This window comes from Papaver somniferum, chromosome 5 (genome assembly GCF_003573695.1).
Source record: "Papaver somniferum cultivar HN1 chromosome 5, ASM357369v1, whole genome shotgun sequence".
In the NCBI taxonomy this organism is placed as follows: Eukaryota; Viridiplantae; Streptophyta; class Magnoliopsida; order Ranunculales; family Papaveraceae; genus Papaver; species Papaver somniferum.
This window is the reverse complement of record NC_039362.1, coordinates 67134390-67206478: the sequence shown is the minus strand read 5'-3', so window position 1 is coordinate 67206478 and position 72089 is coordinate 67134390. Positions and strand designations below refer to the sequence as shown.

Genomic DNA, 72089 nt, shown 5'->3' with positions numbered 1-72089 from the left:
AAAACAGTGAAAGGTAAGTGAATCAAGTTGTTTTACCCATACGAAGGTACTTATCATTCGCATCCACTGGAGTGCTATAACCTAGAATCCTTAAAACTGAAGTAACTTTTTGTTCAGGACTATGGCCTCTAATATTCAGTGTATCAAACTGATAATTAAATTGAAGTTATACTCGACAAAGCTCTTCAATAATCTTTTTCACCAGATGACGAGGCATGCAGAATCGACCTTGAAAATTTTGATCAAAATACACACAATTTGGAAGAAAATAATCGTGCATCAGCTTTTGGTGGTAAAATTCCCTCCCTCGATATGTATATCTTCTTGATAATACTTATTTGGGCTCTGGAACTCTAGGTATTTGGCCCGTATATACAAGCATCAAAGTATCGATTAGTTTATTATCTTAAGCTTCCTCATCGTCAAGTTCTTGGAACCTCCTACGATACATTAATTTCTTGTTATAATCTGAACCAATTCATAATAACATTCCTCTCTTCATTGGATCTTGCCATTGATGATTATGAAATCTAAAATTGAGAATATAGAAAAAAAAATTGGTGAAATATATGTATAAGTATGTGTGGGTAACCTGGAGAAGTACAAGGGCGTATATATAGGAATCGGAAGGAGGAATAGCCGTTGCAGAATACTACTGGTCGACAATCTTAATAACGCCGACGATATTATTTATAACGCGCGTTGGGAAGTATAACGTCAGCGATATTATGAATATCGCTGGAGATATTATGAATAACGCTCGCTAGGATGTCTGTCGCTCAGTGGTTTTCCCATAGTGGCGCAATTGGTTTGCCATGCCACATGGTATACCAAACCAGTTTTTTTTGGCATGTGCATAGGAATAGGCCTTAAGGGAAAAACAAGAAGAAAAACTAGAATTAAACGAACTATTTGAAACTCTGTTGGTGAGGAAGGATTGTTTCTTTTTTTTCTAAGCAAGGGCCTTCAACAAAGCTAATTATCCATCCCCTTAACTAACAGTCTAAGCCAGATATGAGGAACATATCAATAGATAGTAGAATTGTTTTGTTTTGCCCACAAAGGAAGTTTATGAGCAACAGAATTACATGTTCTAAGTTGAAACGTAAAAATACATTCGTTTAAAGAAGAAGCAAAAAGTTGGATGTCTTTGAAAATAACATCTTTTGATGAGGAAGAATTGATCTAGGGAGTAAGCAACGTGATTTACCCCTCGCTTGATATAATTGAAATCAATAATAGAAAGGTTTCTTGATAAAACCTGGATATCAGTTGGAATCGGTATGATTTACCAATGTGGAGTCCTAGTGGGATCTTTAATATCTTCAACAATGGATTGCCCATCCTCTTCGGTACCACAATAGTTTAACTGATTAATTTTTGCAAATTCAGTACCACGTATAAATCCCAAGGTTTGTCGGATTGTCTTCGTGGAAATACATAGACGCGCATCCTTCAAAAACGTTATTGGTTGTCAGGATTGCTTCCTCTCTAATATCTTTTCCGTTCAGATATTAGTTGCCAGCATTCTAACAAACCACAAAAAATGGGATCTTGAAATAATATTAGTTGGCAGTATTTTGATTACATTCTTTTAGCTAATAAGGTCTATCTTGTTAACCATCAAAATTGGAAAGATGGCATGTCTAAGGTCTCTGATAAGTTGGAATGGTCTTTTATTGAGAAAGTCTTTTATTATCTGACCATTGGGTTAATCTGATTAATCAATGTGTGTATATCGTGTCTTACTATGTTTTATTGGATGGTGTCCAACCTGGTTTGATTAGTCTTGAGAGGGTTGAGACAAGGAGACCCTCTATCTCCCTATTTATACATCATATGCTCTGAAGTTTTGTCAGCTTATACAGACTCTCTGACTAGAAAAGGCTTAGTTAAAGGCATCGAAGTCTGCAAAATGCCCCTAGTATACCCATATTCTTTTTGCTGATGATTCTATGATATTTCTTAAAGCTACTGTCAAAGATTTTAAAACCATAAAAGATTATCTTCAAAAATATCGTTTGGCTTCTAGACAAGAAATAAATTTCGATAAATCTGGTATTTTTCTTCGCAAAAAACTTGCAGAGCACTTCATGCATCAGTTGTCTTGCATTCTTAACATCCATATCCATGACTTAGTAGAAAAGTATCTTGGTACTCCTATTGCTTTTCAAGCTTCATAAATTCATACTCACATAGGTGTTCTGCAGTTTGTGGATGCCAGAATTTCTTCTTGGTTTCAAAGACTGTTATGTCAGGTTGCTATGACCTATTTGAATTAACATGTTGGACAAGCTATCCCTTCATACCAGATGGGAGCTTTCTTGATCCCTAAATATCTGTGTGGAAAGATGGATTCCCACCTCTGTAAATTTTAGCGGGGGAAAACGCTGGACCCTAAAGATAGAAAACTACATTTGCTCGGTCGGGATACTGATAAGTGTATAATTCGTATGATCTTAGTGTTCATTCCATACTTTTTTTAGCTATTATTCTTGCATGTATTCGTATTATTACTCTTGTTTTCTCTTATTTATCTCTATTAGGTGAATCATCCAAAAAGGAGCTACAAAGTGCTGAAAAGATCTCAGAAGATAAGTATTCTAAGTATCCAAGCGCCCAAGTCCAAAAGAAGTGGAAGAAGTGCGACGAAAAGGAGCAAAACGCTCAAAATTAAGAGAAGGGCCAAAGACCGATCTTAACTCATCCAAATTAAGGATTTCTCATCATCATCTTGAAGATTATTGAAATATAAAAATAATTCAAAAAGAATGAGGTCATTCCGAGTTCGGATGAAAAAGTTGTGGCCAAAACAAACTTTTATTGAATACCGAAGACATCAAAGTTCGGGGACGGGTTTCATACTTTAATTCCGAAAATTTCTGCTGTAATTTAAAGTTCGCGGACTGGGTCTACGAACTTAGCAAGTGGAAAACGTGTATTAATACCTTGGAAAGCCTAAGGGCACATTTGGATTCGTTATTTCGTATTTTCGGGTCGGGTTCTTGAACCGAACTAAATACTTGATGGCCAAGCAATGTAAACCTATAAAAAGGTATTAGGTCTTTCAATCAATAGCATTGAATCTCATATCACAAGTTCTACATCAAAACCTAGGGTTTACCCCTTTAGGGGGAAACCACCATTATTCATCTTCTTTGTAATATGAGTAACTAAATCCTTTGTTGATTAAGGATGAATTCAATGTTCTAAGCGTGAAGCTTTATTAATAATACAAGTCTATTTGAGGTTTTAATCATCATCGTTTGTTTTCACTATATCTAGGATTTATGATTGATTTCTAGACTGTTCAAGTGTACAATTGGATTAATCTATTGATCATTCTATTGCTAGTAAAGGGTTAGGATATCCGTGTAATTTTTGAATATTCCTTACACAAGTAGAGTACGTGAGACCTCTCAGAGGGACTCTGTAGAGCAATCATGTGTGAAGACAACACTAGTAAGTGGACCTTGCGCTAAGAGTCTAACTGCTAGGATTAACCTAAGTTCACATAACTTAAGGCTTCCGATTGGGTTACACCTTGATTGCGCTACTACTTGGTGGTTCAGTTGGATAGAACTTGATATGCGAGCGCTTCGGTATCAAGGTGTTAAAGCATTGCTCGGTCGAACTTGCATGCGTTGATATCTCAAGCATGTTTGTCAATGTTAGTGATCAAAACTATAAGTCTTGATTTCTAGTCTATTATAGCTAAGTCTCGGACTAGGATAGAAAGTGTAGATGAGCTCAAGGACTTCATGGCGATTCATCATACAAGTAGAAGAACTACTCAAGGAACCGGTGGAACTTGTCGACAAAAAGGTATGTGAAGACTTGAACTTATCTGTCACTCAAAAGTCTATCTACTCTATCTCCTACTTCTTGAGACAAAAAGTCGTATCTATATATATAGACTTAGATTATACACATTTGGTATTTAGATCCGAGTATACCTCGCCTATCTATATCTCGAAATATGTGTTGGTAAGCTTTTCGCTTCGACCAAGTTTATCTTTAACTAGTGCCGAAAGTCATGATATGTTTAAATCATCTTGAAAATTGTTTTGACGAGAAATGGTGTAACAACTGTATAACGTCCTCTAAGAATGTTTCAATAATTGAAATAAGAATTTAGATTACATAACCAATGATGGACATAAGCATTGTTTTGGAAACACATTTATGTATAAGTCCTATTTCTTGAACCAAAGTTTGTGAACTATGTTGATCAACAGAAACCGGAAGAATGGCTTGTTGCCAAGTCCGCGAACTGCCGAACTTCTCATCCCGAGAAATTCTGCTGGATTTGACAAACTAGTTGCGTGAGTACCAGTCCGCGAACCCAGTCCGCGAACCAGTGGAAGGTCTCTTGCCGAGATTTTCTGTTGGAGTTTGTAAACTTTGCCGGTTGCTTAAGTTCCTGAACCTAGTGTGCGAACTTAAGAAGGTTATATATCTGAAGATGATTTCTGAACTTAAACTTTAAAAAGAGTAAGGAATGCAGTTTGCAAACCGTGGCTATAAAAGTTCATGAACCGATTCAAGTGAATCAAATCATCTTTGCTTCAATTGTGTCTTGTGTAGTTACATAAGATTTCCTTGCAACTGAACAACTCTCTAACTAGTTCATTTGAGTCATTTGAACTAGTTATGGTGAAGAAGAACATGGTTGATATGAAATGCTCATATGGCTAACCTTTTGGTTAACTATTGTTGAACCAACAATGTACACGTTTGGGTACGGTTAACAAACCTAGAAGCGTGCAGTTCATTTATGTATAACAAGCTAAGTTTTTGATCTAACGGTTGAGAAATATTAGCTTGAATTTAAATCAGGTTTTCATCTAACGGTGAATATTGATTGCTTTGTTACCAAGGCAAAACCCTGATTTGAAAGACTATATAAAGGAGACATGCATCTAGTATTGTGCAAAACTAATCCCCACACCTTACGTGTGATACTAGTTTGCGTACTAGAGTCGGTTCTCCTTTAACCTTTGGTTTTCTTCTTCTAAAACCAGGTTAACGACTTAAAGACTTCATTGGGATTGTGAAGCCAGACCGATACTACATTTATCGTAGTTGTGTGATCTGATCTTGCATCTTCTATCGTACGAGTACAATCAGATTGATTGGCTTGAGTTTTGATATCTCCGATAGGAAAGATATAAAAAGTAATCACAAACATCTTCGTCTCATTGTTTGTGATTCCACAACATCTTGTTTCGCTACCATACAATTAAGATTGTTGTGAGGTGATTGATTAATCTAGGTTATTCTTCGGGAATATAAGACTGGATTATCAATTGGTTCCTGTTCACCTTGATTATTATCAAAAGACGTAACAAAAACTTTAGGGTTTTTCTGTGGGAGACAGATTGATCCTTTGATAGACTTGTCTGTGTGAGATAGATTTGTTTATTGTCAAAGCCTGCGACTTTGGGTCGTAGCAACTCTTAGTTGTGGGTGAGATCAGTTAAGGGAATCAAGTGCGCAGTATCCTGCTGGGATCAGAGGCGTAGGGAGTACAACTGTACCTTAGATCAGTGGGAGACTGATTGGGGTTCAACTACAGTTCAGTCCGAAGTTAGCTTGGAATAGGCTAGTGTCTATAGCGGCTTAATACAGCATGTGTTCAATCTGGATTAGGTCCCGGGGTTTTTCTGCATTTGCGGTTTCCTCGTTAACAAAATTTCTGGTGTCTGTGTTATTTCAATTTCCGCATTACATTGTTTTATCTTTATAATTGAAATAATACAGGTTGTGCGTTAGATCAATCAATTGTAGAATCCGACCTAACGGTTATTGATTGATATTGATTGACACTTGGATATTGGTCTTTGGTACCATCCAAGTTATTCCTTGTATTTGATTAGTACTCGCAGTTACTGTTTGAGGAAATCAAATCAAGAGAGAGATACAAACTCGTTGATACACTTTTAATTGATTGAGTCTTGTTAATTCTCTTAAAAGTATATTCGAGTTTGTCCATACAGATTGCTAAGCGAAATATAGGGTGGTGTTGTTTGACTCCCGCTTTTTCAATTGGTATCAGAGAAGGAAAACACGTTTAAGACCTTAAAAGTCTGTGTTTGTAGCGATCTGACTCTATGGACAGTTGTGCTATCTCAGTAAACGTACCACCAGTATTCGATGGCTCAAACTACCTATGGTGGAAAATTGTTATACGTACTTTTCTTCAATCGCGTGATTTCCAATCATGGGTTTATGTTGTTAATGGCTATGAGATTCCTGTCTTTATAGTTGAAAATGCTACCATGCCTAAAAACATCGGTATATATACTGCTACTGAGTCACTTGTTGCAAAGAAAAACCCCGACGATTTTAATGCCATCATGCATGCCATTACCCCAGAGCTTCGACACTATGTGGCTTCATGCTCCACATCTAAAGAGGCTTGGAATACTTTAGAAACTGTATTTGAAGGTAACACCAGCGAAAAGGAAGCTAGGCTTCAAAACCTTAATTCCGAATGGGAAAACCTTCATATGGCAGAAGAAGATTCATTTGATGAATTTTATCACAAAATGTCTGAAATTGTTAATGCATCATGTGCATTGGGTAGGACTATTTCTGAAAAGGAAATTGTGATGAAGATTCTCAGATCGTTGCCATCTAAATACGAATCTAAAAAGCATGCCATCGTTGAGGGAAATAACCTTGATACCCTTTCGCGAAATACGCTTGTAGTGAAGCTTAAAATTTTCGATCGTGAACTTAATTCAAGAGATAAACATCACTTGTCTAGTAATCATGTTACTATTCCTGATGGAAAATCTCACCATCCTAAATTGATTGATAAGAAAAATGAGAATTGCTTTATTTCTACGTTGTCTCGGTTTATACAACAGCTTAAGAAAATTCTTAGACAAAGTAAAAGAAAGTCTCAAAAGAGGTTCAATCAATCAAAAAGGGGGATAAGAGAGATCAAAAAAACTGTACTAGCGAAACTGGTCTTGTGTGCTGTAAAAGTGCGCATACTTCCAAAGGTACAGATACTAAGGTGAATAAGATAACTAAAGCATGAATGAAAACTCTTGATTATTGTCCTGAGGATGAAATATGTGATTATTCTCTTAATCTCTTTGCTGAAAATCACAATCGTGATTCTTATACGACATGTCGAATAACTCCGACCGTGTCTCATAAGCTGTGTCAGCAAATGTCACCTGACTACGTATCACTATCCAGTCATCTTCACAACAAAGGTGATACAGAAAAACACAAGATGCTACCAAAACTCTCGGGTTCCTTGTGTGAAAATAAGGATCATCTTAGCACGAATGATCAAAAGCAGTCCTGCTCTGCTAAACGCTGGGTGCAGAAGAAAAAGAAGAAATCTCCTATGAAATCCTTTTTTCCTCAGAAAATGATTTCTAGAACGGTGCAGGATTTGCGAAACTCAACAATCAATTTGTTCAAAACTGTGATTAAAAGGGAAAAGAATGATGTGCATAACTCTTCTTTCCTAAAGAATAAGCAAAAACTTGAATTAACAGATAATTCCTCGCCTCGCAAAAATTATCCCAGTCCTATATTGGATTGGAGTAATTATGATCAGTAATTTTCTTGTTTATGATTCTTCTGTCTATCCCTCTTAGGAAAGAATCATTATTTTGAGAGGGTTGTGTTGGGATTTGTCTGTTAAATCTCTAGGATTGTTCAGTTCTTGTTTATTCTCTTCTAGTACCGTTTTTTTTTTGTTGTTCATGAACGGTTCCTGGTTCTTTAAAAGACTTTTTCCTGGAGATAACCGAATTTTGCTAGGGTTTGGTAAAAGGTCTTTTTTGGAAATTCTTCATCTTCATTCCTTTAAAATGAAGTTTCTCCTCTTCTACATGATCATTTCATTTACCTTCTCTATCATGTCCTCCTCCAGTCTTTCAAGCAAAGAAAGTGATGTATGGACTGTTTTTTTTCCCTCTAAGAAGATTCGTTTTGATTCCTCTGACAATGAGATGTGTTATGACAAGCGTATCTCCTCTTCTGATGAGAATTCTTCTGTCTCACAGTTTGATAAGCTCTCGTTAACCATGAATCTTGTCTTGGAACAAGTACATTCCCTGAAAAGTGAACTCGAAGCTTCTTCAAAAAGACTTGAAGAAAAGATGGATAGTCTTGAATCTAGGATTGATCTAATCGAAGATGAGCTTGATGAATACAGGGAACATGAGAAGTATATTCAAAGTAAGTGAAATGCTTCATAGAGGTTTTGTTGTCTAGTATGTCTTCTTTTTGGTTTAGTTGGAAGAATAACTAGTGCTTTGAATAACAATGATTGTGACTACACATAGCTATTGTTTTTCATCTTCTTGTGTTATTTTTAGGTTTATTGATTTAAGATTCTAAAAATATTTGGAGGATGATGTTTTTGTAGTATTAATCTTTATGATTTGTTATATTGCAACTTGTTATGGGTTATGTATGTTTGCGTCCGCGAACTTGAAGGTCCCATACTTTGTCAAAAGTAAAGTCGTTCGTGTTCGATATTCACGTACTGGTAAAAGGATGAATGGACTTTTGACAAATACAGAAGTTAAGCCTATATTATCAATTATGTTGATGGAAGATAGATTAAAATCTTTTGTTTTCAAGGATTATGTCTATTATTGTTGTTATGCAAATAATGATTGAAGATAGAATGAATCCTAGTGTATTCCGCAGTATTGATCATCTCTGATCCATATTCGTATGTATTACTGTGAGGCTCTGTAATGTGTCTTATGTTGAGCACGATACAACCAAGTTGATTATTTTTGATTAGCTTTATTGGTTGTTCTGTAAGGTACTTTACGTTGAGCATTTTGAACTAAATTAATTATCTTGTTTGGTTATTAGTTATTGCTCCGTAAGTTTTCTTATGTCGAGAAAAATAATTGACAATTAAATTGATTACTTTCGTAATTAGTTTGGTTGTTATTCCAATTAGATTAATTATGGATTCTCTTGTAATTAATCTAGTTGAGTATTTTTATGTCTCCATGAGTTTTCTTATGTTGAGCACAAACAATTGAATTGATCACTTTTTGTGTTTAATTTGATTGCGTATACCGATTAAATTAATCACGGGTTTTACTTGTGATTAATTTGATTGAGTTATTGGATATAAAAAAAAATCATTCTTATGGTTTTTGGTGTCCAATAAAATCCTTCTTTTCTTTCGAAATTAAGGTCGCTCTTGTTGTTCTTTCGGGAATGACATCAAATGGGGGAGAGTTCTTTTGAACTTGTGCTTAATGGTCATATCTTGAGGGGTGTGTGGCTGTGGAATTTTTGAGGGGTTATCTTGTATCTTTAAACTCCTTGATGAATGCTTTTAGTCATGAAATGTCTCTTACGGAAATTTCATTATGATCACGTTCTTGTACCTTTGCCAATTTTATTGACAAAAAGAGGGAGAGTTAATATGTAGTTCACACTACAAATACATATGGTCTTCGGGTCATTATGTAAGGGGGAGTGGTTTCCATGTGAGATGGAGTATTGACTAAGGGGGAGTGATACATATCACCATAGTATTATTGTTGAAGTTGTGATACAATTGAACTTTGACACTGTGTAATAATACTATGACACTGTATAACAATGATCGAGACTGATGCTTTCTTATTGTTAGAGCTACGGATCTTCAACAACGGTGAGGCTAAACTTACAACCTTTGATTATTGGAGTACTTGGAAGTGACGAAGATTTCGAGGAGTGTTGAAGATTAGACATGTGGAATATGAGCTACTTAAGTTTCTTTATCTTTTTTGTATTCCATATGTATTGATAGTTTTGTCACTAAAATTGACAAAGGGGGAGATTGTTAGAGCATTGCTCGGTCGAACTCGCATGTGTTGCTATCTCAAGCATGTTTGTCAATGTTAGTGATCAAAACTATAAGTCTTGATTTCTAGTCTATTATAGCTAAGTCTCGGACTAGGATAGAAAGTGTAGTTGAGCTCAAGGACTTCATGGCGATTCATCATACAAGTAGAAGAACTACTCAAGGAACCGGTGGAACTTCTTGACAAAAAGGTATATGAAGACTTGAACTTATCTGTCACTCAAAAGTCTATCTACTCTATCTCCTACTTCTTGAGACAAAAAGTCGTATGCTATATATATATACTTAGATTATACACGTTTAGTATTTCGAGCCGAGTATACCTCGCCTATCTATATCTCAAAATATGTGTTGGTAAGCTTTTCGCTTCGACCAAATTTATCTTTACCTAGTGACGAAAGTCATGATATGTTTCAATCATCTTGAAAATTTCTTTAGCGAGAAATGGTGTAACAACTATATAACGTCCTCTAAGAATGTTTCAATGATTGAAATGAGAGTTTAGATTACATAACCAATGATGGACATAAGCATTGTTGTGGAAACACATTTATGTATAAGTCTTATTTCTTGAACCAAAGTTTGCGAACTTTGTTGATCAAGAGAAACCGGAAGAATGGCTTGTTGCCAAGTCCGCGAACTCAGTCGGTGAACTGCGAAACTTCTCATCCCGAGAAATTCTGCTGGAGTTGACAAACTAGTTGCGTGAGTACCAGTCCTCGAACCCAGTCCGCGGACCGGCGGAAGATCTCTTGCCGAGATTTTCTGTTGGAGTTTGTAAACTCTGCCGGTTGCTTAAGTTCGCGAACCTAGTGTGCGAACTTAAGAAGGTTATATATCTGAAGATGATTTCGGAACTTAGACTTTAAAAAGAGTAAGGAACGCAGTTTGCAAACCGTGGCTATAAAAGTTTATGAACTGATTCAAGTGAATCAAATCATCTTTGCTTCAATTGTGTCTTGTGTAGTTACATAAGATTTCCTTGCAATTGAACAACTCTCTAACTAGTTCATTTGAGTCATTTGAACTAGTTATGGTGAAGAAGAACATGGTTGATATGAAATGCTCATATGGCTAACCTTTTGGTTAACTATTGTTGAACCAACAATGTACACGTTTTGGTACGGTTAACAAACCTAGAAGCGTGCAGTTCATTTGTGTATAACAAGCTAAGTTTTCGATCTAATGGTTGAGAAATATTAGCTTGAATCTAAATCAGGTTTTCATCTAACGGTGAATATTGATTGCTTTCTTACCAAGGCAAAACCCTGATTTGAAAGACTATATAAAGGAGACATGCATCTAGTATTGTGCAAAACTAGTCCCCACACCTTACGTGTGATACTAGTTTGCGCACTAGAGTCGGTTCTCCTTTAACCTTTGGTTTTCTTCTTCTAAAACCAGGTTAACGACTTAAAGACTTCATTGGGATTGTGAAGCCAGACCGATACTACTTTTATCGTAGTTGTGTGATCTGATCTTGCATCTTCTATCGTACGAGTACAATCAGATTGATTGGCTTGAGATTTGATATCTCCGATAGGCAAGATATAAAAAGTAATCACAAACATCTTCGTCTCATTGTTTGTGATTCCACAACATCTTGTTTCGATTGTTGTGAGGTGATTGATTAATCTAGGCTGTTCTTCGGGAATATAAGACTGGATTATCAATTGGTTCATGTTCACCTTGTTTATTATCAAAATACGGAACAAAAACTTTAGGGTTTTTATGTGGGAGACAGATTGATCCTTTGATAGACTTGTCTGTGTGAGACAGATTTGTTTATTGTCAAAGCCTGCGATATTGGGTCGTAGCAACTCTTAGTTGTGGGTGAGATCATCTAAGGGAATAAAGTGCGCAGTATCCTGCTGGGATCAGAGGCGTAGGGAGTACAACTGTACCTTGGATCAGTGGGAGACTGATTGGGGTTCAACTACAGTTCAGTCCGAAGTTAGCTTGGAGTAGGCTAGTGTCTGTAGCGGCTTAATATAATGTGTGTTCAATCTGGACTAGGTCCCGAGATTTTTCTGCATTTGCGGTTTCCTCGTTAACAAAATTTCCGGTGTCTGTTTTATTTCAATTTCCGCATTATATTGTTTTATCTTTATAATTGAAATAATACAGGTTGTGCGTTAGATCAATCAATTGGAGAATCCGACCTAATGGTTGTTGATTGATATTGATTGACACTTGGATATTGGCCTTTGGTACCATCCAAGTTATTCCTTGTATTTGATTAGTACTCGTAGTTTCTGTTTGAGGAAATCAAATCAAGAGAGAGATACAAACTCGTTGATACACTTTTAATTGATTGAGTCTTGTTGATTCTCTTAAAAGTATATTCGAGTTTGTCCATACAGATTGCTAAGAGAAATATTGGGTGGTGTTGTCAGACCCCCGCTTTTTCACAAGTTACACAAGGAGCTTTAAGGATAACACCTCTCTAACTGTTATTCTATGGTTGGTAATGAATGGTTCTTACGAGCGATAGATAAGTATTCTAATCCTATCAACGCTTGGTAATGGCGAAGGATTCCTTGATCATCTCTTTTCTTCTTTATTGTCTTTTTATTTATCTTACAACCAAACCCCTTTTGTTAATTACTTTATCTTGCTGATCAAATAACATATCAATTACACAGCTCTCTGTGGGAACGATCTCTTACTACCGCTGTATTACCAGTTAATTAGTGGGAAATGTATTTATTAATTTTTTGAGCCTACGACAGCCCCATCAAATTTTCGCGCCGCTGCCGGGGAGCGGTTGCTAATTGATTTGTTATTTGTTTTAGCGTATTTTTTTTATATTTTTTTTTTGATTTTCTATTTCTTGTGAGTCGTCATGTTTCCTTACAGAAATATCATGTATGGAGCACAAGATCAGACATATAATTGTGGTAATCAATATGGTTTTCAATCTCAATATTATGACAACTACCAACCATCCTATGGGTATAATCAAAACCAAGCTTTTAGCTATGATCAATATCCCACGGAATCTTATGGATACTCTCATGCATATCAACAACCTTTTGACGGGTATGTAAGTGAGAAACCACAAGGATGGGGGGATAGTTGTCCTTCTAATGATGATTCTTCTAGTCTTGCATATCTAATGCACCAATTTATGGATAATTTGAATCGGGATTATCAAAAGTTGGACCAATACATTCAAAATACGGGAGAATACTATAAAAAGACTGAAGATACACTCCAAGAACTTCAAGAGGGCATGAACAACTTAAGGAAAGACATGAAAAAAATTAAGGAAGAATTGGAAAAGATGAGCAACCCTTGGAGAATCGTTGTAATGATGATGAAGTTATCCCAGCTCCGGATCGTAGTAGTGATCATTCGCCTATTCAAAAGGAGGAGCCTTGGTATAACCGAACCATTGTTATGAACGGTGTGACATACTCAAATGCATATAAACGTTACAATGAACACCCATATTACAATGTTTTTAGACCGGTTGATTTGCAAGAAGTAGACCCAATTATTCCCTCGATGGATACTCATAAAGAATACCCCAAAATATACACCCAAGAAGAGTTCCTGAGAGCGGAATTTGACTCCGATGACGAGATTGTTGAAGAGATTGAGATTGAGAATGAAACCAAATTGATTGAAGTCGTGGAAGACCCAATTGAGCTAGATAATAATAGTTCGATAGAGGACCACGATATACTTGAGGTAAATAATTCATTGTTAATTAAGAAAGATGAGGATCACGTATAGGGTTTGTCTAATCCTTTTCATAATTCTATATCTATTGATCCTTTCCATCCAATTGAAGTAGATTCTAAAAGAGTTGTTAACCCAACTTTTAAGAAAATACCTCACTTAGGATTGGAGTTGTGTGCTTCAAAAGTTTTAACGAATTATTTTACTTCTAAGTATCCACCACTTGATGTGTTTTATTCGAGCATTGTGCAGGTTCACCAAGCTGAGGAACCTTTTGAAGTTCCCGAATTCTATGTTCTCTATCCACTTCCTAGTGTAGAAATGGCTAAGTGTAGGGAAAACTTCAATAAAGTGATAGCTTCAATATTTATCTTTTGTGCTAATGTTTTTGTGAAGCTATTATTTGAATTGCATATTGTTATTTGGAAGGATTACCAAATTTTCAGATTATTGGTGTACGGACGATAACAATAATGTCGGGCTGACGACGTTAAAGCAAGCGCTACATGGGAGGCAACCCATCGGTTTTGTATCTCTATACCTTTTATTTTTATTTTTCTTAGTTTTTCATATCATATCTTGCATTCCCATCTTAGATTTTACAAGTCCTATATCTATAATGAAAGTTTTGACGAATTCTCGTCAGAAAATTCTGACTGTGCACTTGTCACCAAATTTGCTCTAGAGACTTCATACGAAGTCCGATTTGAGTGGTTGACCCCAAATTTTAAATAGGACAGACTCATATTTCTTTTACAAAAAGAAAATCTGAATTTGGAGTATGTTAAGTTGGAGTGATTGGCCTGGACATTTGGGTTTTGGAATTTTTCCAGAACTTTTTCAGATTGCATGTCAGTCAGTACGGAGACCATAAAAGTTAGACCGTTTATCTAAATACTGTGCCCTTTTGAAACCATATAGAAAAGACGTAGGCGAACAACTTTCTTTTAGGATGGTTTTCCTAGTTCCCTACACATTGGTACAATTTTCATGTTTTTCAGGATTGTTATGTCAGAAATCAGAATTTTCGGTTTGAACATTGAGGACAATGTTGAGTTTAAGTGTGGGGGACTAGTTAAGAATGTTTAGTTTGCATATAAAATAAAAAATATAAATAATACTCTTTGATTTCTTGCATTCTTGAGACTTCATCTTTTGGAGTTAATTATGAGCTACTTAGGATGACACTCTAAGGTTGAAACAGTTCTTACGGCTATAGATTAAGTTCCATTTATTTCAATCCTTAAATATATACGTTCATAATTGAATGCAAAACTAAGCTATGGTAGTCGTTTGAAAGATTTATCCTCGTAACTAATCATTACTGAATCACTTTCTTTTTATCTTTGCAGTTTTATGTTTCTCTAAAGTGATTTAGTGGGATCCTGATACTACCGTGGATGTTGTAGCAATCATTGGTTAAGTATTTGAAAGCCCCATAGACAATTGTCTAACACTCATAAAGAGTGAGCCAAAAAAAAAGAAAAAGAAAAAATATATATAAGGCTCCTCTTCATTTATCGACACTAATAAATGATAGGTCTGGAATTGCGGATTAATCATAGCCGATGAATACAAAAACCATATCATCATTATATAGCAAGTCAAAAAGACTATTGATGAGGTTCTTGACACTTGGATAACAATATGTGTGAAACGTTGTCCCTGTCTCCGTCGCCTAACAAGCGTGGAACGCAGGATCCAAGGCAACTATCACATACTTGCTGGAAAGGAACATGCGCTTAGAGTATTTAATCATGTGGTCGAGTTAAATGGGTGCTTCTCTCAACTATTGCGCTATAAATATATATCCTTTGACGACATTCATACAAGTATTGTGGGTAACATCTTTCACTTTAATCAACATTTGCACACTTCACTTTTCTATTTCCATTTTCTTATCTTTCCATGTGATTTCAGTATGCGAGTGTTGTAACAAACATTGCAACAAGTACGATGACTATCTTAGTAGAGTTTTGCGTTCAGGTTGAATGTCACACGTAAGTAATTGCTTGTGTGTGATGATTGGAATGTATGTGAGATGTTTGCAGCTAAAGAACATATGCAAGCTAATTATTTGGCCTTTTTCTTTGTGTCTATCCTTAGTGGTTCATCCAAGGCGAGAAATTGGAGTAGGTTTTGTGGGTATACCTCTTGTAAACCCTCACGAGACTATAACTCGTCCACTAGGGACACCTAGGGGTTTAAAGGATTGTTATACATGCTAAGTGTAACCGTATCCTCACGACATGGAGTTGTTGTATTTAGGATTAGTTTTATTTAGTTTACTCGAGGACTAGCAAAAGCTAAGTGTGGGGGAATTTGATAAGTGCATAATTCATATGATCTTAGTGTCCATTCCATACTTGTTGTAGCTATTTTTGCATGTATTCATATTATTACTATTGTTTTCTCTTATTTGCCTCTAATAGGTGAATCATCCAAAAAATAGCTACAAGTGCTGAAAAGATCTAAGAAGAGGAGTATCCCAAGTATCCAAGCGCCCAAGTCCAAGAGAAGTTGAAGAAGTGCGACGAAAAGGAGCAAAACTCTCAAAATCAAGAGAAGGGACAAATACCTATCTTAACTCATTCAAATTAATGATTTCTCATCATCATCTTGAAGAGAATTTAAAGATAAAAATAATGCAAAAAGAATGAGGTCATTCCGAGTTCGGATGAAGAAGTTGTGGCCAAAACAAACTTTTGTTGAATACCGAAGACCTCAAAGTTCACGGACGGGTTTCATACTTTAATTCCGAAAATTTCTGCTGGAATTTGAAGTTCGCGGACTGGGTCTGCGAACTTAGCAAGTGGAAAACGTGTATTAATACCTTGGAAATCCTAAGGGCACGTTTGGATTCGTTATTTCGTATTTTCGGGTCGGGTTCTTGAACCGAACTAAATACTTGATGGCCAAGCAATGTAAACCTATAAAAAGGTATTAGGTCTTTCAATCAGTAGCATCGAATCTCATATCACAAGTTCTATATCAAAACCTAGGGTTTACCCCTTTAGGGGAGAACCACCATTATTCATCTTCTTTGTAATATGAGTAGCTAAATCCTTTGTTGATTAAGGATGAATTAAATGTTCTAAGCGTGAAGCTTTATTAATAATACAAGTCTATTTGAGGTTTTAATCATCATCGTTTGTTTTCACTATATCTAGGGTTTATGATTGATTTCTAGATTGTTCAAGTGTACAATTGGATTAATCTATTGATCATTCTATTGCTAGTAAAGGGTTAGGATATCTGTGTAATTGTTGAATAATCCTTACACAAGTAGTAAACGTGAGACCTCTCAGAGGGATTCTGTAGAGCAATCATGTGTGAAGACAACACTAGTAAGTGGACCTTGCGCTAAGAGTCTAACTGTTAGGATTAACCTAAGTTCACATAACTTAAGGCTTCTGATTGGGTTACACCTTGAGTGCGCTACTACTTGGTGGTTCATTTAGATAGAACTTGATATGCGAGCGCTTCGGTATCAAGTTACACAAGGAGCTTTGAGGATAACACTGCTCTAGCTGTTATTCTACGGTTGGTGATGAATGGTTCTTACGAGCGATAGATAAGTATTCTAATCCTGTTAGCGCTTGGTAACGGCGAAGGATTCCTCGATCATCTCTTTTCTTCTTTATTGTCTTTTTATTTATCTCACAACCAAACCCCCTTTGTTATTTACTTTATCTTGCTGATCAAATAACATATCAATTACACAGCTCTTTGTGAGAACGATCTCTTACTACCGCTATATTATCAGTTAATTAGTGAGAAATATATTTATTAATTTGATGAGCCTACGACAGCCCCAATATCAGATACTTAATGCTCTCCCAAGTCTGAGGGAGGTTTAGATTGTAGGAAAGCTGAGTTGAATAGTTTGGTTATAATGGCTAGAAATGTTAGGAAAATTATTGAGAACCCTAATTGTCTACTGAGTATTGTCCTTAACGCTAAACTATTATCCTAAAACTGTTTTTTTAAATGCTAATTGTCCTAATAACTGCTCTTGGACTTGGAAATGCCTGCATACTACAAAAGAACTTATCAAACCTTTTATTTCATGGATTGTGGGAGATGGACAGTTTATTGACCCCTGGTGTGATAAGTGGATACCAAATTCGGGTTATGATTCCCCTAATCCTTTGGTACCTCAGGACCCTAATGTTAAAATCTCATACTTTATTAATCAAGAGACTAGAACCTGGAATATTGGTAGATTAAATACTCACTTTGGTGATATTTCTATTCAGAAGATTGTCACTTTTCACTTAAGCCAGTTCAGCACTCCTGATAGGAAGGCCTGAGAGCTTTCAAAGAAGTTTTTTCTAAATCTGTTACTTGGGACTTAGAGGGTCTATACCCTCCCGTTGTAGTAAACCTTGGAAGTGCATTTGGAAACTTAGAGTCCCACATCGTGTTCGAGTGTTTCTCTGGAATGCTACAAGGAATGCTATACGTGCTAGAACTATTTTTCACATTAGAATGCCTATGAAATCTGTTGATTGCTCTATATGCTCAGGCCCTCATGAATCTATTATGCATGCTCTTGTGCTTTGTCCCTTTGTTAGTCGTGTTTGGTTTCTTTCTTCATTTTTTGTGAGCACTTCTGTTTTCTTGGATAAATATTTGATTGATTGGCTTGTTTTATGGATGGTGGATCTTGTTACTAGACTGCCTGATGAATGTCAATGTATTTTTGCTACCATTCTATGGTCCACTTGGATTAGCAGAAATAACCTAGTTATTAATTACCTCGAGGAAACCCGTTTTATTGCCATTAGTAGAGCTAGAGCCGTGTTATTAACTAGAAAACCGAAGCTGCAAATCCCCTCTAGTATCATCATTAGTTATCATGATGAATGAATCCCCCCCCCCTTGGATGTATAAAATGTAATATCGATGGCGCCTTTGATGAAACTATTATGGATAATGGTGCAGGCTATGTGATGGGGGACTTTTTTGTGCATCATTTTTTTTTGATGTTGAATCTGTTGTTGAAGCCGGAGCTAGTTGGGCTGAGAAAAATCTTACTCACGTTATCATTGAATGTGACCTGAAGGATCTCATCGATCAATTTTCAGCTGGGAGGTTTGATGGTGATCCTAGAACGGGTGTTATCTTTAAAGACATTCAGTTTTTCTCTTCCAGTTTAATTGCTTCTCTATTTAATTTTAACATACATCGGTTATGTAATTTTGTTGCTCATGCTTTAGCTCAATGGTATAAATCAAACAATTCTTCTATGTATTGGTATGTACCTCCAATTTGGCTTAGGCCAATTGTTGAGGAGGATCAATAGCTTTTTTGAAGTCCGTTGACTAAAAACGTAAATAACAAAAAAAACGAAAAAATTCAACAATATATACAACATTTATATATTTTATACGTCCACTTTGAGTCGTGCTAGCTCCAATACACTATAAATGAATCAATTATAAACGTAAAACATCTTTGCGGGAATCTCAGAAAACCCTCGGTTACAATTACTCGAAACAATCACCTTATCTTTTGCTCATCACTGATTGCACTCATCACAAAAGCTAGCTTTTCTCTCTAAACTTAACATCGATCTCTCTACATTAAATTATAAAAATATGTAAATCTGAAGTCACCATTTTCCAAAAAAAGAATAACGATACTTGTTTTAGATTATAAAATTTTCATAGCTACTTTTTCTTTATAGCTAATTAACAAGAAACTCAACTGCAAAAATAAAATAAAAAATGAATCTACAAAAAACATATTCCATTTTAAAGCTTACAAACACCACTATAATGTAGGTAGAAATTCGCAAAGCGGTACAAAATAATATTACCTTTTCAATCAGAAATTTGCAAACCGGTACAAAATAGTATCACCTTTTCAATCAAATAATGGAGGCTTGTAATGTTTTCATGCATATAAGATGGGCAAATAATAATAAGTGAAACAAAGTACTGGCCTCACAGTTTGGCTGCAAAGAATAAATAGATTGATCTGTTCTCTCTCTATGGCCTAACAGAGGTAGCTCTTTCTAATTCTACAACAAAAAAATATAGTGAAAATATGTTGTAGTAGAAGACGAAATAAAAATTTGCAAAGAAATAGTTAAATTATTGTAGTAAAGGTAATCTATGCCACCCAAATGGGTTTTCTTTCCATGCATTCAAAACTTTTCAAACCGAAGAAAAATTTCATGCTTCCAATAATAATCCACACTCCACATTAAGGGCCATTCCTATGGCAATGTACAAACCAAAAAATTTGTTGAGCCAGGTGGATGACCAAACAGATTTCTCCATTATGGAAAAAGCAGTAAGCGGTTGATCGTTACGTGCTAGGATTGGGAACAACCGCCCGCGTGTGCAGGTTAAACTCTTCGTGTGGAGGTTATACTCGGCGTGTGATCCTCAAACACTGACGTTTAACACACAAACGCAGGCGTGGGAATCCAAAACGCCAATGCTCAAATATCCAACGTCCATATTCCCAATGGCTATAACTTTCAAAACCTATAAATTCCTTCAACTGAATTCATTTTCAGTCACACCACTACTATTTCTTCTTCTTCAATAATTATCAAAACCTATAAAATTTCTTCTTCTAGAACTCTCATAAACCAAAATTTTCTTGATACAATGAGCAACTTAATAAGAAAAGCGGTCAAGAGTATAAAGCTGAAAAGTGATCGAATACATGAACCAGTACCACGGCCTGCCACAGATGCAGATTATAATCAAAATCGGGAAGCAAAGTTTTCTTCTCCGAGTGTCGTTGCTGCTCCATCATTAGTCCAAAGTCATGTGTCAGGGCATCAAGAGCGGTCTGAGAATTTTTATAGAATGAGAGGTGGATTTTATGACTTAAAAGTTGTTTATGATAGTCTACACCCTGTAGTCCGAGAAAGGGTTGACAAATATCGCCGGCGTACGCTTTATTGTGTGAAGCCTCGAAAACACAACAACAAAACTGCGAAAGTATTGGTAGAAAGATGGTGGCCGACGACGCACACGTTCCATTTTATGGATTTTGAATTTGGTAAGTTTGTTTAACATAACTTAAATTTTATTTTTTAAATAATTATATTAAATAATCCAAAGAATTAATTATAGTTGATATTATTCTTGTAATAGGAATTATGCCTCTTGATTTGTATTTCATTTGTGGGATCCCAAGTGGAATGGGAGATCCTGTATCATACAACCAAAACGAATGGATATCAAATATTAAATGGCAGACACTTCTTCCCTCATTTATGGAAGCACGTGTACATGAAGATCATAAGGATTTGAAAGAAGGTGGGCAATTGTGTTCAACGTTAAAGTTTTAACTTAACCAAAAGATAAACTCAGAAAATGTAGATGACTATCCTGAACTCGAAAGGGTGTTTATCTTATGGGTACTGGGTCAAACGTTTTTTCCAAACTCAACTTATGTTTCTCATATTGGTTGGCTTGAAGCGTTAGAAGATCTTGACAAAGCACCAGATTATGACTGGGGCTCTGCAATTTTAGCAGAAATGTATTGTGGGCTGGATCTAGCGTCCATTGTTAAATCTAACTTCAATGATTTATGGGGCATTATAGAGGTAAATATCCAAATTATTAAATTTAAATACTTTTTATGAAAAAATGTAGGTTAAGTCAAAATACTAAAAATATGGAGTAATTTGCAGTATTGATGGTGTACCTATTTCCGTGTTGGTAAACCAATTCTTAAAGACGATACCCTTAGATTTCCAATCATGCAATGTACATCTCGACCAATTTTGTGAAGGACACTGGCAACGACGTCTCGACTTCCAGTTTTGTTCAGAGGTTTCAACAGATGACTCGAAGCCACAGGAATATTGTTGTTCACCCTTACACTCTACTACTTCTAGCTCATGTATCTTTTATTCCCGTCCAACGCATAGTTGTGCAATGTGATTGAAGTTTGGAATTGCAGATGTGTGGTAGGGTCGGGCGTCCTTCATTTGATGATACTGGCACGATGATAATTATGACAAGAAAAGATACAGTAAATTTCTGTCTTCTTAATTTAGATACATGTCTCTGAAACTTAGTTCATTCAATAAAGATTAATTTCTTTTTCCAAAAATCTAGTGCCTTCGTACGAGAATTTATGATATTTTTTTTCTTCATATGATTCAGGTCCACTTGTACGAGAATTTATTGACTGGATGTAAAACGGTTGAGTCTCGGTATGTTCTTAACTTTTATCGTATTTCTAAACAAGAAAATGGCCGGAGTAGCTGGCAACACTGGTATGGGTAAACATTGAAAAGGGTCACATACATATACACAAAATATAGATACCCAGGCACATATATGTGTTGTGAAGCTTTTAGTATCCCGTGGATGTCATCCTTTTGCCGGTGAACCTAGAAAAGTCTGTTGTGCCTTCTTTTCTTTTGTAAATTTCCTGGAAGTCTAGAGAAAACAAGAGTGGTCAAATACTTCTGTGTTAAGAAAATCGGTTGAAGCCTTTATATAGGCAGTGATCTATGGGTTGTAAAACTTGAGCAAGAATCTAATAAGAAAAGAAAATAGTTGCATGCATGGTTTGGCTTGGTGGTTTGATGTTTTATATGATGACAATTACAACTTTCTTTTCTTATTAAGGACATGGATTTCTGCATTGTTGTTCTTGTTTCATATTCCGTGCTTTCTGTATATTCTTCTTGAGAATGTTCTACAATGAGGTCGATGCTAACAACTAAAATGAATATGCAGTACTGTAAAACGATGGCTTATGACATCCTCCGGTGCACCCAGAACCCACTGGTACCAACTCCATGGTGTTTTGTCTCATCCATTTTATATCATGTCTGGACAAGAGATTTATGGAACTCTTTGCATGGTTGCTCACAACGCTCAGAGTTATACCATGTGCTTAACTATGTCAGGTGAGGCACCAAGATCAATTTTATTCTCCTTTCAGTGTTGTCAAAGATGGTGAAAAAGTTGACCATAACACTAGCATTTATACATTTTTGAAGCTAAAATGTGGGGTGCTGAACGAGGAGGAATACGTCTTCAAGCAAACCTTATGAGTTATACCGCAACAACTATCCTATGCATGGTCCCCAAAATCAGCAGCCACGACAGCAAATTGAAGGACAGTCATGGCTTACGTTCTGTCCGATTCTGATTTTATGTAATGTATGTATGTTGTGAAACTACTAATATTATTTAAGCTAAGTTAAAACGATATCTCGTATACATATGGCACAAAAAGTATAATGTACTTTTAATTTTAGCAGCATCACTTCCAGTTTTTCTATAATCCATTGTACCAAAAGATCATTTACAATTATTATTGTGGTCCATAGATTGAATTTTAAGGTGATTCATATTGTAGAAAATGCCAAAATTCAGGTCGTGACAGTGGACTTCATAGTTGGAGTTAACATCCAAAAGACAAGCGTTTAAAAATATTCGTCACAATGAACTTCAAGGCAGGTTTGTCAAAACTTGATTATTACTTTTTGGATTAGTTGATTCATTATAATTTTGCTGCTCTTAGTAGAACTATTCTTTAAGGGATGAATTACCTACTCAAAATAATCAGTTATTTGACATGGTCCGTTTCTGAACATGCTTCCTTAATTATTTGTGCTTCTTGTCGTGACTTGAAGGTTTGATGAAGGATCTGTGGGATGGATGGAATGTGATGAAGGTTTGATACTGCTTCGTTCTTGGAAGAGATGGCTCGTGCAAGAGCAATGGTCATTGAAGTTACTGCATAGATGTTGCGGCATTGGATTCCATCAGCTTCACCAATTCTGCTTCAAATGCAGTAGTCTGTCGTATGAGAAGGCAAATACTTATTATGTGAGTCATGTTTTTGTTGGTTTCATCTTATCTAATATACCCTATGAATAAAATTTAGGAATTATGCAATAGAATAAAACCAAGGCATTGTCTTTTAAGTTACGAACCGATTCGAATGTAGAAAGAACAAAAAATATTGTTAATAAAGGAAGTTATCGTTGAATGTGTGATTGAATCTCTGGGATGGATGAAATGAAAGATTTGCAGGTTATTTTTAATTCCGGCGTAATTCCGGCTGCAAGTGTACTGACCATGGTCAATATTGACCAGGTCAAAAAGGGAATATTTGAATGACAGTATTTATTTTTTTTGATGTTACTAAAAAGTTCGTAATTGTTTTCAGCTGTTTCAACTTATCTAGTAGTAACAGCTGCAAGCTGTTTCAAAATGACACGTAGTAACGGCTTAGCCCTGTTACGACGTCATTGTTACAAATATTTCGTAACAGCTTGAGACTGTTACGAAATTCCACGTAGTAACAGCTGGTGCCTGTTACAACCCCAAATTCGTAACAACTACAGGGCCGTTACAAAAATTTGTGACGCTATGTTTTGAAACAGAATGTGTCTGTTACAACCCTGTTTTGTAACATGTGAAATCTGTTTCTAATCGGCCAAAATGGTGTAGTGAACGTATTCTTGATTATTCTCTCTGTAGGGTTGTTTTTTACACTCTAGAACTGGATATAGGGGTTTGGTATCTGGGAGAAAGACTATTGTACCAGTTACAAGGTATATATGCAATTGCAATTAACCCGCCACCACAGATGCAAACCTTTGCATCAAATTTTGATCGGCTGAGAATAATCTCGTGGGAGAGGTATGAACTAAATACAAAGAGGGATATTGATGAAGCGCAGTATGTCACCTGGTACATGTCGATTGCGAAGCCTGTAATTAGGAGATACAACATGCACATATATGGGTTTGATTTCCCAGGGTTATCACGCCTGCCTCATAATGCAAATATCGTTCCTAGCCAACCGCTTCCGGAAGATCCATGCTTTATGACTTACCCCTCCATGGGTGCAAGTTTTTCATCATCTTCGTCAAATATGCCCGAAATCCGTTGGGAGATGCCAAGTATTACTTCACAAGGTGAGCCGACCACGATCCCCATTGTTTCCCAAGCTACGGAATGTGATTATCCTTACTACAATGTGGCTGCCAGTAACGAAGAGTTGAAGAAACAACTTAACGATATGTATTGGCTGAATCGGAAAATGGAGGTTATACACTTGGGTGTGTGTCGGAAATGGCAGATGAACACAATGTTTGGATTGAGTCCAACTGTATATGGTGATGGGCGTTCACAGTCTTCCGATTCCACCAAGAGCAACAGATCATGGCACGATAGTGATAATACAGTGGTGGGAGAAACATATGTACGGCACAGTACTTCACCACAAGTACGGTACAGTTTTTCACCACAAACTGTGCCTGTATCTCAACCTCAATTAATTCAGCCAAATCCTAGGCGCATTTCGTCATCATTCTCGCGCTAAAACCCAAATGATGCTTGTTACATTGTTACACCACCACCACAACAACAAACATCTTATATGCTTGGAGGACCGAGTGCTTTTCAACAACCGAGTGCTTTCCAATCGCCTAGTGTTCTTCAACCAACTTTTTCCCCTTATGAAAATTTAGCAAATATGTTGGTAAGTGGGATATCACAGGCCTTGGAGAATGGCCGACTCCAGGCCCCGAAGATAACGATGAGCGACGTTAGAGAGATTGTAATTTTTAGTTCTGCTGCATTTGTAATTCTAGTTTTAATCAATTAAAAAGTACGACAGTTTGTTTAAATAAAACTACATATGTTTAAAATTAAGCGTTTTACATTAGCTTCACTGAATTACATGTGTTTAAAATCAAGCGTTTTACATTAGCTTCACTGATGAGAAGTACTAGGTGGAACAACAACTACAAAGAAGATGTTGAAATTGTTCAACACCTTAAGGATTTCGAAACGAAAAGCCACATTTTTCCATCTTCACCATTCATCCAAAGATCTTGTTACCATCTCAGCATCAGTTTCACCTCTCAGTCTATATCGATTGATTTGTATAGTTAAAACTACAAACTCATTTACTTCTTTCTTAATTGTACGAAAACGATTTTCAATTTCGCATATAGCACGACTGGTAGAACCTGTCGTGAATAACCGCCTAGAAGTTCATCCATGGATAGTTTGTTGAAGCAAGCTGAGTAAATAAAAAAACATAGTTTCTGCAAATAGATTCTTCTTTTTCTTCAGTATACGGAGCTCGACGAACTAACAAGGGCCGAGACATCTTCTTTCGACAAATTTGTTGAATTGAAGAATTCTTTTAAGCTCAGAGAAGAAGAGTAAAGAAGACTAGAGGTGTAGAATGTGTGAATTTGGAGTTGAAATGGGGAGTATTTATTGAACTCAAAATTCTAGCCGTTGGATGACAAGAGTTTTCAGCCGTCCACAGTTAGCCGTTGGCGGTTTTGTGTCACATGCTAGAGGGTTTACCAGAGATGCTGGCGTGTGAAGGAAAAACTGGAGATTTTGGGACATGCACGCCAGCGATTCTGGCTCACACGCCCGATGTTTCATCAAGCGCGCGTCTTTTCTTCCGTCTCACTCAACAAACCAATAATTTTGTTGGTTTACCCATCCGTTTTTCATGTATGTTGAGTCCATAGTGGGATCAAAATGAACAAACTTCATGTTTGTTGAGTCCATATGAACTGCCCTAACATATTAAGAAAGGAAAAGCCAAGTAAAGTACTTGTAGTACCTTTGTTGGGAACCCAGTATGCTGGCTGAATAGCTTATTTAATTTGGTGCCATGTCAAGCATTTTGACGACTGTCTAGAACTTCTGGACACCGAAACGGCACTGGCATAATATTTATCTGGATATTAAATTTAATATTTATTAATCATTAAAGTTTTCTCATGTACTCATATATGTTTGATATTTTGATATTCTCCCAAATAATGCCTCCCTGTCTGAGCTATATCCTGTCAGAATTATCTTTCACATACTCTTTCACAAAAAACCAACAATATTTGATTTGTTTTATAGTTCGCAAAGACAAAGATATATTATCATGCCCTTCTGCATCAGTATGCTTATGTGAAATCAGTATACATGAGCACACTACTAATTTGTAATCACTGTGTTGGTACAAAAGGCAACGGAAAGGTACATAGAGTTATGGAAGGAAAGCAATTTTATCTTTTAATGTTGCTCATTTTTTCTATATACAGGGTGTCTTCAACCCGTGTTCAGTATAACAATCAGCATATCTTCACTTCGATACTGATTGTTACGGGCATTTACGCGAAATTCTTTCAAACCTGTATATCACAACAAGGGGACAGTGCATCCTTTGTCTTAAAAAGGTTATTCCCAATCAGCATCAAAGAATCCGGCGTCCTTCATTTCTGAGTAGTATACATTCTCTAAATGCAAGTCATCCTCCTGCAATAAACACAAACATATTACTATACCATTAATCTTCTTGTTATGATAAGAACCAGTTCCACAAGGGCGAGAAAAACTAAAGAGAGGACGAATACCTGGAAGAAATCCGCTAGAAAGGTCAAATATATCAGAGGAAGATAGAAAGCGTGATAGCAGACAGTCGTGAGGTTGTACATCCTGGGTAGAGGAAAATAAATCCAATGAGAATTACCTCAAATTGAATCTAGCAGACTCTAAGCTATGTTCACTGTGCTTAACTAAACATGCAATGACGTACCACAATTCAAAGAGAGCCCCAGTCCCCAAAAGCCCACAAGCAAAAAGTGCTACTGCATTCAAGCCACACATCACCAAGATGTAGTTGTAGAATGCAGGTCTTGCTGCAGTTTGGGAAAAAAAACAAAAAAAAAACAAGTAAAACTAATATAAAATTCAAACAGATTGTTTTTTAATGGAAGCATGAATAATGGGATTAGGCGAATAACATACCAGGCAATCTCTCTCTCCATTTGGAATGGTGCATGTACAATATAAATCCGTAAGCCGTGGTCAACAATAGTTTGTGAATTAGCAGTAAACCCCATTTCGCCCTGTTTGTTGCTTGGTCAGTGTCTATAAACAGAGGAACTCCAAAGCCATATACGTATATTGCCTGCAAAGGAAACAGAAATATATATATATATATATATATATATATATATATATATATATATATATATGTATATTAGCAGTGTCCACATACTGTCATTTTGTACATGTTCAGTACAGAAACATCACAAGCGGTAATGGAACAGCATTTCATGCAAATACAAAGTGATGCAGAGATTGTAACGGAGCAAAACTAACTTTCAATTGCTTTTCCGTAGTTCAGAAACTCATTTACCACGTAAATAACTGATCTGACTACATCGTCACACGTTCTGATACTTAGTGACCTCTATCGCATTCTGTTTACTTTAATCTAACCCCAAAAACATGAGTAGCAAACAAACTGTCTTGATATTTTCTAATACAAATGTATAGCAAGTGCGTAATACAATGGTAACTTTATTTCTTAAAAAACAAAAACAAAAACAAAAAAACAGTAAAAACTATGAGCCTGTTGCGTCTTTAATTAGTACAAAATATGCTTCTGGCACTAGACTATTAATCAGATAATCTAGTGATACTAGTGAAACCTAGAAACTATTTACATAAACCACATATACAGTAAATTTAGTCCAGCTTCAGGGATGCGTAAATGGAATGATTGTGGCAGGTTTTGATGTACAAAGAAGAAGTCATAGCACAAAATGGATAAGCAGGACTAGCTAACGCGCGATTGACAACAAGACCTCAAATAGACTAACCAAAATTGTGCTTCTTCGCTTAGTTATACATGATAATTGGCCTACATAAAAACTCATTGTAGGAGCAAGTCTATACAATCAGCTAAACAAACTACAAACTACAGTTTGATGCACAAGCTCATCGTAAATTTGCTCGAGGGGGAGACTAACCAAATAATAGCTGGAGATGTATATATTGACTAAAAGAAATACCTTGAGGAGTATATCACCGCCAACAATAATGCCAGAGATCACAAAAGTGCGCGTTAAAGCTTCCAAGCTGCTAGTATAGCTTCCTTGAAGTAGAAAAGCGACCAAACTAATTTCCAAGAACAGCATCCCAGATGATGTAAACAACGATAAAAGGTTCCATCCAGATTCTTTCCCAGGAGTACATTCCCATGCCTGTGGCACCATTACTCAAACATTTCAGTCACATTTGCAAACTAAAATCTATGAGAATAAACAAAAACCAAGGTCGTGTGGCATTTTGACCTAGTACTTGATAGGGTTATCGTAGAACTTATACAGCATAGCTGTTCAAAAATTTAGCTTATAGTTTCTTATTAAACTTATTTTGATCTAGAGCCACGATGGAATCCTGCTGACATAATTATATTTGTAGGATTGCTAATTATTTGAAACCACTAATAAATAAACCTATTTTACTGCCCAATGGTATTACAAAGCAGAGGATAACGTAAGACAAATTTCAGAGCAAAATATTGTCGAAGGACACTAAGTAAGACAGACCACAGAAAAAGTGGCAGTGACAACTGTTGCTTGCTTTTCTTAGAAGTGGCAAGTAACAAAGAGAAGCAGCAATTCTCACTTGCTATTTTTCCTATGATATGCCATACAAAGAGACGTTTCCTATTACAAAGCAGAGGATAATGTAAGACAAATTTCTACTTCTTTATTTATTATTTTAATGGCTGCAAACATTCTATTACATAGGAATCCAAAATTTGGATATATGGGGGATAACAAAGGAACATTGCACACTTAATAGATGACAAACAAATTTTAAATTTCTAATATTAACTTCAGAGTAAAATATTGTCGAAGGACACTAAGTAAGACAGACCATAGAAAAAGTGGCAGTGACAACGATTGCTTGCTTTTCTTAGAAGTGGCAAGTAACAAAGAGAAGCAGCAATTCTCACTTGCTATTTTTCCTATGATATGCCATACAAAGAGTCGTTTGTCTATATTTAGCTTCGAAACAAGACAGTAATCACATTGTGATTCTTAACATAAGAAACTAAAATTCCATCTGTCATCAATTAAATGTGCAATCATGCATGGTCCTTTGCTATCATTTATAGCATCCAAACTTTATATCTCTATACAACAGAATTCATGCAACCATAAGTCGAATTAGAACTTTATCACATGGTATCCTCAACTCTATAATTTCATGGCACCGCATAACATCCCTTTTGTTAGATTTCAAATAATCTACAAGACTACCAGCCTCACAAATATAATACGTCCATTGCAACTCCAAAAGCAACACATTTAATAAGAAAAATTACCCAACAATATAAATAAGTACTTACAATTCCATCACAGAGGAAAAGATAAACTAGTTTCAGGAATCACAAAACCAATAAGATTTCTTTAGAACCCTAATTTCAACATCGGTACAAAAAACCTATCAAGAAGGGAGCATGATTATTGTTCTGATAAACCTACTTACAATTCTTATAAACCTAACTTGAACAAGTACACCACTGATAACGTATACCCGGAATCATTACCCAAGTCCAATGTTAACCTCAACAGTACGATATCAAGAGAATATGGAACCCTAATTTTCAAAAACTGCAAAACTGGTAGACAAGAATAACATACCTGAAGAAAACACCAAGCAAGATTGAGCAAACTAACAAGCCATAGAAGTCCATAGTATGAAATCATAATATGAGATCGGCCATGAGAAAGTTTAATGAAGCTCTTTTTGGCTTGATAACCTAAGTAGACAATGAATATAACAGATGGAATAATCACAGCAAGATTATACCATAAACCATGACAATTAAAAAGCCAACCAGATAATAGCTTCCTATTTATATCCCCAAAATCCTCAACTGAAGAAGAAGAATTAGAAGAAGAAGATGAAGAATTAGAGGAAACCGGTGAGATCGTTTCTGCAATTTCTTCGAGTAATCTCATTCTTTTTTACCCCTTAACCGAAACGCATAAGAAAAAACCCAGCCCTAATAATGAAGAACCCCCGCTAGAGATGGTAATTAGAGATGCAACTGCTACTAAAAGTTATTTGCAGAAATGATTTAGTTTGATGATAAATTTTGGATTCTCTACTTCTTTTTGTTTGTTTTCGCGATTAACTACTTATTTCTACACACAAAAGTGTTACTCCTTCCTCCGATATATCCCTTCCTCCCAGTTCCCCGCGATAGGTGAAAAATCGGATAGTCTTCGGATAGGTACAGCGGGTCTTGACAGACCGAGACACCACCTAACAAAAGGGAACCTTAGACTAAGGCCCAACCCATGAATAACCCATAATATGAGGCCCCTAGTTAAAAGAGTTTAAAACCAGACCCCGAACTAAAAATAAATTTTAATAGAGGTCGAAATAATCAGTATAACCTTCCGTATTTATATGACCATACCTATCTTTTTCCTCACAACCACCGCATTCGCCTGTTTTAGAGAGAGAATTGCAGAGAGAAAAAAAATTCAGATCCAAAAACCCTAGAAAGAAGAAGAAGACGAAGAAAGAAGAAGAAACATAAGAGAGAGAGGTTTGAATCTATCTTCGATCTTCTCCTTTTCCTCTGATTTAGGTTTGTATTTCACATGATTGACGTTCTGATTTGGTTGTTGTTGAAATCATTCAGTGCAGATCTCGTTCTGGAGCTATCGTTGTTTAATCTAAGCAGATCACTACTTTGTTCAGATTTCTTCATTACTAAGATGTAAGTATTTCTCCATCTTCTAGGTTCATTTGTATTTCAGGAATTTCATTTCTGTTTTGATTTCAGAGATGTTACTGTTTCAAAACCCTAGAAACAGTAAGTTGAACTAAAATCTGATTTAATTACTACATCAATTGTAAGTTGATTGATGTTTTGATTTCATTTATCTCTTGATTTTGTGATTATTTTTGAAAATTAGGGTTTCGCAATTTAGGTTTCATGATTTGAAATCAACTGATTTATATTCTCACAATTTGTACTGTAGATTCAGATTCAGGCGATAATCAACTAATTTACATTCAAAATGCCGAGAGGAAGAAGGAATCCCCCTGAAGAAGATCCTGCAATACAGGTATTATCATTCTTTTCCTTTAAGATGTCATTTACTATTGGGGTGTATGTTTTGTGATGATAAAATGTTAGTGAAAACATTCAAAATGATATAGCATGTGTAACTTTAGAAATAGAGCCGGTGTAACTTTAAGTTACACATTAAAAATCTAACCACTGACTGTATTGTGGTTTGTATATTGAGTGTGTAAATTGGAGTTACACATACAAATGAGCATATATAACTGTAAGTTACACATTCAAGATGTCACCACTGACTTGCCAAGGGGTTGTGTAACTATAATTTACACATTTAGAATCTCATGTTTTAATCATATATAATGCATGTGAATGTCTAACTTTACAAAAATGTGCATGTGTAACTATAATTTACACATTGAAAATCTCACTACTAACTTGCCAATTGACTGTGTAACTAGAAGTTACACATGCAAAATCTCACCACTGATTTTCCATGCCAGCCACGTCTACCGCGCCAGGGCATGCCAACCATGCTAGCCGCACCATGCGCCAATGTCATGCCAAACCCTTGGACCCACCATGCCAAGCCAACCGCACCTTTCCTTGGCCCCGACCATGCCAAGCCGTCCAAACCCTTGGCCCTACTATGCCAAGTCGTCTGCACCATTCTGCCTTGGCCCCACTATGCCAAGCCGCCCACACCATTCTGCCTTGGCCCCACTATGCCAAGCCGTCCGCACCATTCTTCCTTGGCCCCACCATGCCAAGCCGTCCAAACCCTTGGCCCCACTATGCCAAGCCGCGCACACCATTCTGCCTTGGCCCCACTATGCCAAGCCGTCTGCACCATTCTTCCTTGGCCCCACTATGCCAAGCCGCCCGCACCATTCTGCCTTGGCCACGCCAAACCGCGCCAAGGCATGCCATGCCACATGTGCCAATGGCATGCCATGCCACATGTGCCAATGGATTGCCAACAACCTTGCCGCGCCATACCATGTCGGCCTTCCCTATGCGGCTACCAAAACGAAGGCGTGCGGCGATCAACGGACACCCTTCAATCCTAGATGCAAATCCTAGCCGTCCAAGGTCGCCAGACGACGCATGGTATCCTTTGGCCCAAAACCCTAGTTTTGGCCACGCCAACCCGCGCCAAGGCATGCCATGCCAGATTTGCCAATAGCATGCCAACCACCTTGCCGCGCCATACCATGCCGGCCTTCCCTATGCGGCTACCAAAACGAAGGCGTGCGACGATCAACGGCCACCCTTGAATCCTAGATACAAATCCTAGCCGTCCAAGGTTGCCAAACAACCTTTGGCCTCAAACCCTAGTTTTGGCCACGCCAAACCGCACCAAGGCATGCCATGCCACATGTGCCAATGGCATGCCAACCACCTTGCCGCGCCACGCCATACCGGCCTTCCCTATGCGGCTGCGAAAACGAAGGCCTGCAACGATCAACTGCCATCTTTTCATGTAAGATGCAGATCTTAGCCGTCCAAGGTTACCAGCTAACGCATGGCAACTTTTGGCCATAGTTTGGTCGCGCCTAAACAAAGTCAAAACCCTAACTTTTGGCCGCGCCTAAACCAGGCCATATTAAAGCCATACCGAGCATGCTTTCATGCCACTGGCTACCAAACTAAGGGTTGCAATAATCAACGACTACCTTTCCTCTTAAAATGCAAAATCTCGACCGTCGAAGGTCACCGAGCCGGCAAGTCTCCCAAGCTCGACTTTCCAGACGACAACAACATGCTACATGTTTTCCACGAAAACACTCGAGACATCAACGCATATCACAAACTGGGGGATGCTCATTGGGTATTGGTGCGGCGTACACTACGCCCGTTATAAGAAAGTGTCATAAGGATGAGGCGGTTAGTAAATACAGGGAATAATGGTGAAACGCTTTCTTTTATGGAACATCAATTCCAGGAGTTACTGGTTACCACGTCCTCCCATTTACTCACCCGTTTTCCATTTCTTAATGAGACTAGAGTACGTTTCACTTCGACTTGTATAAATAGGCATTACCTATTTCCACCGAACAACAAGTTCAGGTCAGGAGCATACAACACTCAGAAAATATTTGCTAGCTTTTCCATCTGTTAGCTTCCCACTTTCTGATACAAGTCGTAAAACAACTACTCTTCCAAAATCAACTATTCTGATCTCAACACTCTCTTCGCTTCCCTCCCCAAAATCAACCCTTCTCCTCCACTTTGTGACCGAAGCAAGTCTGGAACGGCCATTTCTTGGTTTAGTCCGGATTTATATAGATTGGTCTCTCGAATCTAAAGTACTCCCTTACAGTACATTGTTTAGGGTTTAGACTCGTTTCTCACCCACACACCCGAAATTACCAAAATCAGCAGAAACCGTTTTCACCCTCAAACACAAGGATGACTATCTGAATTAACAGGCTTCGACTAGCATAACTGACACACCTAGATGGATAACTCTTATTTCTTCACAAAAGAAACTTAATCTGGATGCAGCTTGGGTCTCTATGCATGCACCAGCTGGTTTCTCTTTAATTTTCAGAAATGATGCAGGTATCTTTGAACAAGGCAGAGCAGGACCCATCTGAGCTTCATCTCCAGAAGAAACAGAATCTCTAGGGCTACTGCAAGCAGCAGCATGGGCAGTGGAAGAAGGACTGTCGAATTTCAGTGTGGAAGGCGACTATAAGAATCTTTTTATCTAAATGGGAAACCATCCCAGATTACTTGGCAGAATCAGAAAATTATGGACGAAGTTAAACGAGACTTTCAACATTGTCAAAACCTTTTAGGATTTTTTTATGTCCCTAGACTAGCTAACAATGTATCCGATATCCTTGCTAAGGAGGCTAAACATTTTCACTCTTTTGTTAATTGGAGAAATATACCTCCACCATGTATTTTGCAAGCTCTAGAAGTATATAAATCTAATGTCGGGCTGGACACTAACATCCCAACATTAAATGGCTCTACCAGTATTGATGTAAGGGTTACAACTCCCTAAGTTTGTCGGTGCATTTTAACTTACAAAAAAAAAAAAAAAAAAAAAAAAAAAAAAGAAAGTTTCAAATCTCTAATGGCGGCTTACATAGATTGCGAGTAAAGATTAGGATCTCTTGGGGGAAGGTAGATCATGAGTAAGGGGTGTTCGAACTGATAAACTGATTGAACTACACAGATGATTTGAGGGTTTTCATTTCCTTTTATTTATCCATTTGTTTTTTTAGTGGAGTCCTAGATCTGATCTTTTATCTAGTTTTAATTTCATTTCTTAAGGTTTTAGAAGAGGGGTATTATCTATGATTGTTTCTTGTTTGGTTTCAGGGGGTTTCTCTTCTTTCTTTGATCTAGAGTTCTTGAGGACTAGAATGGTAATCCTGGCTTGTTTAGTGGTTGCTATGGGGTTTTTTCTATCTTATTTTGTTGATTTGGCTGAATGGATTGTTTAATTGGTGTTATTTTCTATCTGTATTGCTTATCTTCTTCTCTGATTTCTTCTCCCTTTCTATTTAATTCTCTGTAATGTCTCTTCTTGTATCTGGTGAATCTTAATAGTTGTTATCAAATCTCTGATATTTCTGTTCTTCTCTTGGCTTGTCTGATGTTTGAAGGAGCTGTAACAGCTCAATGTGTCTTAGTCTGGATCTAAATTCTCTAGTCTTCTTCTCTTCTTTGATTAATCTGGTGTCCTTCTTTTGTTATCCCTGCTTTTTAATCTTCTTCTGATTGACTGAGTGGTATCCTTCTGATTGATTTTTCTTCTTATGGCTTCCCTATCTAATCTCTGATATTCCTGTATTCTCTTGGCTTGTCTGATGCCTTATGAATTGCAACAACTCGATGTGTCTTAATCTGGATCTAATCTCTCTTCTTCACTGCTTCATCTAGTGTTCTTCTTTATTTATCCCTGCTTATTGATCTTGAATTGGTTGTCTGAGTGGTATCTTTTGATTAAATTTTCCCTTTTTTGGCTTTTCTTATTTTCTCTGTTTGGATTGGGTTAGTTTTGTGGCCCCTAAATAGTAATCGTTGGTTCGTTTCCTCTGTCCTGTTTCGATGAATGGTTGTGTAATTTCTCTCTAGCCTTGGTTCTTTGGCTTTTAGCTCTGTGCTCCCTTTAATTTGGATATTTAAGCTTCCTTGTTAGTTTCCCTTAGTGGCCTTAATTCAGATAACTACGGTAAACTTTTAGGACCCTATTTAAAATTGGTTTGTGTTATCTTATTCATTTGACTTTTCCTGGGTTTCTTGGAGTTATCTTTCATACATGATTTGGAACTTCTCTTTGTTCTCTGTCTTCTCTCTTATTGTCTTTGAATTTTCTGTCCATGTTCCCTAGTTTTGTTGAGAGTCTTAGATTTTCCAGTTTTTTTCTTTCAAACTCTTTGGTCTGTGTAATATGTGAAGAATAAAAACATCAGTTTAAACCCCCTGAACCTCTGATTGAACCAACCCCCAGGTAAGTCCACTTAAATTATTTTTGTTTACATTTTTCTTTCATTCAACTTTTAGCTTGCTTTTAATCCTCTTTTGCCTAGGTTAGGGGATTCAAAGAAGAATCTGTACCTTTTAATCTTTTTTCTAGTTGGTTTTTTCAGGTTTGGATTTTCTTTTAGCTGGGTGTTCGCTTTTGAGCTCATCTTTGATCTGCAATCACAAGAGAATAGCGGCAGGCCAGAATCACAGTTTGGGTTGGCTAATCAGGGGCCTTTTCTTCACTCTTCTATTTTAATTCCTTTCTTTTTTCTTTCGTTAAAACCTTGTCCTCTGTTGTATTATTAGGATGCATATAATTCAAGTTCACTAGCTTCTGAAATTATTTAGATTCCATTAAATCCTTTAGTTTTACTAAGGTCTAAATTATAAGTCGACTCTAGTTTTATACTTTCTGATATTTCGTTTGACCCTTCTTTTATATCCTTGAGGTTTTCTGCAACTTTCCTCGGAATAGTTGAGACTGGACAGTAGACTAGGCTTATTTTCGTTCTTATTTTGTACAGTTTTATTATCCTTTTAGTTTCAGTAATTTTAATTTGGTTATTTTAGTTCTATATTGGTGTTAATTTTAAACTTGAGTTAATTTCTAGTTACTAGCTTTCCCTTTTAATTCGTTTTGTCTCTGTGTAATGTTGATGTGTAATTTAACCTATCTTTGTGATTCCTCTTGGCATAGGAAAGTGAAGACTCCTGTGAAACAACATGATGCTGAAATCAATACTGGTTGTGTTCCTTATGGTTGTATTTTTTCGAAGATGCAACTCCCATCAAGCAAATCTTCGGTTGTGGAAAAGGCTATACCGTCATCCTCAATTATTAAGAAGAGATCTCTTTCCTGTACAGGCCGTCATGACACTTTTATCAGACTTGTTCGTGATAGAAGGGCTCAAGAATCCTTTTTGATAGGTTTATCGCGAGCAAAGATGCTTAAATCATACATCCTGCCAGTATTAGAAGACTACCCATTGGGTACCGATGGAGAACGAATGCTTCCTAAGCTACTGAAGATTTACAAAAGTTTTGGTTATCTTTGCAATTTCAGTTTTAGAATCTGTTTTAGGACTCATCGCGTTGTGCTCTTTTCCTTCGACATGACTTCATCTCTTTCGGTTTGGGTTTTCCCTGTCAAGGTTTTTAACGAGGCAACATATACGTTTCCAACACCTTTCGGTGGTTTTATCATTTACCTTTTATTGTTTGCGCTTTACTTTTTATGTAATTTCTTTAATTTGTTAGCTATGATACATAGCTATACCACTGTTGTAATCATGGCTGCTAACGCCTTAAGTTAGTCTTCTAATGAAGTACCTAATTCACAAAAAAAGAAAAAGAACTCATAGCTTCAATCACTTTGCGTCGTATTCCAAGCGGGTCATTTATATAAAGTCGGGCTTTCAACAAAATGTATTACTGGAATCTCTGGACTATCAATGTTTTTTTAGTGTGAATTCGTGCACACTCCTTAACGAGTGTATATTTCACATTTTAATCTCTACCCGTGATTTAATTCAGGGAATTATGTGACGAGGGTCGTGATTCTAAACACGGAGGGTAATGGGGCCATCCGTTAAATAATCAACCAATCAGAAAATTATGTGAAATATACACTCGTTAGAGGAGTGTGAACAGATTTGGACTCGTTTTTTTTTTTTTGATACCTTCTTGTTGTTTGTGAAGAAGAAAACAACGAGAGAGTGTGACACGTAAACAAGGGAGTTTTTCCTTCGCTTTTTCTTCGGTAAGTTAGTTTCTCGTATTATCTTCTTTTATTTATTTATTTCGTTGGTAAGGTATGGGGTGTATTATTGACCACATGGTTGATCATGGGCCATTAATAAAATGTTGATATTTGATTGGTGCGATTTTCATTTTGACAACGGTATTGTTTCATCTACTTCAATCCATCGTTTTCTCTAGTCGTTATTTATTTTTGTCGGTTTCTTTTAGAAAAAGGCATTAATGGATGTAGACCACACTAAGTAGAACTTTAGGACAGGAAGAGACAGGAAAATAGAGGACAGGTGATCCGAGATCGTTGAGGTTCCTGATATTCTTCCATGCTATGCCAATACTGTGATTTCTACTAGTTATAGACTTGCAGTTGCACAAGCCTTAGAACAAAAGAGTCAGGGAAGCATGGGGAACTTAAACCTAAAAGCATAGATCCTACAATGAAGCATCAAAGACAGATCTCGTGACTTTAACTTTGGAAAAATAGTTCAAATAGAGTTATTTAGATTCTCAAGAGTGCTACACCTAGACACTAGTCCCAACAATGGTTCAAATATTAATGTCTGGCAACGAGAAAACATATAGGTGAAAGTTCTGTTGGAAAATTGTGTTAAACTAAAGGATGAAAAACAGAAACAAAAGTATGGTGTGCCCCTGATTTCAATGCTAATTCGATTCTTTTAGACAATAATTCGACATTTCCCAATAAATTGGCGAGTACAAACGGTCTCTGGAATTATTCCTTCAGGATTCAATGAATCCCTAACACCGTAATTGAATTCACGGATGTACTTCCTTGACCCGACCAAGAATCACACTGTATAAGGTTCTGATGATGCTTTTTAGAGAAGAAGAAAACAGATTGTTTTTGATGATGGTAATGGGAAGAATCCTTCGCTATTTATAGAGGGTTTCATGACTTTTGGAGATGTCGTTTCATCTGCAATGGGCGCTATCAAAAGTCATCATCCATTAATGGGAAGAGACGCGACTGTAGAAAATTCTGGAAAACGAATTAGGTTTTGAATTTCAAAACCAGAAAAAAATTTCTACGAGACGCTGTCTCGCACTTTGCTAGGAGGCGTTGCCCCCTAGACCCCCACGACCTAGATAGATTAAATATGTTTCTCAGAAAAGAACCTTACAGGACAGACCAGACAAAAGGGAGATATTAATACTCTCTCATTACAGACACAGGTGCCTACACATTCACTGACCAATCTATGAAGGACATGTCACAGTGACAGCACATAGTTACAGACCAATCTATGAAGGACACGTCACAGTGACAGCTCATAGTTATAGCTCATAATAACAGACAGTTAAAGATACAGTTAAAGATAGATAACTAACACCCCCCTTCAAACTGAACTGTGATGAAGTTGTTGAATGCTGAAGATATGAAGTTTGTCTTTTAATAATGCAAATCTGGGACCAAGAAGGCCTTTGTAAAAATGTCTGCTATCTGGTCAATAATAGAGATATAGGTAACCTGAAGAGTTTTAGCTTGTACCAACTCTTTGACAAAATGAAAGTCTAAAGCCATATGCTTCATTTTGCTGTGAAAAACTGGATTAGAGGCAAGTGAAATGCTGCTGGTGTTATCACAATGCAGAACAAGAGGCACTGGTAGAAAAATGAACATGTCTTGCAAAAGCTGACATAACCAAACAACTTCAGCTGCAGTATGGGCAAGAGCTCTATACTCAGCCTTTGTACTGGATCTGACAACAGTAGGTTGCTTCTTTGCACTCCAAGATATAGGATTATGACCAAAAAAATATGCAGAAACTACTGGTGGATCTTCTATCATCAGGAGAGTCAGCCCAGTCTGCATCACTGAATCCTTGCAAAGTATGAAGCCCTTTGGTAAATAACAAGCCATGAGTGATAGTGCCTTTGACATACCGTAAAATCCTCTTAGCATCACTCAAATGAACATAAGTAGGTTGATGCATAAATTGACACACCTGGTTGACTGCAAAACTGATTTCTGGCCTGGTCCAAGTCAAATATTGTAAAGCACCAACTAAGGATCTAAATTCTGTTGGATTAACTAGAACAGTACCATCATGAGCACTCAATTTTCTAGAAGAAGAAGCTGGAGTAGAACAGGGCTTAGCACCAACCATTTGAGTTTTATCCAACAAATCCAGAGCATATTTAGTTTGACACGGAAAGAGATCTGATGCATACCTCTGAACTTCCAAACCCAAGAAATAATGGAGATCACCCAAATTTTTAATGGGAAAATGAGAACCTAAATGAGCAATAAGTTCAGTGCAATAAGTGGAGGAGGTACCAGTCAAGAGAATATCATCTACATAAACAAGTAGAACTGTGATTCTGTTGCCAATTCTCTGAACAAAAAGAGAGTGATCTGCTGATGAAGGCTTGAAACCCATGGCAACAAGAATTTTGAAGAGCTTGTCATATCAGGATCTTGGTGCCTGTTTTAGACCATAGATTGATTTATGGAGTTTGCAAACAAAGTGAGGCTTTTCAGGATCAACAAAGCCTTGAGGTTGCTCCATAAATACATTTTCTTGTAGATCCCCATGTAAAAAGGCATTACTTACATCAAGTTGATGAATTTTCCAATCAAAAGGCACAGCCAAGGAAAGAAGCAATCTGATAGTTGTTGGTTTTTCTACAGGACTGAAGGTCTCATTATAGTCCAATCCAGCATGTTGATGAAAACCCTTTGCCACAAGTCTAGATTTAAACTTGTCTATGGAACCATCAGCATGATATTTAATTCTATAGACCCACTTGCAGCCTACAATGTTTTGACCAGGTTCAGGTTTTACAAGTCAGTATGTTCCAGCATCTTGTAAAGCTGTATGTTCCTCCACCATAGAATTCTTCCATTTGGGAATTTTTATAGCTTGAGAAAAGCAAGTTGGAGTGATATGAACAGCAGGACTGAGTAAAGCAGCTGGAAGAATATGCTTGGTAGCAAAATACATCTTTGGCTTTGTAATACCAGATTTACCCCTAGTCTGCATGGAATGCTCATTGTGAACCACGGAAGAATGTTGTTGAGGAGCAGGGGATGAAGTAATTGCTGAAGATGTTGCCACAGTGGAGTTTAGCTGAGCAGAAGGACTGAGTATATTTGTAACCTGAGGTGATGAAGGATGAGCAGAAGCTGGTATAGGAAGTTCCTTTGCAAAATTTTCATAGCATAGAGTTGAAGTTGTGGTTGAAGTGGATACTATTGAAGCATAAGGAATGATAGTTTCATTAAAAACTACATGCCTTGATATATACACCTTGCCTGAGACTGGATCCAGACATATGTACCCCTTTTGCTGAGAACTATACCCAATGAATACACAAGGTGCACTTCTTGAAGCAAGTTTGTGAGAAGTGTAAGGTCTTAACCAAGGATAACACACACAGCCAAAACTTCTCAAAAAGGAGTAAGTAGGAGATTTACCAAATAATTTTTCAAGTGGAGAAAGAGATTGAATGCTCTTAGTAGGTAATCTATTTATAGTATAGTTGGCAGTGAGAAAAGAATCAACCCAAAAGGAATCAGGAAGATTTGCCTGGATAAGAAAAGTCCTACCTACATCTAGTAAATATCTGGGCTTGGCTTCAGTTGTACCATTTTGTTCTGAGGTATATGGACAAGTGAACTCATGTTGAATGCCATGCAGTTTGGTGAAAACTGACACTTTTTTGTTAATGAACTCTCCACCACCATCAGTTCTGACGGTAATTATTTTAGTGGATAATTGATTTTCTATCTGAGTTTTGAAGGTAAAGAAAGTAGTCTTGAAATCAGATTTAGCCTTAAGAGGAAATAACCAACAAAACTTGGAAAAATCATCAATAACATTGACATAGTAAAGATACCCACTGTTTGACATTACAGGAGCAGGGCCCCAAAGATCCATATATAAAATTTCCAAAGGTTTAGAAGTACTAGAAGTAGAAAGACTGAAAGGAATTTTACGAGATTTTCCTAACTGACAGCACTCACAGAAGAGTGGTGTTTTTATTACAGTTGAATCAAAAATTTTGCACAATTTTTGTAGAGTTTGAAAAGATGGATGAGCCAATCTGTGATGCCAGATAGCTGGAGTAGCTTTGCTAATGTGGAGAGATTTTGGTGGTAGGTGAAAGTTAATTGGATATAATCCATTAACATGCGGGCGCTGCAGCAGAATCTTCCCAGATTGAAGATCCTGCACAGTGTAATCAGATGGAGAAAATGTGATAGTACAATGATTATCAGTAGTGAATTTATGGACTGATAAGAGATTGTGAGAAGAAGTAGGTACATGTAAAAAATTTTGAAGAGTGGAATGCTTTGCAAAAGTAGGTAAAGATACAAAACCAGTAGAATGAATGGCCATACCTTCTCCATTAGTTGTCTGAATATATTCATAACCATCATAAGTTGTATAATATTCAAGAGTTGAGCTGTCATTGGTTATGTGATGATTTTCTCCAGTGTCAGCATACCAGGGATTCTCACCAAAGATATTAGCTGCAGCTAGCATAGCTTGGAGATTCTTTGGTGGTGATTTTCCTTGATGAGCAAAGTTTAACCTATGAGAGCATTCTGGAGCAAGATGATCAGCATCACCACATATTTGACATGTAGTCTTCACACCAGAGACCATAGATGCAGGAGGTGGAATCGAAGTAAAAATTGGAGCAGCAGGTCGAAAAGAGGATGAATTGAAAGCACCTCTATATGAAGGATGAAAAGGTCGCTTGCCTCTGTAATTAGGACTATGACCACCTCTCATAATTGATTGAGGACTACGGAATGAATGAATATGATGATGGAGATGAATGTGACTAATAGTTTTTGTAATTGTTATGAACTAGAAAAGCCTTATTCTCAGTATCGGCAATGATAGACTTAGATCTAGTAGATAAAACAATTTCTTCACTAAGAAGAAGATTATGCAATTCAACACTTGTAACTGGTGGATATCTTACTCGAATTGACGTAGCAAAAGCATCTGATAGTGTTGTTACCACAATTTCGCTATCACTCACAATTGATCCTGCAGCAGCCAAAGCATCAACAACTTTCTTAATTTCTGAGATATAATTGGTGATAGAACCATTTCCAAGACGAATTGACTGCAATTTGGTGCGTAGTTGAATAGTGTGAGTAGCAGAAACTTGTGAGAACCGATTTTGAATGCTTTCCATAACGCAAAAGCAGATGTTGCACCAGCAAAGTAAGGAACAACAGTTTCAGACATCGTAGAATAAAGAAGAAGAGTAATTGTAGAATCTTCATCCTTCCACAGTAGATAAGCTGGATTAGACATAGTACCAATAAACTGAGGTGGACAAGCAATTGTACCAGTAATGTAATCAGTAGCTCTAAACTTTGTGAGAAGAGCAAGAACAAAGATTTTCAGGTGAGAAAATTGTCCTCTTTAAGTTTGAGAGTAACAATGTTAGTCAATTGAGGAGGAGGATATTTCGAAATCGATTTTGGAGGATCCATAGTAATTGATAAGAAGAAATCAAAATAAGGAGACAATCAAGAAAGATGATGAAAAAAAATATGGATCAAGATTCCAGATCTGAAAAATGAGAAAAGTGAGCTAATGAGAAACACAGTAAAAAACGAGTGATGGAAATGAAAAAGAAATAAGAAACACTCATTTGTAGATGAAGGTTGAGCTCAGAAGAATGCCATTAATGGCGATAAAATTTTGGATCGAATTCCCTCAAAAATTATCATTTCCGAGTCAGATACCAAGATAGATTGAATATGTTTATCAGAAAAGAACCTTACAGGACAGACCAGACAAAGAGAGATATTACTACTCTCTCATTACAGACACAGGTGCCCACACATTCACTGACCAATCTATGAAGGACACGTCACAGTGACAGCACATAGTTACAGACCAATCTATGAAGGACACGTCACAGTGACAGCACATAGTTACAGACCAATCTATGAAGGACACGTCACTGTGACAGCTCATAGTTACAGTGAAAATATCCCCCCGGATAGCGGCAAATAATGTTGAAAATATCAACAAGTTCAATTCGAGAAACAAAACGGACGGGCAGAATGATTCTCATAACGAAATTAATAAAACTCTACCTAGACGAGCTAAAGCAGGTTATACTTACAAAAACACCATCAATGAAGTGTGGATAATTAAGTGTCTTTGCTTGTACAAAAATTATGGATGGAGCATGATACCCACGCGGTTCTCTATTTGGTAGTTTCCTTCCGTGGTTTCCTTCTTCAATGGTGTTTCTAGTTCTGAAAATTATGTCCTCCTGAACTTATCAAAAAGGTTGTGATGGTCTTTGTGAGCATTAAACTTTCCTTCTTGGTAAATGAAGAACACCTAAAGGGATTATTCCTAAGATTTAAAGCCTCGTTAAAATTTCATATCTTGCTTCTGCACAAGAATATTTTAACATTTCACAGAAAATAAGCCGGAAGTTGATCTTACTCCAAAAATGAAGAACATATGCATCATGCATGCATGAAGAAGGTATCAAGATCCATGAAAAATGCAAGAAACTCAACTTCAAACTTGTAAAAAGAACTCATTATTAGTTTTAAGATCTTCACAGTAATTGCATAAAAACTAACTGAAATTACTGCCTAGATACACAAACAGATCTCTTATGAATCTCCAAGTGTTTGCACATGCGTGTAACTTGGCTTATAGACCTGTTTTCTGTATATGTGTATCTATCGAGCTGGTATACAAAGAACGAAAACAGGCAGCGCTTCTCATTAGGACAGATTTACTCACTGGTTTTGAGTTTGTCAGACTAATTTCATTCATCGTCACTATCGAAAACAACTGCCATTCGACGGTGAGTTGCAGCCTTCTTGGGTGGAGATTCCTCATCTGACTCGACCCCCCTACGCTTGGTACCGCTCCTAGATTCTTTTCCCCTTCGTCTCGGCTCCTGCAAGAATTTATATACTAGTAAGTGCAACGTTGTATGTAAACATCACATACTAGTCAGACATGCTAGTATGATGTGTAAGCTATACAATACTAAATTCTCCAAATAATTCAACGATAAAAGATATGAAACAAGTTACTGTTAAAACTAATTGGAGATATTCATACAAATTATGTGAAACAATAAATCTTTCGACAATGGATAGCGAGGAGTTATTACATGCCTAATATACCCTTAAGAAAATAAGAGCTTCTATTGGCCCAGCTGTTTTGCGAGAAAATTTATGTGAAAGGGTACTTCCAAAGCTCGGAGATGTGACCTCATTTCAGATCTGAAGTTTGGAACCAACATATAGGTATGCATGTGTAAAGCGATGTAGTGGAACATCTAAAGTAAGAAATTTCATTATAACCTTAATCAGAATATAAAAACAAATCCATTCCCAAGTAAACCTTCCCACAAATATGGCAAAGATTTAGGCAGCAGTGACTGATGGCCTTACCAATCTGACCTCTCAAGTTTTTTGGTGCTTCTCTTTACAATTATATTACCCTATTGTTATGGATCACTGCCTCCCATAATTAATTATTTAATGATTATAACCTTTTCCATGTAAAATTATACATTACAAGCATCAGTAATATGATGTTATATGATATTATGCAACTAATGTTTTCTAAAACAACTTGGTTTCCAGATTTCAAATGGTTAAAACAAATTCACAAATGATACATCGTCCTCTATCATGTTCGGCACGCGTATATCTACACCCCTCAAAGACTATTTATGGTGACAAGACCTTGTATGTAAAATAAGTATTAGCTTTCATTATTTGCTTTATCACATCCTAGAGGATCACACAAACTTGCAACTTTTTTGCTGCAGGGAACTACTGTAAGCGAATCTTTGTTAAGCAGCGAGTTTTTACATGTAGAAGATCCAAAAAAAAAAAAAAAATAATTGGAATAAAATCAATCTGTAACTTAGCATAGAAGTCCGGTAAATTAAGAATACACATGGTTGATTAGACTACAATATTTGACATTCGTTATGTGCAACAATAGTGGCCACCATCACGTCTAATTCTCTCATGGTACGATTAAGAATAAGAAAGATTCAACACTGATATAGCATATTTCAATACCACATTTCATTTTATGTTAGAAATAAGGGACCCAAAAATCAAAATCTAGTGGATTTGTATAATATATTTAATATACTCATCAAATAAATGGCAGGATTTATGGCGGATGGGACATGCATAGAGTTCCAGACAAATTTAAAAGGTGGATGCTTTCATAGGAAAAATAATTTAGGAAGACTCGCATACCTCATCTTCTTCTTCTGAGGTTTCTTTAGCTTCAGGCTCCTCTTCATCATCTTCATAATCTTCATGCTCTTGATGTGCCCTCTTACGCGGAGGAGATGCCTCCTCTTCATAACCGTCACTTTCATATTCGGACGCCTCTCTTTCACTATCAGAAAAATCTACTGGGCGTCGAGATTGTCGAGACAAGGATGATTTCTGAGGAATTTCTTTGCGTACATGTGACTGATAAGGTTAACAACAATTATATCAACAATCAATTTAAAAATAAATTAAGTCTTACTGTCAAACATGTTGCAAGAACACATAAGTACTAGTAATACCCTCTTCGCATTCATGATGCGCTTCTCAGCCTGTGCTTCCACTTCCAGATCTTCTTCAAAGCGATTGCGAGAAGCTGAACGGCGTGAGTCGTAATAATCTTCGTCATCCTGAGAACAAGGGATCAGGCAAACATAGTAACTTGTATACATTTTCTTTAATCTGACATAATTATTAAAGTGTGTTCCAATCATTTTGTAAGGTAAGAAAAACATGTTTAGCCGCACACCTCATCAAGGGCTTCTTCCAAGAATCCTGGTGAAAGCTGACGCCCCCTGTCTACAGTTTGTGTATACTTCCGATTCACTTTTTCCCTCTTCCGATGAAGAAGTTCCTGAGCTCGAATTGACTGGCCTTCAGCCTGCAGAAGAATAAGAGAAAATTCAAATGCACAATACTTGATGCCAAAATAGCATATACTCAAAGTAGGAACTTAACACTTGTAAGATTTTTGCATGACTGATATAACTCATGCTAGTGGCACACGATTGAACTTGCACGAGTTCACATGCTGAATTCAGAAATTAGAAAATATTTACATAATTAGACATGTTTCAGTAATTACCCTTTCTTTCTCTTCCTTCTCCCTTTCTGGGTCAATATCTGTTATGCAATTCTTAACCTTGTATACTTTTTTATGGCGTGATTCAACAAGAGCAGTCAATTGCCGATGGGAATTTGAAGACAGGGATGAAGGCATAAACTTCATCTTCTTTAAGAGTCTTCCTTGTGATTGGAGAATTCCCTGCAATTAGAAAGTAAATTAATGATCAGTGGTAATATACAATTAATTACAGTTCAAAGAAGAAAAGCTAAGTACTCTGCCACTACATACAAATCAGTATGCATGTCTGATGTCTCAATGCAAAAGCTACGTAAAAATTACAATGGACCTAATCAAATAAATAAACAAAGAAGAAAAGAGAAAATGAAAATGCAAAAGAAGGCTTTTTAAAGGAAGAGGGCACACCTTTCCATGACGGAGGAAAAGGTGTGCTTGATCATGCTGCACTTCTTGTGTGGATATGTCAAGAACTTCATTCCCAATTAACAACTGTATACTTCCATCTGACCATCTAACAAAGCGTGCATTGCTTTCGACCTGCAAACATAAAACTGTTTAAGAGCTCACTTCAAGGAGAAACAGGTGGTTTTGTACTAACATAAATGAACAGGCTCAAACATCAAAATTTTGGACAGGTAAACAGATACCACTTTTCCAGCATTTTAGAAGGAATCTACAGCTTATTAATGGTCCACAAATCTGGAAGTACAACAAATGATGTAACAGTAGGCCACCATTTACAAGTGGGAGAGAGGATGCCTCGATGCACACTAAAATTGGAAATAAAATAAATCTTGTCATTTGATTTGACTGTTAAAAACATCATTTACCTTCTTATTTGCTAGGATATGGTATTTGTACTTGTCACAAGTAAGTGATAGTCAATATGGCCACCTAAGCTACTAATTAGAGAAGTTAGCCTACAGAAGTCTGTTTACTATAGGTACTCTTTGCCACGAGATGGATAGCCAAAAGCTTGGGAGCCGACAAACTAGTTACACCAACAATTAAGAAAGGATTCTGAACTATTCTGATCAACCTTCAGAAAACACACACCATAACATATAAGGAATACAGTTAATCTCAGAATATGTATAATAAAAATTCTTTACTTACAGACACGGTGCCATCTGGGTTCCGAACTTTCCTCCAACGAACTATATTACTGTCCAAGCGCAAGCGCTTCTTAGCCCCAGACTCATCTGTCACAAACATATCCTCTTCCGCGTATGTCTTAGGATCAAATGGTTTTGGTTCAATGCCCATGATGTTTGAAACTCTGATGATGTTCATCTGTATTAAGAACAACCATTGCATTACAATTCATTCCACATCAAAAGTACCTCGAATATTGGTAAGGAAACAGGCTACAGCATTTGTCAAGTAATTTGTAAGGTCTCTACAGGTAAAAGTAGTGTGCCAATATGCGGTCTATATAGACAGCCAAAAGCCTGAAACGAATAACCACCTAACAATGGCTGTTTCAAAGTACCAACTAAGCAACAGAACTAAACCTTGTCTGGATGAGCGGGGGGTCGAATCATAGGAATCTCTAATTCCAGCGGGGGGCCAACAGGCTTCTCCCTCACTTTTTGCTCATAGTTTTCCTCTTCTGATTCATCCTGAGCATCTTCGTCAGGCACCATATCCTCTGGTCTAATGTCCTTTCCATAGCTTCCTTCCTCCTCCCCAGGGGATCTCTAAAAGTGAAGCGAAAAACAGCAAACATTAAGCTTTGTACAAAAGCAATTTCATGTTGTTAGCTGCTAGGAATATAACATAATTGTGTTTAAACTCACATGTGACTCTGGATCGAGGTCATTCTGAGTTGCATATTCTTCTGCTTCGTCCTCTTCAGAATCACCAAATGCATCGCGCAATTCATCAGGCACAGAGTGGGAATTATTGGTCTGCTCCTTCCCATCACTGGGTGACCTAGTACAGGAAAGTCAAGTTGCCCAATTGTCAATATTAAGCCCCATGCCGTGCAACTTTCCAAAATTAAAATGTGTAACATATTCCATGCAGCAGAAGTATTTTTAACGATGCGTATAAACTGTAGAACGGATAAAATGAAAAAAACAGCCTGTGCAAGTACACTAAGGATTTTGAAGGAAGATAACCTTATAAAACCCAGAGACAATGTGCATAATAAGCAGATTTCATTAAAAAATGCCGAGGAGTATAAAATGGGTTACCATCTTACCCAGTTACGAAAATGCAAACCCCCTTATAAAAATGAACATCTTTTACATTCAGGGTGTCCTTGTATGCAGTCAAACAAACATGTGTACAAAAAAAAAGGTTCTTATGATGCCTAATACAATAGTAACCTTCGCCCATACTTTTTTCAAAAAAAAAAAGGTCCTTGTATGTAGTGAATATCTACACTAGTAGAAAACTCAATATTCGAAACTTAAAGGAAAATCACTTTAGGCGAAAGGAGAACAACTATCAATAGCTTGGTAGCGTTAAATAGAAGAAAAAAAAAATCTACACAGGGAGGGAGCATGCGAATTACCTTTGTCCTCTAGACTGATCGACTTCCTCTTCTTCATTATCATACTGGTGTTCTTCAGATTCACTATCAACTACTTCACGCCTCCGGCTCGTTACTACTCTTTGTCCATATTCTTCTTCATCATCATCAGTCTCAACTTCTTTTCCTTCACTATCCACTCCCCTTCGATCACTAATTTCTCTTTCTGGTGAACTTTGGGCCCTTTCTTGTGAACTTTGAGCTCTTTCTGGTGAACTTTGAACTCGTTCACCCTCACTCTCCCCTCGATCAGGATCAGGATCTATATCATGTTGCTCACCTTCAGTCTCCACCTCTACTTCCCCTTGCCCCTCTATATCAACTTCACCTTCTCCTTCAGGTTCTATCTCACCTTCCCCTTCATCCTGGAACAGAAACAATGTGGTCAAAGTCAGAAAGTTCACTACACCATCATTTTCGTCAACTACTGCGAATACTAAGAAAAGGGAAGACAGTAAATATGATCAAAAAAAAAACACAGCTAGTAACAAACCTATGGTAAAGCTATTAAGTTCAACAAATAAAAGCCAGAGGACAGCTTATGAATAGCCTTCTCTCGACCAATACTCTCATGGACAAGAGACTTCCCAAATCATAAGAATGAACTCCAACTCTTCTTAGATAAATAAACAAAGGCTTGGCCTCCAATATGAAAAAAGAACAAGTAATAAATCTTTAACATATTAAGGAATTCAAAAACTGTTGCACTTTGTCCGGTATCTCCTTAAACATTCTAAATCACAAATTCATACATGTCAACTCTGATGAACCATACATATATACCTATAGCACTAGCCACTATGCCTAGCAGGTCTCTGGATGCTAGGATGCACTTTTTTTTTTTTCATTGACATTTGTGGTTGTGCTTTGATATCAATGAATTTCAATAGGAGCTGATCTTTGGTCCGTTTTTCTAACTAATGAGAATGACGTAAGTAGCAGTCTAGCAAGTACACAATGGTATACAATCCGTATTAGAATCCAACAATGAAGCTCGGCAATCGTAATTCTTGCAATGCATATGGTGTTCTTTAAAATTCTTACTCTTCCAACTGAGGTTTACTCAAGCATCTTAATAATGTGAGCCTAGCAATAAAGAATTAAAGAAATCCTAGATACTCAATGCACTCTAACTAGCTAAAATCACTTCCGATTCCTATCCCACTACCTAGAAGAAAACCTAGCTCGAACATGGGAAAGCTGCAGAAATAGACGATTCACGACGCTTTGATTCTTCTGAAAAACAATTGAGCTGTTTGGTTATTCAAATTCTATGCATATGAACATCCAAACCAATCATTCATCACCAATTAATAAATTTTACACCTCAAACACACCTACATATCTGATAATCTCGAGCAAAAAAACACATATCTAATTCATGCATATGTCTTGAAACCCTAGAAAAATAGAAACCCATATTGTAATTTGACTAAAAAAGTGAAATTTAAAGAGAAAAAAGTAAGCTTACAGAGATATATTCACGTTGAAGATGGTGTTCTGAATCTACTTCTTCTTCTTCTTCTGATTGATCATCACCAAATAAATTGTGAAGCATTTGCTGCCTTTTCTCATCTCCGCCCATCTCTTCTCTTTCAGCTAACGATCTTGATTTTGAAAACTCTCTCTTTTCCTCGCTTTACTGTAAATTGAATATCAGGAAGACAGGAAGAAGAGAGCTACTGGGCAGAACCCAATTTCTATGTTTTACACGTTGCTTATTTTCCTGAAATAATATCGAAGATCTCATCAACGGCTTAAAACAATCTACTGTATATAATTGTATTTCCCTTTTTGTGACAGAAAAGGTTGAATATTAAAAATTTACGGTACGCGAGTTAAAAACCTCGAAGATGTCACTATCCATACACAAAAATTCCAACAAAATAAATTGTTCACAAAAACCCCATTTAATATAATTGGTCTATATTACCTTCTTAGTTTAAATCACCCCAACAAAAACAAAAATCAACCCCACTTTAATTCTTATTATATTGTCACCACCAAGAAGCAACGCCACCTTCTACCACCGCCACCGACCACCACCGTCGACGCCGCCACCGACCACCACCGCCGCCACCACCTCCGACCGCCGCCACCACCTCCGACCGCCGCCGCCACCTCCACCGCCGCCGCCACCTCCGACCGCCACCGACCACCACCGCCGCTGCCGCCACCGACCACCTCCGACCGTCACCGCCGCCGCCGACCACCACCGCCGCCTCTGACCACCACCGCCACCACCGACCACCACCGCCGCCTCCGACCAAAATTTAGATGAAATCGATTTTGGTTTCATCATAAAATAAGATGAAACCCTAATTGGTTTCATCAGAATTCAACTACAAGAAAAATTCAACAAGGATCTTATGTTGCAGTTCTCTTGGATATAGCAACATCACAACAACACAGATCCATGCTCTATGCTACAACACATATTATCAACACCACCATTGTCGACCACCGCCGACCACCACCGACTAAAACCAGCAACATCGCCAACACCCGCCGACGACCACCACCACCACTGACCAAAAATTAGATAAAACCAATTTTGGTTTCATCATAAATACGATGAAACCGATTATGGTTTCATCATAAATAAGATGAAACCATAATTGGTTTCATCAGAATTCATCAGTAGTTGCACTTCATTTAAGCTTCATTTCTTCTCTAGTTTACAGCATCATCTGCTATAACTCAGCTCTACTTTCATCCTTCGTCTATCCACAGCAGCACCATCTGCTTCATTGACCATCTTCTTCTCATCCTTGTAGCCCTAGCCAAGACAGCAACAACACAGCAACACAGATCCATGCTCTATGCTACATCAAAAATCAATATGTTACATATTTAGCTCCTAAATCATCATAACTAAATCTTAAACATGAACATGACTTTGTTCCTTAGACCGGTGCAACATACTCATTCACCAACAAGAACAACCAACCTTCCACCATGTCTTTCAAAAATAAAAATGTTCCTTCTTTACGACCGAAGTCTAGCAATTAACGAGCTAATTATAACTAAAGGAGACATAAACACAAATCTTTCTTCGTGGAACCACCCTCTCCTAGGTTAACATAATAAGATTATCTTTCTATATTTTTCTTTATTTCGGGATTACTCTAAGTAAGTAACTAGCTATTTCCCATCACTCCATCGTGAGTGTAAATTGTGTACCCATGCCCATGATGCTTAGCCTATTTGCTTTACTTCATACCAATTCATATGTTACTGACTATACACAAACAAATCCACAGAGGGCTTCAGTCAGGGACAATGTGTTCTCCACAAACAAATCATCACCCTTTCGCTTAAACTTGGGATGATCTTTCTGAGCCAAGACAAAAACTATATCCCCAGTGACAGTTTCTGACTGCAACACGAAAGAAGACATAATCAGTAAATTTGTAAAGCCAAACACAAAAGCTAACACATCCCAGTAAACAGTCTACTGTGTACCGCTTCATCGGCCTCTCCAGGGAAGGTAATCTTCTGTCCATTCTGCATTCCCTTCTCAACATGCACTTCCAACACCTTCTTCTCCTGGACAACCTTCTCACCTTTGCATTGAGGGAAGCGATCCTTATCGCTGATGGTCTCTCCAGTACCCTTACACTCATTACAAGGATGTTGCATATGCTGGATCATAGAGGGACCTAGGTGCCTGATAGAAACTTTCATGCCAGAACCTTGGCAACCAGAACATTTCATTGAAGCAACAGATTTTGAACCCTTTCTGGAATACAAAAGAGTAAAGAATAAGATTACAGCAGACAGAAGCCAACTAAGAAAAGTATCCTTAAACTAGCAATGGAAAGCACCAGTCTAATAAAACTTACCCAGTGCACTTGGAGCAGATGGCATTGCGAGAGAGGGACAATTTCTTTGATGTTCCACTGTAAAGATCCTCCAGCGACACCTAAGAGAATGCATAACATCTTCTCCCCTCCTCTGCCTCCTTCCTCTGCTGCTGCCACCACCTAACGGTAAACAAATTCTAAACATCATGAATACCTTTCACTTTCATAAATAAATTTAGTAAAAACATTAACCCATTAGAAAATGATATCTCCACCTACCTCCAAATGGGCTTCCTCCTCCAAAGAAAGATGATAAGATGTCAAAGGGGTCGTGGCCACCACCACCTCCTCCCATTCCTTCCTTGAGCGCATCCTCACCATACTGATCATAAATTTCACGTTTCTCTGGATCACTCAAAACCTCATAAGCCTGGGCCAACTCCTTGAACTGCATTGAGAGAAATATTACAATGCTCAATAAACACCCCTTTTTGACTGCCCCAGAGAGCAAATTAAAACATACACAAATCAACAAACCAACCAGGAAAAACCCCGCATCCTAAATCATTCAAGCATCTACTAGCTATCTCAAAATTCAGTTGCCCAGACCAAATAATAGTCTGAAATGAAGGGCATAGACACGACCAACAGAATCGAGTAAACAAAACATACACAGGGTCTGACCTTTGCAACCTCTATACGTTCGAAATGGAAAACCAAGAGAAATTCTTAATTATATCTACATTAATTAACAAAGTTACTGATTCCCTACTAGATCAGGAATAATCTAATAGAAAAAACACAATACCTTTTCTGGATCTCCACCCTTATCAGGATGATTCTTAATGGCAGCCTTTCTGTAAGCATTCTTCAAATCTTCCAAACATCTTTAATCTAAATAATCAGCATCAACAACAAAAAGAAGAACCCATCAATAAAAATGAAAAAAAAATTTAAAAAAAATTACAGAATTCAACAGATCTTGAAATTTTTCCCAAAATCAACAGATCCTTGAAAATTAAAAACATACCAAGAATTTCAAACACGTTGAATGTTCAGAATAATCGATCGATTTTATGATTGTGGGTGAAACCCTAATTCTTCTTCAGAAAGGAAGCCCTAGAATTTCACACGAAGGAGGGTGTTTCTCTCAATCTATTCTATTAAATAGATTTTTCATCAGACCCAAAAGAAGAAGAAGCTCTGGTGATGATTTGATGACGTCGTATGTTGTAATTTTGCCGGTTTAATTTTTGTAAATAAAAAACAGAGAAATTTCAAATAGAGGAACTGTAAGAAGAAGAAATTGAAATAAGTAACAAAAAAATTTTCCAGAAAGTGGATTAAGAGAGACGAAGGATTAACGAACCAGGGATTTGTGTTTAGTTGTAGTTGGAAATTCCGGGAGTCGGAGCTTCAGAATTGGAGATGAAGAGATGATTTTGCAGGATTCCATGGGGTTTTGAAAAGCTGGGAGAAAATTTCTAAAGAGTAAAATGAAACCCGATTGGAGATATTTGTGGGGATACAAAACAATACACCTCAGCAGGCTCGTTGTTCGTCTTTTCTGGGCGTAAGAAAGAAGACGGTGGTGGTGGGAGAAGGAGACGGAAGAAAGAAGAAAAAAGAAATCAGAGAAGAAGAAGAAGAAGAAAAGGTCAAGGGCATGTTTGTCTTTTTTTAAAGTAACAAAAATTAAATTTACACATTATTATTTGGTTTGGGGTTTTTGTCCCAGTTTTATTTGAAACGGTTTTTATTTGGTAGAAATAATATGACCGGTTTTTCTTATCACTAGTTTGTTCACCTAGGGGTTTTGTCACTAGTTTGAAAAATTTTAAAGGAAAAATCAGTAAATCAATTAACTAGATTTTTTTTTTATTTTTTTTGAAGCATGCATATATTAGAAAAGCAACTAAATAGTTATTACACGTGGGAAGGTGACTCCCCTGGAATCGCTTAACAGAATTTGATTAATAAAAGCTGGGTTCGTCTGGTCCCATATTGTTGTTGAGTAGTTTCCGGATTGGCTACCATCTGCCGCATAGTTTGCTAGACCGTCTGCTGCTTGGTTTCTTTCCCTATAATTGTGTTGAATAGCAAAAAGGAATTTGACTCTTTCGGTGTGCAGTTTCTGCGATAATTTCTGAAATATACCAAGGGGATTTCGTTGGAGTTTTAATGAAGTGCATGAGATTCTTTGTGTCCGTCTCAAATAACACTTTAGTCCATCTTCTTTCAGTCGCGGTTCTGGTTGCTAGCACTGTTTCCATGTCTATGTTGTGAGCGTCGTGCTTACTCCGAGAGGTTGTGCAAGAGCCATTATCGTTTGCGCGTTTGAATCTCTGCAAATGAATCCTACTCCAGCCATACCCGGGTGGCCTCTAGCTGCCCCATCTGTGTTCACTTTAATCCAATATGTTGCTGGATGGCACCAACCTATCTGAATGGTTGTATTCTTCTTGGTTATGTTTGTTGTAATTATGGAAGGAGGTTCCCCTGGGAGAACTGGTGGGGAAATCTTCTTTGCCCATTCAAATTCTTGTTGTTCTGCTAATGATCTTGCCAGGATGTCTGTATGAGTGGATTGCTCATGATTGAACACGAGTTCATTTCTTGATGTCCATAGTGACCATAATAGAAAACAACATGAAGTGACAAAAGAGGTATTGCCCTGTGTTTGTAGTATTTGTGAAATTGTTGTTTGAGGGTTTAAGGTAATTGGTTGGTTGTTACCTTGGGATTGGTTTGTTGATATGCGGTTAGAAAGGCTGGTCCAAGTGGACATAGCTACGGGGCAATGGATAAGCATGTGTTGAGCTATTTCTGGATCGAAATTGCATAGGGGCCAAAGGTTGGAAGTGGAGAGGTTGATGTGATGTAGCATAGACAAGGTTGGCAAACCTTCATTTATAGTTTTCCACAAGAAAAGCTGAATTGGGGAGACTTTTATTAAGTAATCTGTATAGGGGCTGGTGAATCTATCAGAGGGGTTACTATAATAAGACAACATAGGGTCACTAGTAAATAAATTTAAAAGCCCCTCATCCAAACTGTGAAAAGTTACGTTTTTTTTCTTTCTGAAGCCAACCGTAACTCATTCCATCCAACCGTAATTCATGTTTTTGGTTTTTCGAAACCAACTGTAACTCATTAAATCCAACCGTAAATGATATATTTGGTTTTTCAGAACCAACCGTAACTCACTGAATCCAACTGTAACTAGTTACAGTTGGCTTCTGAAAACTAAATAGCCAACTGTAACTAGTTACGGTGTTTCAAAAGCCAACCGTAACTGGTTCTGAAATTGTTTTTTTCGAGTTTGATTGAGAAAAAATAACACACTTAAATCTCATTTGCAATACATTGATTTTGGGTCGCTGATTAGAATTAGAGAATAAAGTTTGTTTTTCTTTTCTTTTTTAGGTTTGATTGATGTAAGGGTTATTGATAATGATTTTGAATTGTTGTTGATGATGATGATTGATTTTGGGTAATTGTTGAATTGTTGGTGATGATGATTGATTGTTGAATTGTTGATGATGATTGATTTTTGGTTGTTGTTGATGATTAGAAGTAAAGAGTTTTTTTTTCTTTTTTAGGTTTAATTGATGAAAGGTCACCCCGGCCCTAACCAACTAACTACACATTATTATCATGGTTCAACCCCTCTAATGGTTTCTTAAGCCCCTATAACAGGTTACTTTATTAATTGAGGATATAGGAAAAAGACAAAAATGGGATTTAAATAGCAAATTAGAGTCACCCTTTATCCATGTATTTTAACTAGTTCCTAATATACCCCTCATAAATCAGGTTTAGTTGTTAATTATATTAAGAAAATTTATAAGATTATTTGTTAAATGATTGATGTATTATGATTTGGGTGAGGTGAGAGTAAAAGAAGGGAAAATTTTGAGAGAAAGGTTTTTGATGAAAATGGTGGATGATGGTGAAGAGATAATTATTGCTGAATATTTAGCTCAACTACAACAAGGAGCATATCTTGAATCTTCGGCAAATGATAACGATTCACAATTACAATTTTTTGTGGAACCAACACCCTTAGATCATGATTTTTATGAGCATGAAGTGTTTCGTGAAGAACCAACCCAAGAAAGTAACCTCAACATACAATCACTCCCAATACTCAGGTACAAATGGTAATGTGTTGAATTTTTGATTTTTGTCTTTGAATTCACCATTTATGCAGCTGAAAGAGCTCGGTGTCGGCATGTCCGTAGTATGAATACAATGCCGGCATCACCCATACCTGCATGGTATTCATACTACAGTCATGTAGGCCAATAATAACCCCTATTTTGAAATATATGCCGGCATTGTCTTCAACCAAAAACACCATGCCAGTAGAAAAGTTACTTTTTACCTACCACAAATTTTTCCAAGCAATAAGCTACTGACATGGTCTAATACTAAACTTACTATGTTGATACCTCAAGAAAAAACATGCAGGAATCAATTACTTCGAAAGTTCAATATCGGCATGGTTGATTAATTATCAACCACACCGGCAAATTGTACCGGCATTGAACCTTAGTCAATGAGCATGCCGGTACACAAGTTTTCGGCGTTGATTTCCAATGAAATTAATATTCTGGAAGTGTTTCAAATTTGGTCCCCATTGTCGGTTCAGTTCGAACATGCCGGAACTGTGGTCCAGCAAAGTTTTTTTTAACTAATTTATTTTTCTTTTAATTCGTTCCTTAGATTATGACATATATCGATCCAACAAATGCAAGACCGCTTGGTCGGGATACATCGGAATACTATAAACTTCCTATGGTATGTTACCAAAGAATACTTTTCACCTAGTATTTTGAACTTTACTTGGGGATTGCTTATAACGAACCTTATAATCTCTCGTGGTTGTCCTTATGTAGAGAATAACACCTAAACAGGAAGCAATTGATCGGGCTAAAGAGACGGCTAGTAAGAACATGTGTGTGCTAGTGAGGAATACCCAAGGTCCAAATATTCGTTTCTAGATGGCTTGCGAGAGAAGTGGGTCGTACAAGGAGAAGAATAGCCACAAGAGAAAGGGTTATGTATATCCAAAGAAGACTAATAGGGTATACAAGACTCATACGAGGAAGGATAATTGCCCCTTTAAGCTTGTATTCAATTTAAGAGAAAAGGAATGGAAATGTGCGTTGTGGTTCGGCCGCCATAACCACGAGGACCCAGAAACTTTTGTAAGACACTCATTAGTTGCAAAGCTAAAACCTCATGAAATGGAGGATGTGAAGAGTTTGACCAAAGCATGTATTAAACCAAGACAAATTCTCAGAGGCTTAAAGGAAAAAGATTCGACGAACGTTTCTTCTCTAAGTACAATTTATAGTGCACAAGCAACTATTAAAAGGGTGGAATGGGAAGGTAAGAGGGTTATGCAAGAATTTTAGAAGATAGTATTTGATCACAACTACACGCATATCATTAAAAGAGGGCCAGAAATCAAGCTCCTTCAAATATTCATTTCGCATTCTTTGATTACAAAATTGGCTCATACATGCTTTGGTGTTCTTATGATGGATTCCACCTACAAGACAAACAAATACAATATGTCGTTGTTCATTGTGGGGCAAATATCGGACAAGGTATCATTCATATTGGTTTGGTGTTTAATGTAAAACGAGATGGATTATAATTGTAATTGGGCATTACGACAATTGAAATTACTCTGGGAAAATCATATTCTGAGGGTCATCGTAACCGATAATGATGACTCAATAATGAATGCAATATCCGACGTCTTCCCGGATGCACAAAATTTCTTATGTACATCATATATGTAAAAATGTGATAAAATCTTGCCATGCCTTGTTTGAACCCATAAAGGCAGATATTAAGAAGACAATAATTGTTCAACTTGAGGAAGAAGCTCGCATGAAGAAACTATCACCCGAAGAAGAAGAATAAGGGAAAAAAACATTAAAGAGTGAGTGGACAATGAACACCATGAAAATCATAAAAAGTGGTTGGAATTTCTACAAGATTGGGAAAAAGTGTATTGGTCTCTTACCGAGGATACGTACGAAATGAATTTGAACAACTTTATTGCCAATTAGAACGAAGAGTATCCAAGTGTCGTCTCGTATTGTCGGAGGCAATGGTTGGATAAGTACAAGGAAAAATTTGTGTGTGCATGGACAAACCGGTATAAACACTACGGGAATGAAGCAACTAGTATAGCGGAGTCCGCTCATGGGAGATTTAAATATCTCCTCGAGTCAAACCATGTAGACGTGGTTACGGTCACCATGGAAATGGATAAATACTTCAAGAGTGATATCGATAGGATCAAGAAGGCTTTTGAGAAAAGCTCAATGGAAAGGATGACTCAATATCTTCAATATGGTAAGTTTCTCTGATGAATAGAATTCAATATGTCTCAGTGGGAAATAAAACATATGATGAAACAAATGATAAATTACGGCAAACCGGGTGATATGTGTATTTGTCCGACATGTCTTCGTTGGGGCTTCTGTGTCGTCATATGCTTGTGAAGTATGAAGAAGTGATACCTATTGAGGTTATCGATACATTTTGGAAGAAACTATCTTTCACCCCTCCCCCCTACAGAAGCTCCCAGATAATCACCATGGGATACGAACGAAGCAAAGGAATTCCTCGACGCTTACTCACGTGGAAACTCGTCTAGCCGACAAGTCTTGTTGAGCCAATTAAGGCTAATTACTCTCCCATGGAAAGCACAAATGGATGAACTAATAAAGGGAAATGCTCCCGCGGTAGACCACAAACCAAAACGGCAAGGAGAAGATAAAGAAAAAAATTGAAACAAATGAGTCAACGTGAATGTGAACTCGAGGCAAGTAAGAAACGAGATCCAACCACATGTGAGATTTCGGAAGCAAGGTTCGCGGAAGCGCTGGTTCAAAACAAAAGGGGTAAGTCGAGGAAGGAACTGCTATCAAGTCAATAACAAACGACAGATTTTGTATCCACATCAAAAGTCGATGAAGTGTCGGTTTCAAAGAAAAGGGGTAAGCCGAAGAAGGTACCCACATCGAGTGAACAAGAACAACAAGTCGACAATGCGGATTCCACACCTAGAGTTGATGGAGCGGAGGTTCCAAAGAAAAGGGGTAGGCCGAAGAAGGTACCCGCATCAAGTGAACAAGAAAAACAAGCCGACGATGCGGCTGCAACACCTAGAGTTGATGTAGCGGAGGTTCTAAAGAAAAGGGGTAGTCCGACGAAGGTACCAACATCAAGTGACGAAGAACAACAAGGCGAGCATTCCGAAGCCATACCCATTGTTGATGGAGCGACGGTTGCAAACAAAAAGGGAAGGCCGAATAAGTAACCTACACCAAGCCAAGCACAACAAGGTGAAAATGCCGAAGCCATACCAAAGATAAGTGATAGCAAAGGGAAGCAACCCATATCTAGTGAACAACAATATGGTGAAAACTCCGTAGGCACAACCAAAGTTGATGTAGTTTCGGTCCCAAAGCGAATGGGTATGCCAAGAAAGTATGGAATCCCATCACATATTCAACCAATTGAAAGTTTAGAGTTTGAAGAGGATGGATTGGAGATAATAAAGCTACATGCTGGTAATATGAAGATGTATAAGGATCCAAAAACAGATGTGCTTATAGATATTACCATACAGAAATAGAGTTTTATATAGGGCAAGTATCGAAGATTATTCATGAGTATAGTGTATATACGGACGATGTCGATGGAGATGGAAATTGTGGTTATCATGCCGTGACCGAACAATTAGGAATCTTTGAATCAACGGTTAATATAGGGATGACACCATGCCGATATGCTAGAACGAGGATGGCCGCTCAACTTCTCAATAAGAAGAGCTTTTATGAACAATTGGTTGATGATGTAGAAGGGTTTGATAGTTTGTATGCTCGGGTGTTAGGGCCCAAGAAAAAAATGAAGTTCCTTCCTACTCAATATTGGATAAGAATGTCGGTTTGTGAGCATCTAGTGATGGATATATTTAATTGTGTTGTTCATTATTTTTCCCCCACCGTACAAGCAACATATACACCAAAGTGGGAAAAGTGCGAAGGATCTCTTATGAAGGCGTTCGTGAATGGGAATCATTTCATTATTCTGAAACTCAAGGAAAATTGTCCATTTCCACTGGTTTGTGCAATGACTAAAAACAAAAGAATATATTCCACAATCACTCGAAGGAATGGATGAAATTGTATGAGGAGAATCACCAACTTTGTGATGCTTTGGACCTATCAATAAACCAAGTGAAGATACAAGTTCATATGTGTGGAAGCGATGATGAGTAATTTGGATATATGTGGTTCACTAATCCAACATTTTTTTTTGGAAGTTTGAATTGTAATCATTAAATGATATTTTGATATTTCTATGAACTTGCCAATGCCGGGATGCTTAAGTTCTAATATTACAATATTGTTGGGAACAAATCCCAGCGTAGAATTAAACTTTTGTTACATTTCCGGAAATGCGGAAAACATATGCAGAGAAATCAGTAAATATGCCGGCACTATAATTAATTGAATAACTATGCCGGAACACTGCAAAGATATCTGGGTCTGGAAAATGCATATTAATGGCATGGTTACTAAAAAACAGTTCAATTCTGAAACTCTAAATTTTCCGTGTTTTGAAAAAATTCAGAGTACTGGCATTGATTGTAAAAACTTTTCCATACCGGTTTTGGATGCCGGCATTAAATTTAGTAACAAATATATGTCGTTAGAGAAGTAATTTGACACATATTTAAATCAAATAACAACACTAGATTTTTTAACTAACCATATCCAGAGTTAAGATGTTCCAAACCAGAAATAAATCAAACATAAACCAAACAAAGTTAAAAGTTTAACAAGACACGCATCAAGACCCAACTGATTCCATAAAAGAAACATTAATAAACATCTTCGATCACTCGGTCTTTGGATTCTTGTATACCCTCTTCTTCCTTTCGCCCACAAGTCCTTTGCCTCTGGATCTTCAATTTTGTCTGTTTGTTCCTCGACTTCCTTCATTTCTTCCTCGGTCAGCACATCTCTTTTCTTGTTCTTGCAACTAAACAACTTTCCCAATTTGCGTAGCCGCTTAGGCTTTTCAATATGTCCTTAGTATGTACACTTATGTAAGTTCATATATATAAATTAAAATAATAAGAAGTGAACAAGAAGTACGTACCAACAACGTAAGGATTTTTTGAAGTAGGTTCAGTCGAAGTTATATAGGGAGGTTTTGCTTGTAGAGAGACTTCAATGGAATCCGGGCGTACAACATAAGGATGTGAGTACTTTTAATGACCTCTGAGGAAGTTTGGTTCGACCTCATAACCGTTTTCCGCCAACTCCCAACCAACCCTATCCAGCACAAATTTTCGTTCTTTCATTTCCCTTCAATGTACAAGAAGGGGTTTTGGGCTGAAAACTACCAGAGTATGCTTCTCATTTGCTTGGCATTAAGGAAAGTTATGAGAGAATTTCTGATAAGATGTATCCGTAAGACTTTTCTGCTTGTACCCAAGTTTTCGCATTACACGGCGAAGGTTGTGCATAACAAATCCTTTTGGATGAAACAACGGTCGTGTCACGCCTTGCAAAGTGAACTCCTCTGTCATTCCTATATAGGTCTAACACAACATCTGGTGAGCGAACTCGTCCAAATCCACTCTCATAGCGGTCAACCGAGGTTTGTTACCGGGTATCGTTTGTATACCAAATACAACGTCGGAATCAAAAATGACATAGGTAATATAAATGCGTCTATGCCGGCATAGAGGAAATTCAAAAAGTAACTGCTAGTTTTTTTAAAAAGTGTGACCGTTGAAGTTTCATTCTATATAATACCCCTCCATTCCCTTAGGAAAAATATACTGAAAGTACCCACCAAATAACAAAAATCCTTCTCTCACGAACTCAAGCGTAAAACAAAAGATCAAGCAAGCATGGTTCAAGCTTTACATGCGATGGGTGATTCATCATCAAGCTCTATTTTCAAATCAAGATCTACTTGCAAGGTAAGTAGACGTCGCATTACTAATACTATACCGACAGTTAAAATCTTCTCTATTATGACGTATCACTAATAAAATCTTCTCCTACAGAGTCATCATTGCAGCTTTCAAATTTGCAAGTCACCTTCTCATTTATCCATGGACTATCCGTATTTATTCGAAGTGCAGAAATTGTGATGGGACACGCCGGTTTTTGGTTGCAAAAACTGAGGATGTAAGAATGTTTATAAGGTGTTTGAATCACCCAAAATGCGATGACTTTCAATGGTTAGACAAAGTTGTTGCACTATCAGAAGTAAGAGAAAAACACAAGGACCAATTCAAGCCTATTGATGGGTGTGATGTGTGTTATATGAAGGGAAAAGAATATGTTAAAAGAGAAGATGATCCTTGACACGGAGCTTCCAGGCGATGTCTTTGAAGATATTCACGAAAGGCTTAAAGGTGAACTAATTGTTGAAAAGGGATACTAAATAAAAAATCATCTTAAACCAAATGTACTCCATTCGCATGTTTTTAGTAAGTTTTAATTTAAAGTTTCGAATCTAATGTAATAGATTATCTAGGAATAAAATAAAAAGAGCATTCGTAACTTATCTATAATCATACTAGTTTTATCTAAACCAATGGTGGCATACTGAAAACCTAAATTTATGTAGGATGCACAGAACGCTGGCATGGACAGATATATTATTTACCATGCCGATATTCTGCAAAAATTCACCATGTTTAAGAAATCAGATTTCCGGTATGGGTTCAATAAGTAGTTTTATGCCGGAAGAGTCCAAATTTTATACAGAAATTGTGTGACTTTCATCCATATTTAACGACATAATTTTAGAAAATATTTCCATGCCAGCATTACTTTTGGCATGGAATTGTAATGACTTAACAACGCCGGGAAAAGTGCCGGCGTTGCCATATATAAACATTTCAATGCCGGCGTATATCCAATTGTGTAAAGAAAACTTAGAAAAAAAAAACTTTTTTCTAAAAATCTAAACATGTTCAATATAAACCAAACAACTGAACTGTGCTTAAATGTTCTTAATCCAGCTACCACAAACCAAATGTAAACCAAACAACTAAAGAGTTTATCATGAGTTCCAAACAAAAACAAGTTCGAAATTGTTCAAAACCTAACAACCACAAATGAATAAACACAAATACGAATCTTCTATCACTTGGTCCTTTGCTTCTCGGTGACCACCTTTCTCGTTTTTCCGAACAGAGCTTTTGCACTTGGATCTTCCATTTTATCAAGCTTTTCCTCGACTTCCTTCATTTCTTCAGGGGATAGCACCTCTCCTTTCTCGTTCTTGAAACTAAACATCTTCCTCAACTTTCCAAGCCGACGCCGCTAGTTTTATACATCCAACACATATGTATACTAATATAAGATTATGTATACATTAAACGACTAGGCAATTAACAATACTTACTAGTAATAGTACGGTCTTCTGAAATCCGGAAATTGTAGGTGGTGCATCTGTGGGATTTGGAACGGGAGGGTTTTTCTGGGGTTTTTCAACGTTATCCGTGCACACAACAAAAGGATGTGAGTATTCCATGTAAGTCGTCACGTAATCAGGATCAGCTTCATCACCGTTTTTCGCCATCTCCCATTTAGTGATTTCTACCAAACGATTACGTTCCCTATCCCTCCAATGTGATGGTTCTGGAGTTGGAACATACTCTACCTTCAACCTTAAAGCAGATGAAAAGCACTATTTATAGAGAACCATGTACCTTTCCATCAATAATTGCGTTAACATAGTTTGTTGTTTATATCCAAGTTGCCGCATCACACGTCGAGGATCATCCATAACGTATCCCTTAGGGTGGCACAACGGTCCATTGTAATATGTGAAAAAGCGGGGGTCTAACAACACCATCCAATATTTCGCTTAGAAATCTGTATGGACTAACTCCGAAATACTTTGCTAGAGAATCAACTAGATAGTCAGACTCAATCTAGATAAAAGTATCTCAAGGAATTAATATCTCTCTCTTGATTTGATTTTTACTCAAGCTAAAAACAATAGCGAGTCTTTATCAAATACAGGGAATAACTTGGACGGTACCAAGGACCAATATCCAAGTGTTAATCAATGAAATCGACAACCACAAGGTCGGATCTCCAATCGACTAACCTTTAACGCACAACCTGTATTATTTCAATTATAAAGATAAACAATATAATGCGTAAAATGAAATAACACAGACACCAGATATTTTGTTAACGAGGAAACCGCAAATGCAGAAAAATCCCGGGACCTAGTCCAGATTGAATACACACTGTACTAAGCTGCTATAGACACTAGCCTACTCCAAGATAACTTCAGACTGGACTATAGTTGACCCCAATCAGTCTCCCACTAATTCAAGGTAGAGTTGTACTCATACGCCTCTGATCCAAGCAGGATACTGCGCACTTGATTCCTTTAGATGATCTCACCCACAACCAAGAGTTGCTGCAACCCAAAATCGCAGACTTGATAATAAACAAATCTGTCTCACACAGAAAAGTCTATCAAAGGATAAATCTGTCTCCCACAGAAAAATCCTAGGTTTTTGTTCCGTCTTAAGATATGAAATCAAGGTGAACATGAACCAATTGATAATCCGGTCTTATATTCCCGAAGAACATCCTAGATTAATCAATCACCTCTCAACATACTTACTTGAATACACAAGAGGACGTCGAGGAATCACAAACAGTGAGACGAAGATGTTTGTGACTTCTTTATCTTGCCTATCGGAGAACTCTCACGATCTCAAGCCAATCAAAGATTGTACTTGTACGATAGAAGATGCAAGATCAGATCACACAACTACGATAAAAGTAGTATCGGTCTGGCTTCACAATCCCAATGAAGTCTTTAAGTCGTTAACCTGATATTAGAGAATAAAACCAAAGTTTAGAGGAGAATCGACTCTAGCGAGCGCACTAGTATCACACAGACGTGTGGGGATTAGTTTTGCCCAATGCTAGATGTCTCCTATATATAGTCTTCAAATCAGGGTTTTGCCTTAGTTACAAAGCAATCAATATTCACCGTTAGATGAAAACCTGATTTAGATTCAAGCTAATATTTCTCAACCGTTAGATCGAAAACTTAGCTTGTCACACACACTTGAGATATACATTTACTGGGTTTGTGAAAACCGTGCCCAAACGTGTACGTGTATGTTGGTTCAACATAGTAACCCAAAAGGTCAACCATATGAGCATTTCATATTAACCTTGTTCTTCTTCACCATAACTAGTTCAATTGACTCAAATGAACTAGTTAGAGAGTTGTTCAATTGCTATGAGATCTTATGTAACTACACAAGACACAATTAAAACAAAGATGATTCGATTCGATTCGATTGAATCGACTCATGAACTTTATAGTCACGGTTTGCATACTGTATTCCTTAGTAATTTAAGTTTCATGTGCACATCTTTAGATCATAACCCACTCAAGTACGCAAACAAGTTCGCGGACTTAAGACAACCGGCAGAGTTTTCCAAACTCAGCAGAAAATCTCGGCAAGGAGACTTCCGCCAGTTCACGGACTAGGTTCGCGGACTGAGTTCGCGGACTAAACACGCAAACGAGTTTTTGGAAAATCCCAGCAGAAATTCTCGGCAAGAGAACTTCCGTCAGTTCGCGGACTTGGCAAAGCCAATTCCTCCGGTTTCTCTCAATCAACAAAGTTCGCAAACTTCGGATTAAGGAATAGGACTTATACACATATGTGTTTCCACACAATTCTTATATCCATCATTGGTTATATAGACCTAAACTCTCATTCCAACCATTGAAACATTCTTAGAGGACATTATATAGTAGTTAAACTATTTCTCGTCAAAGCGATTTTCAAAGTGATTGAAACATTATGACTTTCGTCATTAGGTGAAGATAAACCCGATCAAAGCGAAACGCTTTACCAACACATGATTTCGAGATATAGATAGGCGAGATATACTCGGCTCGAAATATCAAATATGTGTGATCCTGTCTATATAGCATACGACTTTTGTCTCATAAGAAGTAGGAGATAGAAGAGATAGACTTTTGAGTGATAGATAAGTTCAAGTCTCCACATACCTTTTTGTTGATGAAGTTCCACGGTTCCTTGAGTAGATCTTCGTCGTTGTATGATGAATCGTCATGAAGTCCTTGAGATCAACTACACTTTTCTATCCTAGTCCGAGACTTAGCTATGTAGACTAGAAATCAAGACTCACAGTTTTGATCACTAACATTGACAAACATGCTTGAGATAGCAACGCATGCGAGGTCGACCGAGCTATGCTCTAGCAATCTCCCCCTTTGTCATTTTTGCATGCGAGGTCGACCGAGCTATGCTCTAACAATCTCCCCCTTTGTCAATTTTAGTGACAAAACTATTAATACATATGGAATACAAAAAAGATAAACTTTAGTGGCTCCTATTCCATAGTCTAATCTTCAACGTTCCCTGAAATCTTCGTCCTTCCAAGTACTCCAATGATCCCAAAGGTTGTACGTTTAGCATCACAGTTGTTGAAGATACGTAGCTATAACAATGAGAGAAATCGAGATTCTCGATCATTATTATACAGTGACATAATATTATTATGTAACATCAAAGTCCAATTGCATCACGACTTTAACAATAATACTACGGTGATATGTATCATTCCCCCTTAGTCAATACTCCATCTCACATGGAAACCACTTCCCCTTACACAATGATCAGAAAATCATATGTATATGTAGTAGAACTACACATTAATTCTCCCCATTTTTTTCAATAAAATTGGCAAAGGTACAAGAACGGGTTCCTAATGAAATTTCCGAGAAGAGACGTTTCATAGACTAAAAGAGAAAAATACATACCAACTTAATTTAGATGCAATCATAAAGCCGAAGCTAAATGCATTCATCAAGGAGTTTTAAGATACAAGATAACCCCTATAAAATTCCACAGCCGCACACCCCGCAAGATATTACCATTAAGCACAAGTTCAAAATAACTCTCCCCTATTTGATGTCATTCCCGATAGGACAACAAGAGCGACCTTAATTTCGAAAGAAAAGAAGGATTTTTAATTGGACACCAAAAACCATAGGAAAATGATTTTCAAAAATTCAAAACTCAATCAAATTAATCATAAGTAAACCCATGATTAATTTAATTGGAATACACAACTAAATCAAACCAAAAAAAGTGATCAATTTAATTGATTATGCTCAACATAAGTAAACTTACGGAGCTACGACTAAGGTAATCATACGGAGATGACTAACTTAATCGTTCACATACTCAACATAAGGAAAACCTTACGGAATATATGACTACATCAACCAATAGAACATAGTTAGTGTAGTCGTTCATATACTCAATACAAGAACTTGTGGAATATATGAAAACTCAACTAGACTAATTACAAGAGAACCCATAATTAGTCTAATTGGAATACAAACAACCAAACTAATGACGAAGGTAACCAATTTAATTGTCAATAGTTTTGCTCGACAAAAGAAGACTTTCGGAGCAAATAACTAAATAACCAACCAAGATGATTAATTTAGTTCAAAGATGCTCAACATAAAGTACCTTACGGAACAACCTACAAAGTTAATCACAAAATAATCAACTTAGTTGTATCGTGCTCGACATAAGACACATTACGGAGCCTCACAGTAATACATAAGATATGGATCAGTGATGATCATTACTGTGGAATACATTCAAGGATCTATTATATTTTTCCATCACTATATGCATAATGACATAATAGACTTTATCCTTGTCACACAAAAGATTTTACCCTATTTTCCATCAAATAAATGACTGCATAGGTATAAATTTTGTATTTGTTAAAAGTCCATTCGTCCTTTCATCAATACGAATACCAATTTATGAACGACTTTATTTTTGACAACATATGGGACCTTCAAGTTCACGGATGCAAACAATACATATCCCATAAACAATTGCAATATCACAAAATCATAAAGATTAATACTGCAATAACAATCTTTGCCCTTAGAAGGTAGAATCAATCTTTTTTGCACGGATTTATACCAAGAGTGGTTACCAAAAGCGTATAAAAATATTTCCTTAACAGAGAAGAACATACAAAGTCATTGACGACTATGCACCATAGTTCACATGAGATGATTGTGAATACTCAAGAATATATAGCAATGTGAACTACTACCCATTCTCGAACTTCCTTGTAACATCCACAAAATAGCTTAGAATAGGATTTCTCCAAGAATCCCAGTGCCCAAGTCCAAGAGAATAGAACAAGTGCAACGAAACGGAGCAAACACTAAAAAACAAGAGACGACGGGACAAAGACCAATATTAACTCATCCAAATTCAACAATTCTCATATCCATTTTGAAGGGAATTCAATAAGGAAGAGAATGCAAAAAGAATGAGGTAAATCCGAGTTCAGGCGAAGAAGTTACAGCCAAAACAAGTTTACCGAATATCAACATCAAGTATGCATACGGGTTTGCAAACTTAAACCCCTGGATTTTGATTTTGAATGTTGTTATGCATACTTGGTATGTGTATCATGTAGTCCAAACATCCCGAACTATTATTTTCAAACCTAAACATTTAAGAACCTTAAACACAGATCAAGTTAGGTAGAAATGAACGATAAGCAAGATTATTATAAGTATTCTAAGCAAATAAAAGTACAAATCTTGCTCAAGTTTATAGACATACCTTTTTAGATGAATCCAATTGAATTCTACCGCCTTACTGAACATAATATGTGTGCCCCAATTCTTGTGCTTCCCTCACCGTATACAAAGCGGGGCTTTCCTTGGTGAGGATGCACTTCCAACACAATCAAGTTGCGTTGGGGTGAACAAAGTCTTGCTCACCACAAGTGACCTTTGGATTATCATGAAACAAATAACTTTTAGAACCTTTCACATCCAATTCTAGTTTTCCAAAAAACTTGTTAAATTCCAACATCATGGATACTGCCTTTTCCATAGTCATGGAGTTTTCTGGAAGATCATTCCTTTTCACACTCAAAACATCATTGTCTTTCTTCGGTATCCACTTCTTAGTGCGTTTAGGAACAGCCGGAACCTTCTTTCCATCACTCTCTTCTAGAATTCTTGGAAGAGAATTGGATTGACTATTCTTTTCCAAGTTAGTCTTTCTCCCATTAGGAGCATCGGATCTTGTCTTCGTCTTTACGAAGTTATCCTTTTGATAACCATTACGATTATGAAAAGGATTCATACAACGTTTATATTCAAATCTAGGCCTATCATAGCACCGATTCCTTTGCCTAAAGGTTGGACAATTACAACCTGTAACGTTAAAAGGATCATTCTTAACGTATGATCTTGGTTTCACAACTTCTTGTGATGCCCAAACAAGAACATCATGAAGTTTCTCATTCCTTATACGGAAACGACATCTCCTTTCCAGGTGATCTTTATTTCTGCAATAGTGGCAAACATAAGGAATGTTCTTACCTCGATCCGTGTGTGCTAGCTTTGGAGGTTGATAAACTTTGCTCTTTTGAACCTTAACTGCCGGAGAAGATATTTCACTTTTTCCATCAGTGGAAACCTTTTGTTGAGAAGAATCACTAGCCTTGACAAATTTTACCTCTTTGCTAGTACTTGGAGCATCTATTCCCTTATAGCCCAATCCTCGTGTATCACGGTGATTTTTACTTGCTCCTAGCATAGTGGTTAATTTGCTTGAACTAGTATTGAACTTTTTCAAGTCATCTTCCAACATCTTGATTTTATCAAGAGCAGCAGCTAAATCAGCCTCAAGGCATTTTTCTCAAGTGAGATAAGTGTTTTCTATGTCGTCAAAACTTGTTTGCTGGAAGTTAAACCTTGCTTCAGATTTTGCAAGTTTCTCTTCCAACAAAAAGTACTTTTGATAAAGATTATCACATTCAAGTGACTTCATACGTAAGTTTTCCTCAGAATCCTTGAGGATCGATTCGGTAGAACGATTCAAAAAATAAACACCTGTGTAATATCTTCTCAATTTCTTGTTTTCTCAACAGAGAGGAGTCAGAAGAGGTGTGACATGAGAAGTTGTAATCTTCTTCATATTCCACGAATCCAAAAACTTAACACTCTGAAACTTCCTCATCAACATCTCTATCAATATTTGAATCACCTTCATCAGAAAGTTCATCCAACTGTTCTTCTAGGAGAGTTTCCCAATCAACAGTTTTTACATCAAGAGAATGTTTGGATATTGACTTAGATGTGACAGTTCTCTCATGTGAATCCAAGCTTTTAGAATCATCTGGTAATTTCTGAACTGGCACGTTATTAGAGATAGACTCGTCCATGATCAGATCGCTACAAACACAGACTTATAAGATCTTTAACGTGTTTGCCTGCTCTGATACCAATTCAAAAAGCGGGGGTCTAACAACACCACCCAATATTTCGCTTAGCAATATGTATGGACTAACTCCGAAATACTTTGCTATAGAATCAACTAGACAGTCAGACTCAATCTAGATAAAAGTATCTCAAGGAATTAATATATCTCTCTTGATTTGATTTTTACTCAAGCTAAAAACAATAGCGAGTCTTTATCAAATACAAGGAATAACTTGGACGGTACCAAAGACCAATGTCCAAGTGTTAATCAATGAAATTGACAACCACAAGGTCGGATCTCCAATCGATTTACCTTTAACGCAAAATCTGTATTATTTCAATTATAAAGATGAACAATATAATGCGGAAAATGAAATAACACAGACACCAGAAATTTTGTTAACGAGGAAACCGCAAATGCAGAAAAAACCCGGGACCTAGTCCAGATTGAATACACACTGTATTAAGCCGCTAGAGACACTAGACTACTCCAAGCTAACTTCGGACTGGACTATAGTTGAACCCCAATCAGTCTCCCACTAATTCAA

The 72089-nt window shown here is 37.1% G+C and overlaps 2 protein-coding genes and 1 pseudogene across 2 annotated transcripts; all 3 read right to left on the bottom strand.

Annotated features, from left to right (window-relative positions):
- Positions 1 to 26389: 26389 nt before the first annotated feature.
- On the bottom strand, positions 26390 to 30575 carry LOC113281796 (transmembrane protein adipocyte-associated 1 homolog). The gene is made up of 6 exons (XM_026530653.1): positions 30015 to 30575; positions 28371 to 28562; positions 27319 to 27481; positions 27107 to 27209; positions 26925 to 27006; positions 26390 to 26826 (listed from the first exon to the last, which is right to left on the bottom strand). Exons 1-6 carry the CDS (start codon positions 30333 to 30335, stop codon positions 26749 to 26751), a joined length of 939 nt encoding a protein of 312 aa, XP_026386438.1. The 5' UTR covers positions 30336 to 30575; the 3' UTR covers positions 26390 to 26748.
- A 13599-nt stretch (positions 30576 to 44174) lies between these two features.
- LOC113281795 (protein LEO1 homolog) lies at positions 44175 to 51043 on the bottom strand. Its single transcript, XM_026530652.1, has 11 exons — positions 50805 to 51043; positions 49316 to 49698; positions 48594 to 48729; positions 48309 to 48494; positions 47911 to 48087; positions 47200 to 47331; positions 46795 to 46974; positions 46459 to 46590; positions 46232 to 46339; positions 45912 to 46133; positions 44175 to 44581 (listed from the first exon to the last, which is right to left on the bottom strand). The coding sequence occupies exons 1-11, from the start codon at positions 50916 to 50918 to the stop codon at positions 44447 to 44449; spliced, it is 1905 nt and encodes a 634-aa protein (XP_026386437.1). The 5' UTR covers positions 50919 to 51043; the 3' UTR covers positions 44175 to 44446.
- Positions 51044 to 52019: 976 nt separating this feature from the next.
- Positions 52020 to 64992, bottom strand: LOC113279143 (annotated as a pseudogene).
- Between the last annotated feature and the right edge of the window lie 7097 nt (positions 64993 to 72089).

What these genes read in the sequence shown, in the direction of transcription:
- LOC113281796 (XM_026530653.1), bottom strand. Translation starts at nt 30,335, where the DNA reads ATGAGATTACTCGAAGAAATTGCAGAAACGATCTCACCGGTTTCCTCT. An exon ending in ATGGAGAGAGAGATTGCCTG is followed by an intron (nt 27,210 to 27,318) that starts GTATGTTATTCG and finishes CCCAAACTGCAG; the next exon opens with CAAGACCTGCATTCTACAAC. An exon ending in GGGGCTCTCTTTGAATTGTG is followed by an intron (nt 27,007 to 27,106) that starts GTACGTCATTGC and finishes TCCTCTACCCAG; the next exon opens with GATGTACAACCTCACGACTG.
- LOC113281795 (XM_026530652.1), bottom strand. Translation starts at nt 50,918, where the DNA reads ATGGGCGGAGATGAGAAAAGGCAGCAAATGCTTCACAATTTATTTGGT. An exon ending in ACCCAGATGGCACCGTGTCT is followed by an intron (nt 47,332 to 47,910) that starts GTAAGTAAAGAA and finishes TTATGTTTGCAG; the next exon opens with GTCGAAAGCAATGCACGCTT. An exon ending in GCATCATGAATGCGAAGAGG is followed by an intron (nt 46,134 to 46,231) that starts GTATTACTAGTA and finishes TAACCTTATCAG; the next exon opens with TCACATGTACGCAAAGAAAT.